This window comes from Rhineura floridana, chromosome 2 (genome assembly GCF_030035675.1).
Source record: "Rhineura floridana isolate rRhiFlo1 chromosome 2, rRhiFlo1.hap2, whole genome shotgun sequence".
NCBI classification, from domain to species: domain Eukaryota; kingdom Metazoa; phylum Chordata; class Lepidosauria; order Squamata; family Rhineuridae; genus Rhineura; species Rhineura floridana.
The window spans coordinates 141,709,355-141,781,443 of record NC_084481.1 but is presented as its reverse complement, the minus strand read 5'-3'; the positions used below and the strand labels follow the sequence as shown (position 1 = coordinate 141,781,443).

The window sequence follows — 72,089 nt, the reverse complement described above, 5'->3', positions numbered from 1 at the left end:
TACTCTTGGATGAAACAGATTATCCTGACCCATCCCAGTCTGGGTTCAGGCCTAGTTATGGGACTGAATCAGCCTTGGTCGCTCTGATGGATGACCTTTATTGGGAGAAGGACAGGAGGAGTGCGACCCTATTATTCTTACTTGATCTTTCTGTGGCTTTTGATACTATTGACCATGGTATTCTTCTGAGACGACTTAGTGAGATGGCTATAGGAGGCACTGTTTTACAGTGGTTCCAATCCTACCTCTAGGGTCATGTGTGTATATATATATATGTGTGTGTGTCATGTTATGGAACTAGAAAGCATGGAGCCCAACTGTTTTGAAGGACTGGACAGTGGATTTCAAATAAACAACTAGAGTTCACCAGTACTGATGGCCTTACTTTTGATTTCAGCACTCAATGAGGTGTAATGGTACAGTAGAATCAGGAAAGGTTTTGCTGGTTGTGTAAAAAGTAGACCTATTAAAGGATTAACATTCTGAACCTAAACACATTTCCTAAGTTCAGTAGACATTACTTCCACATATGTGTGCTGAGGATTGCAGTTTAAAACTCTGGAAAAGGATACATCCTGATCTTTGCAAATGAACTTGCGGTAATCCAGAAAAAAAGAAATCACAGTCTAACATTGTTTCCCCCCGAAATGGTAAATAGAATCCCTCAGATTTTCCTTTGTTGTCTCCCCTACCCCCATTCCAAAAGACAAAGAAACTGGGAAAACAATGTGTCAATGACCAAGGTTGGGTCTTGGAAAGGATTCAGCTGGGACACTAAATACACCAATGATTATTTACAATGGGATTAATTTCATTCACATAGGAGAATACCTATTATGTTTCCATGGTTTGTGCCCAAGCAGCCACCTAATTAGAAGGAATTTATTTTCTGCTAAGCTTGCAGCTCCACTGAAAACCAAAATATTTTAATACTTCCCATTTGATTGACTAATAAATAATAATAATAATAATCTTCTCTCTCTCTTCCCCCTCCCCACTACCTCCTTCCTATTTGCCACCATAAGACGTTTCATATCTCCCCCTTATCAAACTCCATACTGCTTCCTGGTGCTCTGGGTCAATGAAAGTGTTAAAATTCTCTATCTCTATCTTGATCTTTGTTGAAATGGTGTGTATGGGAATGAAATGGTTGCCAATTTGTTTGTAATGCATTCGGACTGTACGGGAGTTCTTTTTTCTCCTGACAGGCAGGTGAGATCAAAGTGGCGCAGGACAAAAGGGGCTCAGCAGTGATTTGTCAGGGGACGAAAGGCAGTCTTGTCTGGGAAAGTGGCTGTAGCCCAGAACGAGCCTTCAGATCACTAACACACTAAAGAAATCATGGCATGAGAAAAAGTACAGCAGAAAAGGTTCAAAGGTCAGTTTTATTTGGTTTAAATTGTTGGTGCCTCCTTTTAAACCACAGACCAAGATGGGCGGAGGGGGGGGAAGAACAGGCTAATAACCGTTGTTATTGTCTGGGTGGTGGTGGTGGGGAGCCCTCTTTTGTACACACTCTTCAGAGATTGTCTGTAATTAAAATGCTGTTGTTCAACCCAAGGTCTGCTTCTCTAAATCTGTGCTCCGTTAAGTAATTCTTAACCGTAAGTATGGCCGATTCTTCAGTGGGATTGCTTATGCAAGTTAGGATGACTTCCATGATGAAGGGTATGCTGGCTTGGGCATTAGGTTGGCTTCTGTGCATGTGTGTGTCTGTGTGTAATGGAAAAATCATTACCATTCTTGGTTTGTTGCTATTTAAGGGGAAAAAATAGAGGTCTTTATTAAATAACCTGCAGAGCCTTGTTTTAGATAAGTCAGTGAAGCAAAACTTACCAGATTCGAATAACATATAAGAAAACAATGGGGGGATGCATCTCAAAGGAATTTGGGTGATTAGGCTGAACTTTGTCACATGCCAATGGAGGCTTCCCTTGAAATCCAAATAGCTGCTTCAGAAAGGCAATTTTTGTAAGACCCTGACACGGAAACAAAGAGTTAAATGCCTCTTCATCAACCACCGTAGTCCCAAAGCTGCAACTGCTACTTACAAAAAATGTGCATATTAACTGCTTTTACACAATGAATGCCATGTCTAGTCTGCTGTGCTAGACTCTGCCAGCCTCCCCTGCCAGGAACGAGCACTCAAATGCACCAGCATAGAGTTGTCTATTTTGCTCAGTTTTTCTACTCTGATGGATAGGAATTGTCAAGAGTCTCAGGCATAGATCTTTCACATCACCTGCTACCAGATCCTTTTAACTGGAGATGTCAGGGATTGAACCTGGGACCATCTGCATGCCTCTCCCCACCAAATATATCCCACCCAATAGCTGTGTTCCTGATTTAACCACACACTTCCCTTTCCTAACCTTTCCCCCTCCACCCCATAAGAACATAGGACCGTGGAAAAAGAGAACATCTAATCAAGTGTCATGTGTCTCTTGGACACAAAGTGTGGATTATTAGTAGTTGCAGCATCACCTGGAACTTCAACCATGTGGCAGATCTCCAGTTACAGAGGGGGCAGAGGGGGCTGGTCCCCTTTCCTTTTGGGATAGGTCACTTAGCTATTGTTTTTAGGTGGGCATAGTTTGGCCAAGACTGGGGAGCAGTAATGTAGTGGCAAATTCAGAAATGCAGGGTCCCTTCATGTTGGTCACAGCCACACTCACACCATTTTTTCTGCTGAGTTGAGAATGAGATCCTTGTTAATGCCTTCTCCCACAACAACAGATATCTCTAGGAACCAATAAGCATGAAAGGGGAGAGTGTTACCAACAAAAAGAGTCTTCTCGATGGCTGACTCACCTCCTTTCACTCTGATAGTCTCCAATCAGCAGGAAATGACAAGGAGGCATGCCATCCCTTCATGTTGATTGGCTCGCAGGATGCTGGAGACATAGGGACCCTACTCCCAAAAAAGTAAAGGGTCTAAGACTCTCTGAGACCCTGGACGACTACACCCCTGCTGGTGAGAATCAAGGGAGTATGGATTTCGTTTGGGGCTCCCCCTTCCTGTTCTCCCATAATTAAAGCCCTGCTGCTTGGTATGTTTGCATCAATTTATGAATGCTTTCCTGTGACTTTGGCACACAATGTCCCAAGATCCTTTGGGACAGCAACTCCATGGTTTCTTCATAGTTTTTTCTCCAGTTCTTTGGCCCTATCAGGAAAAAGACAACATTTTCTGCTCAGAGCATTTTGATGTGGGACTCAGCGCCCTCCCCCATCCCTTCATTTTTAAAATTAAATTCATAAGCGTATTTCATACAAAAAGGTGGTGATGGTGAATACTTCATTGCTGAAGGCCAAAGGCTGCCACAAAGGCATACCAAAACGAAACATACACCAATACAACCTCGCAGAAGGAGAATCAGAGCTGGTCTCAGGATTTAACGCCGAATACGCAGCAGGACCATTCACACTATTTTTCCTAGCAGAATATTTATTTATTTATTTATTTAAAATACTTATACCCCGCTCTTCTTCCAAGGAACTCAGGGCGGCTCACAATTAAAACAATAAACAATCAGAACAACCAATATGCATGTTAAAAACTATTAAAAATAAATTAAATCAAATAGATTAAAACTGTAACATTTTCAGTTAAAAGCCCGCCTAAATAAAACAGTCTTCACCTGGGCGCGAAAGGACGATAGCGAGGAAGCCAACCGAACCTCGCCAGGGAGGGAATTCCACAATCTAGGGGCAGCCATCGAAAAGGCCCTATTCTGTGTCTCGGCAAGAAAAACTTGCAAGAAAGATGGAATAGTAAGGAGGGCCTCACCGGATGATCTTAAAATCCGGGCAGGTTCATAGAGGGAGACATGGTCTAACAGATAGCCTGGACCTAAGCCGTATAAGGCTTTATAGGTCAAAACCAGCACTTTGAATTGTGCCCGGAAACAGATTGGCAGCCAGTGGAGCTGGTAAAGCAAAGGAGTAGTATGTTCTATGAACCCAGCTCCAGTTAACATTCTGGCAATATGGCAGTATCCTATTAAAAAATGGCTTAACCTCTATTTTGTTTCCAATACAAAATACAGAATACAAGCCTAAAAGATATATAAAACACAACTATACATTTAAAATTGCTAAAAACAAACATACCAGCGCATTTCACGAATACCAAGTACAAGAAGCAGCTCGGGACTGTTAAGAGTGTTACTTACCCCCTTAGGCGCCCTAGCCCGATCCAATTTAAGAGACTGATGAACCTGTAGACTGGGGCTGTTTTCGGGATTTACTTCTAATTTTCACTCCAGCGAGGGCGAACTTAGCCACTTGCCGAGTGACAAAAATATCATTACCTGCTAATAGAACACAAACTTGTTCTAGGGTTGACCTATTCTCAAGAAGATGCCTTATAGGGGATAGGAACTTTGACCGCGGGTCATTATAAAGAGAGCAGCTCAACAAATAATGGGCTATGTCCTCAACATCGCCTGAATTACATATACAGCGACAGAGATGTATTGGAATATGACCATATCTCCCCTCGAGAAGTGCCGAGGGCATTGTTTGGAATCGAACAGCCGTAAATGCAGTTCACAGCCAGGGCGCTTCTAGAAAGAAGAAATAGGGTTCCAGATTAAAAGAGGTTTTATACATGGGAAACCAGTGCAAAAAGGGGGACTGAGTAGAGGCATGAAGATCCCATCTTTTGGCATAGAAAAGTATTCTATCCCTCAGCAATGTTTTTGCTCGTGAAGATATATATGAGGGAGGGGATTCAATACTTATCCCATAATAAGCCAAGGTTGATTTGGTCCTGTTTAACCAGTTGTTTTGCCAAGGGTTTTGGAGTTGCTCAAGGAAGCATTTCTTAGGTAACCTTGAATCATCCATAGTCACCAATCTTAACCAAAAGGAGGCGAGGGCAGGATGGGCCTTAGCTTCTAGAGGATAAAGGCCCGTTTCTAACCTCAAATGGGAGATTGGTGTGCCTTGTGGTAGTACCAGAATCCTTCGAATGAAGGCATTTTGTACCTTCTTTAAGCAGGGTATCTTCGCATGGCCCCAGATCTCGGTGCCATAAAGTAACATAGGAATAAGCTTTCTTTGAAACACCTCCACAACAGGTGGGACCAGACTGCCTCCCTTAAATTTAAAGAAACGTAAGAGCGAATGAATAGGGTGAGAGGCCTTTAAGTTAGTTACTGTGGCGTGTAAATTCCATGAAAGGGTAGCAGCAAAAGTGAGCCCCAAATATCTAAAATGACGTTGTTGCTGAATAATCCTATCATTTAATTTCCAAATATGGTGTTTGGGTTTCCTTCCGAAAACTACAACTACCATTTTAGAATAATTAATTGAGATGTAGGAGCCCAAACTACTTAGAAGTCTCCTCATGCCAACCTGCATGATGGAGATCAGAGCTAGGTCGTCGGCATACAACAGGACCGAAAGCTTGTAGTCCAGGATCGAGGGTGGAAAAAAGTCAGGACCTGCTAATGCATCAACAATATTGTTGACATATAAGTTGAAAAGCAGCGGAGCCAGGAGGCAACCCTGTCGAACTCCTCTCCTTATGGGGACTGCCTCTGACAGAAAACCATTAACACCAACTCAAACCCTAAGAGATGTGTTGGAATGAAGTATTTGTAACAGACAAAGCAAACGGCGATCAATGTTTGTAATCGCCAGTTTTTGCCATAGCCTCTTTCTGTCAATCAGATCAAAGGCAGAGGTGAAATCCACAAAAGTTACAAATAGTTCTTTTCTCTTATGGAGGGAGTATTTCTGGATTAGATGGGAAAGAGTGAAACAGTGGTCTAACGTTGACTTGCCCTTGGCAAAACCTGCTTGCTGTTCTGCAATGATTTTATTCTCATGAGCCCATAGTTGTAATTTCCCCAGCAGATATTTAGCATATAATTTTGCTGCCACATTGATAAGACTGACAGGTCTAAAGTTTTTCGGATCAGACTTGGAGCCCCTTTTATGGATTGGGATAACAATACTGTCCACCCAACCCTTAGGGATGGAGTCAAACTGGTTGATAAAAGTGAACAGCTTGGCGAACACAGGGGCCCACCAGTCTGGGGCAGCTTTAAATAGTTCGGCCGGGATCATATCCTGGCCCGGGGCTTTCTTAGTAGGGAGAGAGTTGATCAGTAGGCACAATTCTTGCGAGTTCACAGGATCCCATTCCTTACATGCCTGTTAAGGCCATACTGACTGAACTAAACTGGGTATCAAGCGTGGGAGACTCCAGGCCCCCGGCAAAAAGGTCCATAAAATAGGAACACCAATGGGCCGGAGTAATTTGATTATCTATGAAAGAATAATCCCCGTTAAGCCCTCTCGAGATTATAGCCCCAAAACTGGCCGAGTTACTATCGGCTAGCGCAAGGGCCAAATCCATCCATTGTTGACGCTCAAATTTTACTTTTTTCCCACGCAATAAGAACAAAACATGAACCAAAACTTAAGCTTAATGATTGTGACATGGCTCATCATAATTACAAGGAAAAAAGGGCAAATGGGTATATGTGGGACTCAGTGTTAAGTTTGATTTAGAATGACAAAGTAGGGAACTGGAGCTGGGATATGGATGTCAGAAGTCATGTGCCTAAGAGGCTCCTGAGGAGTGACCAGGGGGAGGAGCAGTGGCAGCTGATGGATCCATGTCAGCGGGGCAGTAGAATCTGCTCCAGGTTTTTGTCCAAACGTTCAAGGAGTTGTTCAAGGTGCTTCAGCAGTGGATGCTGTTGCCCAGTTAGTAGCTATGTCCCTACATGGTGCTGACTTAGCAGCCTCCATGCATCCAGCATTGCCTTGTAATGTGCTGGTATGGATGTTAGGTCTCTCCACACACACCACTCAATGGCAGTTGTTTCTTACTTTCCCATGCACAACCTCACTGATGACCACTGCTTCTTATCTCTGATCCCCATATCAATTTGGTAAGAAAGGGAAAAAATAGCAGAAGTTGTTAAATGTGGTCCTGAGCTTGGCAAGAATCTAAGGAATATCTCATGCTGTAATCTGCCCTTTCTTTTTCAAAAGAGTTACAGGACATTCTTTGCAAACTCTTAACAAACACAGTCCCTGAAAGAACTCTCTGACTCCCCCCGCCCCATGCTCTGCTGAAGAACAAGATAATGTTTCTGGGCAGAGATAAGACAATGACAAAGTTCTTACGTCTGGCCTAGAAACATTTAAGATAGCACAATGAGTACCTCACCATAGCCAAGAGAAAGTCCAGTTCATCTTTCCATTACTGTGTTATCTTTGGTAAAATATCTCAGGATGGATTAAAATATCTGACTTTGCTAGTGTGAAGTGACATTTTGAAGTCACCTTATGGCAGAGAACCTTCAAAGACCGAGGTTATAAGAGTCCAATTCATGATGGACCTGTGAACAGACCAAACCTTGTTTGAACGCTGACTTTTAAAAAATAATGATGAGGTGGAATCTGAAACAGGGAGGGTCCTGACACAAGTTTCCTGGCATAACAGCTTCTACAAACCCTCCACCCTGGATCCATTTTGGATGGAACCCACACCACTTCAAGTCCAGGCCATTAGATCAGTTTCAGTTCACAGAAATCTGAATGTTCCCACAGGGCTCCCCAGAAACACTCCCTGCCAGCTTCATTTTCTCACTTACCAAGGCAGGCAGGAAGCAGCAGCGATGACAGAAGAGCCATGGAAGGGCCTCAGGCTTCTATCCCTCTCAGAAAGTTTCAGTGAGTGCATGTACCACTATCCAGGAAGGCTGAAGATGATGGGGAAGGTAATTACATGGTTCACAGTATCCCTGGACACTGCTATGAGTATAGCACAAGAACATTCTGGATCATCCTAAACAATATGAAATGTAGCCCGTGCCTGAGACCTTGTGTGGCTCTCAGGATCACTCCCAACAGCCTCAAGAAGTGCAAACTACTTTGAGAATGTTTCTTACATAGTAAAGGGTCTATAAATCATCATCATCATCGTCACCATCATCAATTTCATTTGTGAATCACTTCCCATGAGGCATCCTGAAGCATTTACAAATACAATCAAATCATACACAGAACAACTGCATATATAAAAACAGCTAAAACATTTTCATACATAAAAAGAATTTTATATATAGAAACAATTTAAAACAACACACATATATAATCAATTCAAATCTAATTCAGTTACCATCTCAAACAAAAGTCTCCACTTAGAAGGCTTGTTGAAAGAAGGACATTCTCAACAGGCACCAAAAGGACAAGAGGGAAGGTGCCTGTCTGATATATAATGGGAGGGGGAGTTCCAAAAGGGTAAGTGCCACCCCACTAAAGGCCTGATTCCTACATCATGGATCTTCTGATGGGATGGTGTCTGCAGGACGTGCTCCCCTGCAGAACACAGTGATTGGTTTTGTATGTACTATATAGGGGATGAGACAATATAGTAGGTGTCCTGGTCCCAAGTTATATAGTACTTTGTTCATCAGTATCAGCATCTTGAACTTAGCCTGGTAGCTAATTGGCAGTCAGTCAGCAGTGATGTAATGTGATGCTGATATTCCACCCCAGTGAGCAGAAGAGCTGCCACATTTTGCACTAGCTACAGCTTCCAGGGCAGCCTCAAACCAGCCTCCATAGAGCACATATAATAAGTTAGGGAAGACGGCAGTGTGGCTGAGCCAAGTGGCATTAGCTGATTGAGAATGGGTCTAATTTATAATCAGATTTATTTTGGGCAATGAGCTCTCAAGGCTGCAGTTGACCAGGGTTATTCCTGCTTAACTATGGGTTAAGCTACCTCATTTCCTCAACTAAAACCAAAAAACTACAAAATAACTGACTGCATACATCTTCCCTACCCTGACTATTAAGATCATCTTATTATTGTTAGATTATTAAAACCCTCTATGAGTTCCAAAATCATGGCTCACTGGGACCAGAGAGGTCTTTTCAGGGGCTGCGTCCAGACTTTGAATTTCCCAGACCAGAGATCCACTTCATTCTGTCCTTGATGGTCTCCTGCTGCAGTGTAAAGATCTTTCTTTTTAGGAAGACATTTGATTGATGGTGATAGGTTTGGTTGATTGGTTTTTACTGCTGTCCTTATGGGGTTTTTTTCCTGATTTTGCTGCTTTGAGTTGTAGCCAAATAAATCATTGCATGTGTGGAATGACTTCCACAAATGCTATGGAACTTCCTTTCCCTCTCCTCTCTCTTGTGAACCCTCCCACTGCCCCCAAATATGCTCTGGAATATACTCAGGGAAGATGTTCCATGCATGCAATGAGTTAGCTGGATAGAGACCTCTGTTTCTTCTTTTAAGAAATGATATTTCAGTGATTTGTTGTACCTTGATTGTATTTTATTGTATTACCTATCTATTTATATTGCTTTAAAAAAAGAAGAAAAAAAGCTGTCTTGAACTTTTTGGATAGGCGGGATAGAAATACCTTAAGTAATAAATGAATGAATAAAGTGACTAGATAAGAGCAGAATAGTGCAATGATGAATGCAGTGCCATTTACTGCTGCCTTCCCCAGAAGGTCTGGAAGGATTTGATTACTGTATCAATAGTAGCAAAAGCCACTAAGAGGTTAAGAAGGATCAATATAGGGTCATCCCTATACCCTGGTCCATTTCTAGAGGTGGATGTTTGACCAGGACAACTAAAGCAGTGTTGCTACCAAATCCTGACCCTGAAACTGAAATGTGTGTTAACCAGAAAAGTTGTGAGTTTCTCTTCTGCAGTTTGTTCAGAAATATTGCTCATAAAATTAAGATGGAAAATGGGTGAGTTATTCAATGAATCCAGAGAGGGCTTCTTGAAACACTGACCTATCAAGAGACTGAAAATAATTAACAAACATTATTTTGTACTTATTCTTTCAGACTGCTTTTTTCCTTAAAAATAAAATAAAATTCAGTGATCACAGGTATGATGGAAGGTATCTTTCTTTATGGCATTTCAATTATTCCTTTATTTTTCTCATTTAAAAAATGGGGATAATTTTTAAAACCAGAATCTTTGCTTGAACCAAGTGAATTAGACCTATGTAATATTTACATTGGTCTGATTTTTTAAAAGGATATGAGTATGTGGGATTATAGTCCTGCAGCTTTTTTTTCACTGTTAGATCACGGTTATAAAGGAAGATAAAATGACATTTGAATATAGAAAGGATGTCATTCCAAAAAAGACAGAAGATTTGTAATCTAATAACAGGTAGTAGGATCATTGCCAGGTATTGGAAAAATTTTGAGTGGGAGATTTTGTGCTGACTTTTATGTTGATTCCCTACATTTCTAGCAAAGATCTCTAAATGGTTTAATACTATTTGAGCAGATTTAAACAATGACAATAGGCTGAATGGCTAATAAGAATGAAAAAAATGAACAAATGTTTTGATATGGTATTTATATTTGTAAATACTCATGCATTCGTTATTAGGCCGTAATATCTGTTTGGCGATAGTGATAATAATCTGTGACCTGGTATATTATATAGATAAAACATTTAACGGATCAGGAAGATATGAGTTCAATCCCTGTCTAGTTCTGAAGTTCACTGTGTGACCTTTACAAGTGTGAGGTACGAGACACTGTCTTTCATTCTAACCTACCTCACAGGGTTATTGCGAGGATACAATTGTAGAACTCATGCAACCAACTGCAGGAAGGTTGGGATACAATTTTAATAACATGGTTCCCTAGGAAACCTGAGAGGTTCAGGCTGTCCATCTTCTAATTTACTTCACTGAATGTATACAGATATTCTTATTACATTATTAACACGCTGTACAGTATTTGCCCTATTACAACATCTGAAGCTTCTCTCTAGCTTTTAATCAGATGCATCTCACACCTTACAGCATCCTCTTTTGGAATGGTGTGCACCATGAAAATACTCAACTGGGTAAAATTCTTGCCAATGGGAGTGGGTGGGTGGAAACTACTTTGGATCACAAGAGGTAGGTGGAGACAACGGGAGTTGATACTGCCCTATATCATGGCATATTAAATTGCTCTAACAGGCTGGACAATGTTGCGCTGTGTGTAGTTGTGTTGCTTAATTTCATTTTAAAAGCAGCACCACAGCAGCAGAGAGTAACAGCAGATGTTGAAATGCGAGTGTGCCTTCTGTGGTGGAAGAATAACTCAGCTTCTTCTTCCTTTTCGCTGTCATCTGTTTGGTGTAGCGCCCCTTCTGGTCCGTGTGCGCACTTTCATCAAAATGGACAGCTCTGCATACTTCAACTTTGCCAGTTTGGGGATGTATTACTCTGTATCCCTTTTTCGTTGGAGAATATCCAATAAAAATCACTTCCCTGGCAGTGTTGTCAAGTTTGGATCTTTTTTCATTTGGGATGTGCACAAAGACCTTGCACCCAAATACACGAAGGTGTGACATATTTGGTACCCTGTCATGCCACAGTTCAAATAGTGTTTTGTTGGTTGCAGATGCAGGAAGTCGGTTCTGCAGGTAAGTCGCAGTAACTGCAACTTCTCCCCAGGACCTCTTTGGTAACTGCACATCGTCCAACAGGGAACGAATCATTTGTTCAAGGGTCCTGTTCATTCTCTCCAAGACCCCATTCTGCTCTGGGTTGTATGCAACTGTAGTCTGGTGCTCTATGCCTTCCTCACAGAGAAAGTCTTGCATAGCTCTAGACACATACTCCCCTCCATTGTCAGATCTTATGATCTGTGGCTTTCTGCCAAATTTGTTGGACACAATCCTTACATAGTCCTTCAGTTTTTGAAGTACTTGACTTTTCTCCCTTATTAAATACATTGTAGTATGTCTGGAGTAGTCATCTATAAAAATCAGCATGTAAAAATTTCCACCTTGGGATGCCACTTTCATTGGCCCACAAAGATCTGTGTGAATTAACTCTAGAGGCCTTTTGGTTTTCCTCTCACTTTTCTTTGGAAATTTTGGCTTCACACTTTTAGTTTTAATACAGCACAAGCAAATCTGTGTACAATTGCATTGTTTCATTTTAATGCCTCTTGCCAAATTCTCTCTTTCAAGGGCAGTAACTCTGGCAAAACTGGCATGTCCCATTCTTCTATGCCAGGTGTGTAAGCATTGAAAATCACTGGTTTCCTTGACCATATTTGCATACATAGGTTCAGAGCAATCAAGAACTAAAAGTCCATTTCCACCTTTGCAGTGCAACTTATTACTCCTTTGCTTAGAACATGGCAAAATTCTCCACTTATACAAAGTTCTCCTCCAAATTGTAATAATCCTGGTAACACTGATTAGATTGTCTCTAAAGTTTGGAATATATAAACAGCTTTTAAATTCCACCAATTTCTGTCCATCTGGCACTTTACACAATAAAGAAGACATTTCCTCTTCTTTCAGAGAACATTTCCTATCCAGACGCTGTCAATATCTTTTGCTTGTGACTTTCAAAACTTATAAACAGACTTCTATCATTTATTACATGTGAGGCCGATCCTGAGTCAATTAAAAATCTGCCTTTAGGATCGCTCTTTCCTTCATGAGGCACATAGAAGCTAAAATCCTCTTTTTCCGCCTTTCTCTGCCTTTGTTTAAAAGTTTGCCTGGAGGCATCTCTCTTCGGCTGGCCTGTGTTTAAAGTCAGCCTTTGCTCTCGTCTGCCCTCTACTGCAATCCCTTTGGAAATGATTTGGAGAGCCACATTTGAAACACAGATCCAGCCTGTCTTGACTCTTTTGTGGATTCGGGCAGAGACAAATTCTTTTGTCCCTTTCATGACTGCTTCTAGCAAGGTTTGCTTGCTCAGAGACAGCCTGCATTTCCTTCTTTTCCCTTAATTCCTGCTCCTTTAAATACGACATGATCTGATTCAGGCTTTGTTCAGAATTCTCTAGTACACAGCAAATTAATTTATGATGCTGATTAAGAGAGCTTAAAAGCAATCATTTCGTTAATTCTTCATCAAGTACTCTGCCACATCTTTCCAATCTTGCTAAAAGTTCTGAAAACTTTTCTATGTATTTACTCAGGCTTCCCCTTTCATTAGTTTCTTTCAGAGAAAACAACTCTTTGTACAAATATAAAATATGGCTGTTTGTTTTCTTGGTATAGACTCCCTGCAGCTTCTCATAAAATTATTTAATACTTCTGCAGCCTGTACAGACATTCAAAGCTTGATCTGATAGAGCAGAAATAAGAAGAGCTTTTACTTTTGCGTTCTTACATGTCCATGCAGCCCTTGCGTTTGCATCCTCAGCCGAGGGTTGAGGATCAGTCAGGGCTCCTTCCAGCCCTTCTCCTTCCAGGAGCGCTTTAAATCTCAGGTCCCATAATTCGAAGTTATCCTTTTCCAGCTTTGGAATGCATCTCTCCAGCAAAGATACTTCAGCCATCTTTTCTATCTCTGTTCTACTTTTGTTTCTAACTTAAAGTCTCCCTTGTAAATTACAGGCAAGCACCTTTAGCTTCAGCTACAACTTGCATTCAACTTAGTTTGCTGGGCCCATAACCCTTGTTGCACTGTGTGTAGTTGTGTTGCTTAATTTCGTTTTAAAAGCAGCACCACAGCAGCAGAGAGTAACAGCAGATGTTGAAATGCGAGTGTGCCAGTGTGTGTGTGTGTGTTTGCCTAAGAAAGCAGGCTTTTACCCTGCATCAGCATCACTGAGACTGGAGACTTAGTAAAACAAGAAAAGCTACTTTATTTATAGAAATACATAGTAGATAGAAAAGGCAAACCTAGTTCTAACTAACTAGCTAAATTGGAGGCATAACTCCCAGGTGTAGGAGTCAGCCCCATGCTCGGAGAGAGAGCAGAGACAAAGGGAGTCTCCTCTCTCCTGGACAGTCAGAGGACAAAGGAATGGAAAGGGTGGAAGGAGGAGGAAGGAGGAGGGGCAGGTAAGCTTCCCTAAAGACGTAACAATCTAGCCACAGAAGGAAGTCAGTCAGAGCATCACAGGTAAAGGTAAACAAGCCTATCCATCTGGAGGACCCTAGCTCTATCTCCCTTCTGGAACATAAGCAAAAGAACAAAACAGGAGTTGCTCTTGCCACACTTCCAACACTTAAAAGGGGGAGGGCTATATTTTCATTCTTTCTTTTTCCTTGTAAGTCTCAGGACTTGTGTTTTAAATACAGTGAGAGTATATATATACTCTTTAGGCTTTTAATTTTAAGTCAGTGGTGAGGAACCTGTAGCCTGCAGTGTAGCAAAGTCCACTCACTTTGCCTCTGGCACTACCTAACATTGGCTCTGGCATGTGGCCTCTGGCAGATCACCCCTGAGGGAATGTAGCCCTCAAAAGAAAAAAGGTTTCTCACCCTTGCTTTAAGTAATGATCCAGATTTTATGTTTAAAATGTCAGAGCGCAACTGAGCCACGTCTCCTGTTACAAACAATGGGACACATCATGGATTATATGCCAAGTCCTTCTACTTACAGAGATGTAAGGCAGGGGAGTGTAAATATTTTTCTGTGCAATCCTATACACACTTACCTGGGAACCAACCTCTATAGATGGATATATGGATAGGATTGGCTTTAAGTAAACAAACACAGGGATGTATGGGCGCCATACTTTCCCAACTTCTTTGCTCAACGAAATAATGGTACCTTTTTAGAGAAAAAAGAAATAATACTGACGATAAACCCCCTATGATATAAGGAGCCTTGTAAACTCTAGGTACCGATCAAAAGGAATGCTGTGTGGTCTTGGAAAGCCATTTCAACAAGATGAGAGTGTTCACAGGACGCAGAACTGCCCCACTGGGGAAGAGGCAAAGGAAGCCGAATGGGCTGGATCACCCCCTCCGATCCCACGCAGGTGCGGCCTAACTGGCAGGGAAGGGGCCATCAGCATACTGGGAAGAGTAGCTTCCTAGGCCACCTCGTCTTCAAACAGCACACCTCAGACCTGTCTTGGCACCCCTTCCTCCCTTCTCACGGTCCGTGTTTGGATTAGTAATGTGCATTTAATTGGGGCAGGGCGGGCAATCCCACCCCACCCCCTACGAGGGCCCCCACCTCTTCGCCTTGGTATTTATTGCCCTACAAATAGTTACTTCCTCCTCGCCTCAGACTTCACAGTGCCTCTTGTAAATCACACCCATCCAGGCTCAAAAGGAGGAAGTCCATAGGAGAGAGGGGGTACACGTGGGAAGGAAGTGCAGAGCAGCGTCGGACTCAGGCACAGTCAGATAGGACCTGTGGTCAATTCTGAACTGCCGGTGCACTTCAAGACAGCCCCCATAGCCGTACCCCTTCTAAGACCTTACAACGAACTTGAATTTTGACCTGTGCATTGTTGTTGTTATATGCCTTCAAGTTGATTACGACTTATGGCGACCCTATGAATCAGCGACCCCCAATAGCATCTGATATAAACCACCCTGTTCAGCCCTTGTAAGTTAAGGTCCGTGGCTTCCTTTATGGAATCAATCCATCTCTGGTTTGGCCTTCCTCTTTTTCTACTCCCTTCTGTTTTTCCAAGCAGTACTGTCTTTTCTAGTGAATCATGTCTTTTCATGATGTGTCCAAAGTATGATAACCTCAGTTTCATCATTTTAGCTTCCGATGATAGTTCTGGTTTAATTTGTTCTATGACAGTGAGTGGCTCCAGGGTTACGTGCCCTGCCACCTGTGCAGCTGTGGGCAAGCTGCATAGTCCCAAGGAGCCCAGTTGCCCCCCAGCTGGCAGTTGCAGACAAGGAAGGGGCTGGCAAGCTGAGGCAAGCTAAGCAGGCCCTAGCCAGCTGGGGATGACTAACCTCAGAGGGAGGCAATGGTAAACCCCCTCTGAATACTGTTGTGAGAGTCAGTGTGGCGTAGTGGTTAAGGTGTTGGACTACAACCTGGGAGACCAGTCATGAAGCTCACTGGGTGACCTTGGGCCAGTCACTGCCTCTCAGCCTCATGAAAACCCTATTCATAGGGTCGCCATAAGTCAGAATCAACTTGAAGGCACTACATTTACATTTTTATGACCCAATTATTTGTCTTTTTTGCACTCCATGGTATGCGCAAAGCTCTCCTCCAACACCACATTTCAGATGAGCTGATTTTTCTCTTATCCATCTTTTTCACTGTCAACTTTCACATCCATACACAGAGACCAGGAATACCATTGTCTGTATGATCCTGACTTTAGTGTTCAGTGATACATCTTTGCATTTGAGGACCTTTTGTAGTTCTCTCATAGCTGCCCTCCCCAGTCCTAGCCTTCTTCTAATTTCTTGACTATTGTCTCCATTTTGGTTAATGACTGTGCCGAGGTATTGGTAATCCTTGACAGGTTCAACGTCCTCATTGTCAACTTTAAAGTAACATAAATCTTCTGTTGTCATTACTTTAGCCTTTTGACGTTCAGCTGTAGTCCTGCATTTGTGCTTTCCTCTTTAACTTTCATCAGCATTCATTTCAGATCATTACCGGTTTCTGCTAGTAGTATGGTATTGTCTGTATATCTTAAATTACTGATATTTTCCCCTCCACTTTTCACACCTCCTTCACCTTGGTCCAATCCCACTTTCTGTATGATATGTTCTGCATATAGATTAAACAAATAGGGTGAAAAAAGGCATCCCTGCCTCACACCCTTTCCAATTGGGAACCAATCAGTTTCTCCATATTCTGTCCTTACAGTAGCCTTTTGTCCACAGTATAGGTTGTGCATCAGAACAATCAGATGCTGTGGCACCCCCATTTCTTTTAAAGCATTCCATAGTTTTTCATGATCTATATGTAGCTGGTGCTAAATTAGTTAAGCAGCACAGCAGAGTAACAGCGGTCTGAAATGCAAGTGTGCCAGTGTGTGTGTGCATTTACGTAAGAAAGCAGGCTTTTATACTGCAATAGGATCACTGAGACTTAAGACTTAGTAAAATAAGAAAAACTACTTTATTTATAGGAATACATTGTAGATAGAAAGGCATACCTAGTTCTAACTAACTAAGTTGGAGGCGCAATGCCCAGGTGTGGGAATTGCCCTCATAGCTAGGAGAGAGAAAGCAGAGACAAAAGGTGTCTCCTCTCTCCCAGACAGTGGAGAAGAGAAGAGCAGGAAAGGGCAGAAGGAGGAGGGGCAGATAAGCTTCCCTAAAGACGTATCAGTCTAGTGACAGAAGGAAGTCAGTCAGAGCATCACAGGTAAAGGTAACCCAGCCTATCCATCTGGAGGACCCTAACACTATCTCCCTTCTGGAACATAAACAAAAGAACAAAACAGGAGTTGCTCTTGCCCCACTTCCAACACTACACAGTCAAAGGCTTTGCTGTAATCTATAAAGCACAGGGTGATTTTCTTCTTGGTCCGTTTGCAATATGATCTCTAGTGCCTCTTCCCTTTCTGAATCCAGCTTGGACATCTGGCATTTCTCGCTCGAGATATGGCAAGATATTTTGCTGTAGAATCTTGTGCATTACTTGGATGGGATATTAAGGCAATAGTTCAATAGTTATGCAATCACTGGGATCCCCTTTTTTTTGAACTGGGATATATTTTGAATGCTTCCAGTCTGTGGGCCATTGTTTTCTTTTCCATATTTGTTGACAGATTTTTAACCAAATTTGGACAGATTCAGTCTCAGTAGCTTGTAGCAACTCTATTGGTATGCCATATGTTCCTGGTGATTTGTTTCTTCCAACTATTTTAAGAGCAGCTTTCACCTCACATTCTAAAATTTCTGGTTCTTCATCATACAGTTCCTCTGTTAATGAATCCATCATCCTTGCATCTCTTTCATAGAATTCTTCAGTGTATTGCTTCCATCTACCTTTTATTTTATCTCGGTCAATCTGTGTGCTCCCCTGTTGATTATTCAACGCCCTACTCTTGGTTTCAATTTCTGTTTAATTTCTCTAATCTTTTGGAATAGGGCTCTTGTTCTACCCTTTTTGTTGTCCTCTTCTATTGCTCTACAATAACTATTGTAATAGTTCTCTTTGTCTCTACATACTAGTCGTTGTATTGTTGCATTTAGGGTTCTAACCGTGTGTCTATCTCCTTTTGCTTTCCTTTTCTCTTTAACCATTTTAAGTATTTCGTCAGTCATCCATTGAGGTCTTTCTCCTTTTAACTAGAGGTATTGTCTTTTTGCATTCTTCCCTGATAATGCCTCTGACTTATTTATTTATTTAGTTAGTTAGTTAGTTAGTTTCATTTATAAACCGCCCATAACCAATGGCTCCCTGGGCGGTGTACAACTTTACTCCATAGTTCTTCTGGTTCTCTGTCAACTAAGCTTAAAGCCTCAGATCTGTTTCTTATTTGATCTTTATATTTTTCTGGGATGGTATTGTATTTTGGCATTATGATTGCTTTGTTCTTCTTCTTTAGCTTTACTCTGATTTTTGATACAACCAGTTCATGATCTGTACCACAGTCTGCTCCTGGTCTTATTTTTGCAGAAAGTATGGGACTTCTACATCTTCTGCTACCAGTTATAAAATCAACTTGATTCCTGTAGTGACTGTTGGAAGCAATTCAACTATACACAGCGCAACATTCTGCAGGTAAGTGGCAGTAACTGCAGCTTCTCCCCAGTACCTCTTTGGTAACTGCGCATCATCCAACAGGGAACAAATCATTTGTTCAAGGGTCCTGTTCATTCTCTCCAAGACCCCATTCTGCTCTGGGTTGTATGCAACTGTAGTCTGGTGCTCTATGCCTTCCTCACGGAGAAAGTCTTGCATAGCTCTAGACACATACTCCCCTCCATTGTCAGATCTTATGATCTGTGGCTTTCTGCCAAATTTGTTGGACACAATCCTAACATAGTCCTTCAGTTTTTGAAGTACTTGACTTTTCTCCCTTATCAGATACATTGTAGTATACCTGGAGTAGTCATCTATAAAAGTCAGCATGTATAAATTTCCACCTTGGGAGGGCATTCTCATTGGCCCACATAGATCAGTGTGAATTAACTCTAGAGGCCTTTTGGTTTTCCTCTCACTTTTCTTAGGAAATTTTGGTCTCACACTTTTAGTTTTAATACAGCATTCACAAGTCTGTGTACAATTGCACTGTCTCACTTTAATGCCTCTTGCTAAATTCTCTTTTTCAAGAGCAGTTACTCTTGTTAAGCTGGCATGACCCATCCTTCTATGCCAGGTATGAAGGCATTGAGAATCACTGGTTTCCTTGACCACATTTGCATGCATAGTTTCCAAGCAATCAAGAATTAAAAGTCCATCTTTCATTTTTGCAGTGCAACTTATTACTCCTTTACTTAGAACATGACAAAATTCTCCACTAATATGAAATTCGCCTCCAAATTTTAATATTCTGGTGACACTGATTAGACTGTCCCTAAAGTCTGGAACATAAAGACAGTCCTTCAGTTCCACCGATGTCTGTCCATGTGGCACTTTACATAATAATTTCACTGTCCCTATTCCTTGAGAGAAAATTTCCTCTCCAGACGCTGCCAGTATCTTTTGCCTGTGACTTTCAAAATTTGTAAACAGGCTTCTGTCCTTTCTTACATGTGAGGTCGATCCTGAGTCAATTAAAAATCTGCTTTTACAGTCACTCTTGCTTGGATAAGACACATAGCTAAAATCCTCTGTTCGGAGGTTTCTTTGCCTTTGTTTATCTGGTATTTGCCTGGGGGCTTCCCTTTAGAAGGCTTCTGTTTAAAGTCAGCCTTTGCTCTTGTCTGCCCCCTATCACAATTTCTTTGAAAATGTTTTGCAGAGCCACATTTGAAACACAGATCCCTCCTGTCTCCTGTCCTTTGTGGATTGAGGTGACTCATTCTTTTGTCCCTTTCTTATCTGCTTCTAGCAAGGTTTGCTTCCTGCTCCGACACAGTATCCAGTTCCCGCCTTTTTTTAAAATCTTGATCTTTCAGGTATGATATAAGCTGACTTAAACTTGGTTCAGAATTCTCCAGTACACAGCAAATTAATTTATGATCCTGATTAAGAGAGCTTAAAAGCAAAGCCTTTTTCATATCCTCTTCTAAACATTTTCTACATCTTTCCAGTCTAGCAAGAAGGCTTGTAAAATTATCTAAGTGTTTACTTAGACTGCCCCTTTCATTAGTTTCTTTCAGAGAAAACAACTCCTTGTACAGATATAAGATGTGACTTTTTGTCTTTTTGTCATAGACTCCCCGCAGTTTTTCATAAAATTCCTTTACAATTTTGCAGCCTGTACAAATATTCAGAGCTTCATCTGATAGAGCAGATATAAGCAGAGATTTTACTTTTGCATTCTTACGTGTCCATGCAGCCCTTGCGTTTGCATCCTCAGCCGAGGGTTCAGGATCAGTAAGTTCTCCTTCCAGCTCTTCTCCTTCAAGCAGGGCTCTGAAACTTAAATCCCATAGTTCAAAGTTATGCTTTTCAAGCCTTGGAACACGTCTCTCCAGCAAAGTTACTTCAGTCATCTTTTCTATCTCTGTTCTGCTTTCCTTTCTAACTTAAAGTCTCCCTTGTAAATTACACACAAGCACTTTTAGCTTTAGCTACAACTTGCATTCAACTTAGTAAGCTGGGCCCATAACCCTTGGGCCCAGAACCGACTTCCTGCATCTGCAACCAACAAAACACCATTTGAACTGTGGCATGACAGGATACTAAGTATGTCACACCTTTGTGTTTTTGGGTGCAAGGCCTTTGTGCACATCCCAAAAGAAAAGAGATCCAAACTTGACAACACTGCCAGGGAAGTGATTTTTATTGGATATTCTCCAATGAAAAATGGATACAGAGTAATAGATCCGCAAACTGGCAAAGTTGAAGTAGGCAGAGTTGTCCATTTTGATGAAAGAAAGTGCGCACACTGACCAGAAGGGGTGCCACACCAAACAGATGACAGCGAAAAGGAAGAAGCTGAGTTATTCTTCCACCACAGAAAGTATAACAATATACCTGCAGAGGAAGGTGAGGAGTATGAATCAGAAGAGGCAACTGAGCCACAACAGGCAACAGAGCCAGAATAGGCATCAGAGCCAAAAGGGGCAGCCACAGCACCAGCACCCAGACGCTCTGAGCGCACCAACAGAGGTGTACCACCTGAGAGACTCGCTTACCTTGTGAGAGATGAACTTCCAGAACCAGAGACTTGGAAAGAGATTGAAGCCTTACCCAAAGCTGATGCTGAGAGGTGGAGGCAGCCAGCCAAGGAAGAGCTGGAATCTCTACACCAAAGTAAAACTTGGACACCAACCAAGCTTCCTCAAGGAAGGAAAGCTGCAGGCTACAAGAGGAAATTCAAGAAGAAGCCAAATGCTAAAGAAAAGCCTGCATATCAGTACTGTTACCAAGCCAGATGTGGTGGTAGGGGTGGGATACCTATGCTGAAAAACCAGCTCACCAACCAAAGGGGACTGGGAAGCAAGCAAGGATGCAACAGACTCTTGGAGTCAGAAGGGGTGAGTTTACACACCAAGTACATAGACGTGAAGCACCAACCGGACATGACTGCAGACGCTCTCACGAAAGGTGTTGGGCAAAGTCAAGACATTGCAAGCTACGAGACAAGACGAATCTCGTGGACTGAACCAAACATTCGTTGAGAAGAGGTGTTGGAAGTGGGGCAAGAGCAACTCCTGTTTTGTTCTTTTGTTAAAGCTTCAGAGGGAAGATAGGGCTAGGGTCCTCCAGATGGATAGGCTTTGTTTACCTTTTACCTGTGATGCTCTGCCTGACTTCCTTCTGTCGCTAGACTGTGACGCCTTTAGGGAAGCTTACCTGCCCCTCCTCCTTCTGCCCTTTCCCACTCCTTTTGTTCTCCGGCTGTCCAGAAGAGAGGAGACTACCTTTGTCTCTGTTCTCTTTCCGAGCATGGGGCTGACTCCTACACCTGGGCGTTATGCCTTCAACTTAGCTAGTTAGTTAGAACTAGGTTTGCCTTTTCTATCTACTATGTATTTCTATAAATAAAGTAGCTTTTCTTATTTTACTAAGTCTGCAGTCTCAGTGAAGCTGATGCAGGGTAAAAGCCTGCTTTCTTAGGCAAACGCACGCACACGCTGGCACACTCGCATTTCAACATCTGCTGTTACTCTCTGCTGCTGTGGTGTTGCTGCTTTTAAAACGAAATTAAGCAACTCAACTACACACAGCGCAACAGTGACCACCTTGGGTGCCCCTGCTAGGAGTCTAGCCTCCTGGTTTAGACTCCTGACTGCATTGCTCCCAGCTTCTTTGACACTCTCAAACCCCCTCACCACGTTAAGGTGTGCATCCTAGAGGGGGGACCTGTGCATACCAAGAGAGTTTCTTTCTCTCTCGATTCTCTGCCACCCCCCATTCCCGCTTTGCTTAACATCCAGCCTGATGAAGAGCTCTGGTTGACTCAAAAGCTTGCTCCACTATTTTGAGACATGTTGACTGGTTATAATTGTTGGAAGTGGGGCAAGAGCAGCTCCTGTTTTGTTCTTTTGTTTATGTTCCAGAAGGGAGATAGAGTTAGGGTCCTCCAGATGGCTAGGTTTGACTACCTTTACCTGTGATGCTCTGACTAACTTCCTTCCTTCGCAGACTGATATGCTTAGGGAAGCTTATCTGCCCCTCCTCCTTCCACTGCCCTTTCCTTCTTCTCTTCTTTTACTGTCCGAGAGAGAGGAGACATCTTTGTCTTCGCTCTCTCTCCTGAGCCATGAGGGCAATACCCACATCTGGGCATTGCACCTCCAACCTAGTTAGTTATAACTAGGTATGCCTTTCCTGTCTACTATGTATTTCTATAAATAAAGTAGCTTTTCTTATTTTACTAAGTCTTAAGTCTCAGTGATCCTAATGCAGGGTAAAAGCCTGCCACTTAGGTAAACACACACACACTGGCACACACACATCTCAGACTATTGAGGATCTTTGCTCATTTATACAAATTTACATAGCAATAACAGCCAGTGTGGTGTAGTGGTTAAGGTATTGGACTACGACCTGGGAGACTAGGGTTCAAATCCCCACATAGCCATGAAGCTCACTGGGTGACCTTGGGCCAGTCACTGCCTCTCAGCCTCATGAAAACCCTATTCATAGGGTCGCCATAAGTCGGAATTGACCTGAAGGCCGTACACATAACAATAATAAAGGGACTTTGGACTTTTTCCAAATAAAGCGGGTAGGTTACTTAATCTCCCTCTTCCTCTGCTGAGCTTATTTGGTGGCTTTCTCTTTGAGCAAAAAGCATTATTTGGGACGCAGAGGACTGGCAGATATCGTCTCAGGAGAGGATATCATCGCCCTTGCTGTGAACTAAGTGGCCTGCCTCTCCTTGCTCCGCTACATCTCTAGGGGGGATGGAATAAGGATGGGCCAGTTCCTTAGTCGAGGGGCCGGGAGAGCAAACCTGGGAATGAAATCCTAAAATCAATAAACCTCACCCTCACACACCACCCGTCCACTCGAAAGGTAGAGTGGGTTTGCTTCCTCGCTCCACAATTTACAAACAAACAGCCTCCCCCACCCTCCCTCCGTGTTTTCAAGGATGCAGACAGCATTTATTTCAAAGATCGCAACCGGTTCAGGCATCTTCCTAGACCTGCGCCGGTAAAGTCTGAACAGTAATGCCGACGAACTCCTGGAAAAGACTGACATTAACGAAGGGCGCCCCAGCCCTCAAGACGTTAGGCACCAGTACCACGTGGTTTCCACGGAACTTGCGCAACGCGATCCTAAGTAGGTGGGCTCAGAAGGAAGTCCCGCTGGATTCAGCGGCACTCTCCCCCTCCCTAAGTTTGCTTCGGAGTGCCGCCTTGGGGCTTGAGGAATCTCCAGCCATTGGCTTTTTTCCTCAAGCGACAGTGCGGCCCTTGGCGGAAGAAAATCCCGCCGCCTTTCCTGTGCGTCTGGTTCCCTAGGAGGACTGCAGCCGGACTCAAGGGAGAAGCATCTCCCACAGACGCCCATTAGACAGCCTCGAAATGTTTAGGCTCAGGAGTCACCAGGTCACTTTTTTGGAATCAACGGAGCTTTCTTTCCCAGGGAACAGCGTCCCGGATTTGGTTGTGGGAGGTGCAGAGAAGTGGGAAAGGACCTTTAAATACTGCCCCCCCACACCATTATCCTGTCGCCCTGGGCTCCTGCTGGGAGGAAGGGCGGGATATAAATCAAATAATAAATAAATAAATAAATAATACCCGCTTGGGAAGAGCTGGATAAGGAGTCGGCGTCCATCCGGGAAGCGAAGCTTCCTCTTAAAAATGGCACGAGTTGAGCTGAATGAATAGATCATGGGGAGGGGGGCTAATTGAAGAGTCAGGTTGGTGTAGTGGTTAGAGCGTCGGACTAGGACCTGGGAGACCAGGGTTCAAATCCCCACTCGCTCTGATGACCTTGGGGCAGTCACAGGGTTGTTGCGAGGATAAAACTGAGAGGGGGAGAAGGGTGGGCGAAAACCCTGCAGGAGGTGGTCACCTCCAACTCTTTGGAGGAGAGGTGGGAGAGAAATGCACAAATAAATAAATAAATAAATAAAGCACTGCCTTAGAACAACATCCTTCTCCTTCATATTAACGCATAACAGACTCAGCAGGGTTCTCCGGTTGATAGGGTCTGGGGCTACAGCTTTGGGGCATTATTTTAAAAGATTTCCAGAAAGAATCGCCCGACCACATCTGACGTCCCGCCCCCAGTTCGAATTAGAGCGCTTCAAAGCGCCCTGTTCGGTCTCTCCCCCTCCCCCGCCTCCCCGCCCCCAAAATGTTCACCAGCCAAACTGACAACACCTCGGGTACAGACTGCCTGTCTGACTCAGGCAAGAGCGCCTTCAAGCCGCGCGCTGCCCAGCGCGAGGAGGCAGCCAGCCACAAGCCCATTTAATGGTGCCCTGGAAGTCCCAACCATCGCTTTGAGAAAGGGTCCGTCAAGAGGCAGAAGGAGAGACCGTCGTAAGCGTCCCTTCTTTCTAACAACGAAGGCTACCCCCCCCCAGCAAAAAAGCTCTGGCTGTCTCTGTTCGACGCCCAAGGGGGAAAAGCTGGCGGAGGACGTAGTCGGAGGTGCTTATTAGGAAAGCAGGCCCCCTAATGTGAGCAAGATGGCAGTCCTCAGGGCGCTAGGCTTCCGCCCACGCGGATTTGGCTAGGCTTTTAAGGCGCGGGAACAGAAAATGGTGGCATCCCTCCCAGACGAGGATCGGAGGTTGCCCCCGGTGCGCCTCCCACAGCAAGCTTCTTCCAGAGCCTCCGTCAGGCGCTGGAACAGCGGGGAGGGCCTGGAGGAGGGTTAACCTAGTCATCTCGACCGCCTTTCCCCAGCCTTTCAAAGGCAGCGCCCCCCCCACACACACACACTAGCACCAGCAGGTATTTCTCTTCCCATCCGTTATATATCCCAGTTGGAAAGAAGGGTTCCCGTCCCCACCGGCACTTTCCACTCGGGAGGCACCACCCAACGCCCAAGTGAAGCACCGTTGGTCTCAGTGCGCTTGGCTGGCCCGTGTTCAGTCGACAGGGAATTTATTTGAAATGCCTTCAATTTAGTATTCCCAAAAGTTTAACGAAAACGATATGTGAGTCGTTCCAGTAACAACGACGACAGCATAAGCGCCGTGGATGAGAGGAATATACCCAACAGGAGGTCATACTGAGAGGCGATTCATCGCAATCAATGGGGTCAAGTGACTGAAGCGCTCTGGGCATGACTTAACATAGGGTATCACCCCAATAAGAATGGTCAAAAGAGTCTGTCTGGTGAAGTTCTACTTGTGAGGCAGGAGCATAGCCGGTGGGAAAAGAAGACAGGCTTTCAGTCAAAAGATGGCGTGTGGGGGAGAATTCTTAATGTTGCCTTTTATTCCACATTAAAGACGACTGAATTGATGGGATGCCTTGTAGGCTTAGGTTCAGCAGGAAGCGATCCTACGTACACTTACTTGGGAGTAAGCTTGCAGCGTGAGACTGATTTCCGAGTCAGATCAGGTTACCCAGGAGAACTGGACCAGATCAGTTTACTCACCTACCGGTCCTTTAGGAAAGGAGGCTTCTCCGGTTAATTCCACACACACACACACCCGCCAATACCATCTCTAAATCTCTACCGTCTACAGCATTTTTTAAAAATTTTCATTGTTCAAAAATTCCAGTGGGTTCGATCGTATTGTTTAATACTCCTATGATCCGATATTATGCATGTTTACTTGGGAGTAAGTGCCACTGCATCCAGTGAGTAGGAGTGCAGAGGTCTGCAGCCTTACCCACACCCTGGACATCGCAACAAGGTTCTTTTGAGCACATTAAGAATTTTTACTGGATAGTCCTATGGGCACCATCGTTTCGACTGGTCGCCGTTTAGCACGCAGGCGATTAACAGTGCCATCCAATCCATGTCTACTCAGAAGTAAGCTCCATTGGGTTCAATGGAACTTACTCCCAGGGAAGTGTGTATTGGATTGCAGCCTAAATTTATCTAATAGCCGGTAACTGAAAATTCTCGGGTTTTCGTCTTTATTTATAGAAGCTTTTACAAAGGGATTGAAAACGAGCAAGCCCAGCTGGACCTCTCTCTTGACGAACAATTCTGTAAAGGCTGAACCGAGGCAACGATCGGGTCGCATGTAACTTGTCAGACAGCAACAGCTACAATTCCGCTAACTTTTATTTTGTATATCTGTACAAAAGCAATTAAATCTGGTCAAACTGATGACAGCAATGAGACGTTTCCATACGTAGTCAAACCCAGGAAGCTGGTCAGAATCTGGCTAATTGATTGATCTGCCAAAAAGTGTTTTCTTTCATCATTCAAGACAAAGGGAAACACTTTAATTCACCAAAGGCTGTCTGTGAAATGCTGCCAGGTGGTTGATGCTTCCCCCCCTTCTTTATCCCCCCCCTCTGGAGCTGCTGTCCTTCAACCTCTTTTCTTATGCTTCCTTGTCGTTTTAAAGGTGCATTTTGACATCCAAGTCATCCTTACTTGTCACCCATTGTGATCCTGGAGATCAAGAACAGCCAGTGTCAGCCCCCAGAAGCGCGCTTCTCTCGAAGTATACATTTTCAGATGAATAATCGCTAATTCGGTTTGGAGGGGTTTTTTTGGGGGGGGGGCTGCCCAAGAGAGAGGAAACAATCTGCACTGTCCCTGCTGTGGGTGGGTGGGTGTGAAGGGGCGATGCGGTGATCTGCAAAAGGCCACCGGGGGCGTGTGCGCGCGCGAGTGGATGCGATGCTGGGCGATTCCCTACAGGCTGTAGTCTGGGAGCTCACACGAGACAGATCTCGACTTTGCCTCCCTTGCGCTGTATCAGATTGATGACAGATCAGTCCTACTGTGGTGCGGAACACTTTTTCTGTTTACGACCCGTCGATTAATGAGATATCCTCATAGTATCTCTCCTTGGATTTTGGTACCCCCGTTTCCCTCCCCCTCCCGTTTCTCTTCCCCTCCCTTCTTCTCTCTCTCTGTCATTCTGGGGACCCGAGGACTACTCTGATCACAGCAACTCTACTTAATCCAAACAGCTGGGCCCCTTCGGTTGCTTTCCTCGACGACTATTTATTTAAATAGATCTAAAACCAATTAAGAAGGGGGAGAGGAAAATCGACTCTGAAGCCAGCCAAGGAGTCCTCGACTAGAGCCATAACCTAGCGGCCGCGGCCAAATTGTCCATAAGTCCCGATTGGATCCGGCGCGTCGGTTGCGACTTCGGCGGGCTGCCGCCGCCGCTCCATCCCCAGCTCTTTAATGGGTCCGTCGGGGGTGTTCTCCGCTCCGAGCTGAGCGCCGCTGCGGCCATCATGCCACAATGGTGACCAGGCGGCTCGTCCTGCTGCTGAGCGTCTTGCAGGCGGCGCGGGGCTCCCCGGGGCTGGCGTCTGCCGAGGTGCCCCCGAAGGGGCCGGTCTGCGCCAGGGAAGGGCAGGCGTGCGACCCGCGCTGGCGCAGAGATGCCGGCGGGCGCGGCGGAGTCTACGAGCATCTCGGCGGAGCTCCTCGGCGCAGGAAGCTCTACTGCGCCACCAAGTATCACCTCCAGATCCACGCCAACGGCAAAATCAACGGCACCTTGGAGAAGAACAGCGTCTTCAGTGAGTATCGCCGCCGGGTGTCTCCCAGTCCTTGCCCGGCCCTTGGCTACCTTAGCACCCCTATCCCCGACGTGGAAGTCAGCCGCATGGTCCTCTGTGGGTCTGACTTCCGCGTCGAGCCTTAAGGGCCATTGGCGCTCAGCCCCGGCGCCTGGGCTTAGCTCGCCCTGAGGCATTCGACAGCTCCGCGGTTGCCTTTCTGGTCCGCAGGGATCCCAGCCGAGGCGATGAACCGGACATCTTCCGAAATCAATCCGCGCGATGGACGGGCTGAGCGGTCGATAAAAAGCCGATCGCCCTGAGTCATGCAAAAGGTATCAGGCGTGCCTACTGAGAGGTGACAGCAAATGTATCGCCTGAGATGAGATGTAAAAAAAATAAAAAATCCCAGTGCCCGGCCCTTCCTTGTGAGTTTTCCCTTCGCACGATCTTGGTATATTGTAGTGATGCCTTTGCTTTATTTAAGCCAGGGCTCTCTTTCGGACCCTGGTTCACTCTTCAGGCATCTTTTCAAAAAATTGTTGCCAGGGAGGGGGGGGGAGTCACCTCAAAACGAATAATTAAAAGCTAGTCCCTCGCTCCGCGTCTGGGCAGTCAAGAAGTTCCAAGGAGGGCTCTTGTCAATATTCGCTAAAGCAACATTGAGAGCGGAGAGGTATGCCATCCTCCTGTTCTACACTGGGCCAAAAGCCGTCCTTCTCCTGCTTCGCTGGGCAGCCAGGAAATCCCTGACCATCCATACGGAGGGATGCTTGGCATACCGGCTCCTGGCAAAGTCAGCTGAGAACGATAAGGCTACATCACCGAGATAAAGGCCAGGTGCCTCTGACGGGATTATCCTAACTGGTTTCCAAATAAAGAAATAAAATAAAAGCCAGAGCTCCTAAAAAGACTTGCAAGTTAGATGGGCTGGCAGTACTCCTCTTTTTAGCAATCAATAAATCCCCCGGATAGTGGTTCTTCTTTTAACTCCTGCCGCCCCGCAGCAAGCAGCCCAGAAGACACTATAAGTAAAACCCTCGAAGTAGCCTTGAGATTAGAGCGGCTTGCCAATCATCTTCCAACTGCTACATCTGATGAATTGGACCATAGTTCACAAAAAGCTTGTGCTGGAATAAATGCGTTAGTCTTTATGGTGCCACCAGACTCGTTCCTGCTTTTTGCCCTAAAAAAAACACAACCTTTAAAAATTAACGGCTACTGCTCTGGAAATTAAATCTGGAAAAGTTCTGTTTCATTCAGTTTGGTTAGTCTGGCCATTTTGCTTCCTAAAGGCTCTTTAAGGGCCTCAGGTAATCTCTCTCTGCTTTCAGCATCTCTCTTTACATATCAAGTACTCTTGTGGCCACACTGAAGACATGGTGGGAAATAAACCTGTGTGTGTAGTCACATCTACACCATGCATTGAAAGCATTCTTATAGCACTTTAACAGTCACGGCTTCCCCCAAAGAATAATGGGAACTGTCATTTGTTAAGGGTTCTGGGATTATCATCATCATCATCATCAACAACAACCCATCTTTCACTAGCAGGTCCCAGGGTGGGTTACAGCAGTTTAAAATTCAGTATTAAAAACAAGCTACAATCAACAGGGGAACTGCAGCTCTGTTGCAGTCTCCTGACAAGTCCGAGTGCCCTTAATAAGCTACAGATCCAAGGATTCTTTGGGGGAAGCCATGCCTGTAAGAGTGCTTTAAATGTATGGTGTGGATGTGACTTGTGAGAGAATGAGTGAGACTGGCTCTATTGTGACAGGGATCAACGGGGCTGCACTCTTTTGCCTCCTGATGATGTGAGTGGAGAGAGAGGAGTGGTGTTTTTTTTTTAAAGTAGCTCCTAAAGTTACCCACACATCAGGCTGTTTGTCCACCGGTGTGGATGGAAAGCAAGGGCACAAAGGAAAGGGCTGCCAGGGATTCCAAGCAAAGGGCCTTTTCAGGATTGGCCCTCCTCAAAAGGAGAGAAGCAGAGAGAGCCCAAAGGACTTTCCTCTCCATGGTGAGAGTCTCTACCTTTTGTTCCTGATCCTAGAAATCTGTCTCTCCTTGTCTCTTTTGCTTTGCTTGCCTACTCCTTCCTCCAAATATACATCCCTGTGGGGTGGAGCATCAGTGCCAAAAGAAGTGAAGCAGTTCTCTGCAAAGTTGCAGGTAAAGTGATGGCTGTCACTTAGTTTATCTGTCTCATAAGGTGTGACTTCCCAGGACTCTCTTTGAAATTGTTCTTCCCTTTCATGACATCAGGTCAGTTCTGGAGTACTAATCCTGGAGAGGGTGGCTAGGTCTTAACCATGGGGGGTGGGTTGTAAATAAGTATGGAGATGACTTTCACACCTCATCCTGTTCAACTCAGCCTGTTTGCTTGGTTTTCCTTTTCCTCCTATTCACCATGTTTGAGTTGAGTTTGGAGAGTTAGGGTAGAGGAAATGATGCTTGCCCTTTTCTAAATGGGCTGCCACCATGGTAGGATGGGTGTATTTGCATAACAGAGAGAAGCTGGCTATGTTAAAGACAATTCTCCCAGGCAAAAGGGGTAACAGTGCAGTCAGAAGTTTGGTTAAATCCAGACATGTACATCCATCCCTTGGTTATTATGACAATCAGGGATGGCAGGCATGTGTGTAAGATAGCTGCCATCACAAATAGGGTTTTCAATTTCCAAAGGACACAATAATTTTCAGTGGAAGCAGTTCACAGATTCAGTAGCAAATCATCCAGTGAGATCTCACCAAGGCCACATCAGGGTATAGTCTTCCAGGGTCTTGGGGAGGGGGTCTTAGACCACTTCCTTTTTTGGGAACCAGGACCCAACAGTGTCCCTATGCTTCCAGCATCCTATGAGCCGATCAGCATGAAAGAGGAGTGTGTTAGCCACTGAAAAGAGTCTTCTAACATGTTTCCTTGTCCTTTCCTGCTGATTAGAGCCAATCAGAGTGAAAGGAGGTGAGTTGGACACAGAGAAGACTCTTCTCAGTTGCTAACACACTCCCCTTTCATGCTGATTAGCTCCTAGGGACAGCTATTGTTGTGAGAGAAGGCATTAACAAGGAAAGAGAAGCAGAAAGCAGTATTCAAACCTGGCCAGATTATTCTATAATCTTATAAGGTTATATAATCTTAGAAGGGGGCATGGCTGGGACTATCATGAAGGGACCCTGCACTTCTGAATTTGCCACTATCCTAATGGGCACAATCAGGCCAAAGTTAAGCACTCTTATAAGTCACTGAAATCAAGGGAACTGAAAAGACCTTAACTTTGGCTCAGTTATGCCACACCAACATTGCATACCTGGACTACCTCTTATGTTCACTCTATGAATGTTTAGCTATGGTTCTGAAAGATGCTGTAGAAGGAAGAAACATCTTTCAATGAATCTCTTCCGTAGCAAGCAATTCCTCCACCCTGCCAGGACAGACCTAAGTAGACCCACAGCAAATTAAAGCATTCTTCTAATCCAAATATTGATCAATTGTGTACAGTATAGCCCTTCCACTGTACCGCAACATCATAGAATTATATTGTTCAAGAAGTTCAATCCCTGGCTGGGAGAGATTCCCTTCAGAAGACCTGGAAAGCCACTGTCAATCAATGTAGATAATACTGAGCTAGATGGACCAATGATTTGACCTGATATAAGTCAGCTTCCTGTGTTCCTGACACAGCATAGCCAAACTTAAGGCATTACATCTTGATGTTAGAATGAAGCCACAACACTTGTAGTTAGTTAGCTGAACCAGCGGGAGGTACTAGACAATCATAGAATTGTAGAGTTGGAAGGGGTTTATAGGGCCATCGAGTCCAACCCTCTGTTCAGAGCAGGAATCCAAGTTAAAGGATACCTGACAGGTGGTTGTTCAGCTGCCTCTTGAAGGCCTCCAGTATTGGAGAGCCCACCACCTCCCAAGGTAATTGGTTACATTGTCAGACCACTCTAACAGTTAGCAAGTGTTTCCTGATGTTCAGTCAAAATCTGGCTTCCTGTAACTTGAGCCCATTATTCTGTGTCCTGCATTCTGGGATGATGGAAAAGAGATCCCAGCCCTCCTCTGTGTGACAACCTTTCAAGTACTTGAATAGCGCTATCATATCTCCCCTCAGCCTTCTCTTCTCAAGGCTAAACTTGGAAGTGGGGCAAGAGCAACTCCTGTTTTGTTCTTTTGTTTATGCTCCAGAAGGGAGATAGAGTTAGGGTCCTCTAGATGGATAGGCTTGTTTACCTTTACCTGTGATGCTCTGACTGACTTCCTTCTGTCGCTAGACTGTTACGTCTTTAGGGAAACTTACCTGCCCCTCCTCCTTCCGCCCTTTCCATTCCTTTGTCCTCCGACTGTCCAGGAGAGAGGAGACATCCCTTTGTCTCTGCTCTCTCCAAGCCATGAGGCTAACCCCTACACCTGGGCGTTATTCCTCCAACTTAGTTAGTTAGTTTGAACTAGGATTGCTTTTCTATCTACTGTGTATTTCTATAAATAAAGTAGCTTTAAAATGAAACAGTGCAATTGTACACAAACTTGCGAGTGTTGTATTAAAACCAAAAGTGTGAAGCCAAAATTTCCTAAGAAAGGTGAGAGGAAAACCAAAAAGCCTCTAGAGTTAATTCACACTGATCTATGTGGGCCGATGAGAATGCCCTCCCAAGGTGGAAATTTATACATGCTGACTTTTATAGATGACTACTCCAGGTATACTACCACATATCTGATAAAGGAGAAAAGTCAAGTACTTCAAAAACTGAAGGACTATGTTAGGATTGTGTCCAACAAATTTGGCAGAAAGCCACAGATCATAAGAACTGACAATGGAGGGGAGTATGTGTCTAGAGCTATGTAACTTTCTCCGTGAGGAAGGCATAGAGCACCAGACTACAGTTGTGTCCAACCCAGAGCAAAATGGTGTTGCAGCACACATGAACTGGACTCTTAGACAAATTAGTAATTCCTTGTTGGAAGATGCGCAGTTACCAAAGGAGTACTGGGGAGAAGCTGCGGTTACTGCCACTTAGCTGTAGAACTGACTTCCTGCATCTGCAACCAACAAAACACCATTTGAACTGTGGCATGACAGGATACCAAGTATGTCTCACCTTTGTGTATTTGGGTGCAAGGCCTTTGTGCACATCCCAAAGGAAAGGAGATCAAAACTTGACAACAATGCCAGGGAAGTGATTTTTATTGGATATTCTCCAACGCAAAAGGGATACAGAGTAATAGATACCAAAACTGGCAAAGCGGAAGTATGCAGAGCTGTCCACTTTGATAAAAGGAAGTGCACACACGGACCAGAAGGGGCGCCACACCAAACAGATGACAGCGAAATGGAAGAAGCTGAGCTATTCTTTCACCACAGAAAGTATAACAATATACCTGCAGAGGAAGGTGAGGTGACTGAGCCAGAAGAGGCAACTGAGCCAGAACAGGCATCAGAGCCAGAAGGGGCAGCCGAAGTGCCAGCACCCAGACCCTCTGAGCGCACCAACAGAGGTGTACCACCTGAGAGACTCGCTTACCTTGTGAGAGATGAACTTCCAGAACCAGAGACCTGGAAAGAGATTGAAGCCTTACCCAAAGCCGAAGCTGAGAGGTAGAGGCAGCCAGCCAAGGAAGAGCTGGAATCTCTACACCAAAGTGAAACTTGGACACCAACCAAGCTTCCTCAAGGAAGGAAAGCTGCAGGCTACAAGAGGAAATTCAAGAAAAAGCCAAATGCTAAAGAAAAGCCTGCATATCAGTATTGTTACCAAGCCAGATGTGGTGGTAGCAGTGGGATACCTATGCTGAAAAACCAGCTCGCTGACCAAAAGAGACTGGGAAGCAAGCAAGGATGCAACAGACTCTTGGAGTCAGAAGGGGTGAGTTCACGCACCAAGTATATAGACGTGAAGCACCCACCTACCACAGAGGACTGCTCAAGATGGAGTATTGTCCAACAGAAGACATGACTGCAGACGCTCTCACAAAGGCGTTGGACAAAGTCAGACATTGCAAGCTGCGAGACAAGATGAATCTCGTGGACTGAACCAAACACTCGTTGAGAAGGGGTGTTGGAAGTGGGGCAAGAGCAACTCCTGTTTTGTTCTTTTGTTTATGCTCCAGAAGGGAGATAGAGCTAGGGTCCTCCAGATGGATAGGCTTGTTTATCTTTACCTGTGATGCTCTGACTGACTTCCTTCTGTCGCTAGACTGTTATGTTTTTAGGGAAACTTACCTGCCCCTCCTCCTTCCGCCCTTTCCATTCCTTTGTCCTTCAACTGTCCAGGAGAGAGGAGACATCCCTTTGTCTCTGCTCTCTCCAAGCCATGAGGCTAACCCCTACACCTGGGCGTTATTCCTCCAACTTAGTTAGTTAGTTAGAACTAGGTTTGCTTTTCTATCTACTATGTATTTCTATAAATAAAGTAGCTTTTCTTATTTTACTAAGTCTCAAGTCTCAGTGATGCTGATGCCGGGTAAAACCCTGCTTTTTTAGGCAAACGCACGCACACGCTGGCACACTCACATTTCAACATCTGCTGTTACTCTGCTGCTGTTGTGTTGCTTTAAACGAAATTAAGCACACAAATTACACACAGCGCAACATAAACATTCCCAGTTCTTTCAATCTCTCCTCATATGGCTTTGTTTCCAGTCCCCTGATCATCCTTGCTGCCCTCCTCTGAACCCATTCCAGTTTGTCTGCATCCTTCTTAAACTGTGGTGTCCAGAACAAGACACAATACTCAAGATGAGGCCCAACCAGTGCCGAATAGAGGGGAACCAATACTTCATGTGATTTGGAAACTATACTTCTGTTAACGCAGCCTAAAATAGCATTTGCCTGTTTTGCAGCCACATCACACTGTTGGCTCATAGTCAGCTTTTGATCAACAACAAACCCAAAATCCTTCTCGCATGCAGTATTGCTGAGCCAAGTATTCCCCATCTAAACTTTGCACTTATCCCTGTTAAATTTCATTCTCTAGTTTTCAGCCTAATGCTGCAGCCTATCAAGATCCGTTTGAATTTTGTTTCTGTCTTCCAAGGTATTAGCTATCCCTCCCAATTTTGTATCATCTGCAATATTCAAAATCTGAAGTATTTAAAATATCAAAAAGAGTAATTTGTTGTGTTCCTCTCACTGACCACTTGTAACTTGTTTGTTTGAGCACCTTTTTCCTGCTTCTTCTCAGACCACACATCCTTCCTTTGTTCTCTCTCCATGTTGTGAGGATGTGTCTCTCTGAGCTCTTACTCAGGGAGATGGCTATGTATGTTCTTAGTGAATAAACTTTAACTTTTCACTTTCACCTTTACCAGTCGTCTTAACAGACTGATTTGTTGTTGTTGCAACTGCTGTGTTAACTTTTGTGTTAAATCTGCTGATCTTCCAATACGTGACACATGCCTGCCCAGTCATTTTTCATTTGATATCCAAGGAAAAGGATAACATTTGCTGTCAGTTGCAAAGAGAAGAAGAGAGATTCTCAGAATTATGTCTGGATCTTTCTTCGAATATTGAGGGTGAATTCACACATGCATGCACTCAGTCTTCAGTGTCAACTTGCATGTGTGAAACAGCCATCACTTATCAAACACCAAAGACAGGTCTTTAATAACACAGTATTTTTCAGTGATGGCAGTTCACACGTCCAGTTTAAGCAATGTCGTAGCACAATGGCGACCGTGCCAGACGATTCTACGGTCCTGCCATGCTGGCAGCCAGCTTATGTCCACATAATGTCAGCTCAGTACCCATCACACATTATTTGGGTGGAAGGGGTATAAGCGCAGAAGGAGAAGTATTTAAAATATTTCTTCATTGCTGAAGCAATCCCAGAGTGGATTACATTAGAATCAAATACACACACACATGTCTTTAGTTGGCACCCAAAAATGATACAAATTGGCCTCAACCCAGTATTTGAGAAGGGAGGTAATTCCACAAATGGGATGCAAGTAGCAAGAAGGCCCTTTCCTGTGTTACCACATATCAGATTTCTGGTCACTGTGGTACAGTTCAGAAGGCCTCCTCTATAGATCTTAATGCACAAACAGGAATGGGCAGGAGAAGGTGCTCCATCAGGCATCTAGGTCCTGAGCAGTATAAGGCTTTATATGTCAGCACAAGCACCTTTAACATGGCTCAGTAGCATAGAGGCAGCCAGTGGAGTTCTTTCAGGATGGCTGTAATATGTTCATGGTAGGCAGCCCCATATAAGCGGTGGCATTCTGTACCAGCTGTAGCTTCCAAACTAATCTCAAAGGCAGCCCCACATAGAGTGCATTGCAGTAATCCAGAAGTGGAGAACGGCATCTGGCTGGCCAGCCAGTTTCCTTCTCTTTCCCATAACCCCTGCAGGCCAATCATAATGTTCAAATTTCAAAGGAGGTTGTAGTAGCTGCTGACCAGCTGATTGGCAGTTACAACAACCTCCTTTGAAGATGTGCTTTTAGTGCATTGGCTACAGGGAGCCTCTCTGAAGTCTCTGTAGAGTGGGAAATGCCCATCAAGATGGAGCATTTTAAAATGGTTTCCAAAGGGCAACTCCATAGTGAAGCCAATTCCAATCAATTGCCAGGGCTTTGGTTGTGCAGGGCTCTATTCAAGCACCAACAATCAGCTTATCCTTGGTGTGCGCAGAAAGCTCCATGCTGCACTTTGAACCCCAACTCTCAGCTGTTAGGGTTTCAAAGTACCTTGCAAACCCCTATTTGGCCCAACTCCACGACTTTACCTGCCCCACACCTGATGCCATATATGATGTCTGGTGTAGGACAGGTGGGCATGGCTTGGCCAAAATCTCTTGGCAGGCCAAATTAGGCCCAGGGGCAGAAGGTTCCCCACCCTTGCAGTAATCCAATGGTGTTGCATTGCTTCTCCAGCCCTACAGCCCTACCCCCAATGTCCACACATTGAACCTGGATTCCCCTACAGGAGGAAAGTCAGACTTCCACACCTAACATGTGCATGCTTGGGGGGGGCACACGAAGTCATATGGCATGTGGGGCAGGGGCAGGGGCAGTGCTTCATCCTGCCCTTTCTAGATATGGTCATTCTTCAATGATTAATACATGAATGGGGCTATATAGTAAGAATCCTTTTCTACATAGTGACATTATGGGTGGAGTGGGAGGAGTCTGAACTAAGGCTGTCAGTCCCTGACATGCCCCCATCGCCACTGGCAGAGAAGCACCCCTGGTGGGGACATGCCAGTCTATCCCTGTTTTGCCAGTGTGTCCCAAATGTCACATCAGTGGTATTTCTCTATGATTTGTCATCACAGGGGACTTCCACCAAATCCTGAGGCATCCCAGCCAGTATAAGATTGTGCTCTGAGTAATGTACATACATGCAGGTGAACTGGCTGCAAAACAGTTTCAAAGAGACAGATAATACAAAACAGCTCCACTATAAATGGTGTACTTTTTAGACTTGCTCTGAACGAGACGGCAGTATCTTTCCTAAATCTGATAAAAGATCTTATCCAATTAGAGCTTAAGCATAAAGAAATTCTTGGTAAGTGAGATATTAAATCCAGTATTGACAATAACAAGATATTGTACTGCTGGTGGCATAATCTGAAGTGCAAATAATAAATCTGTGCATGAATGACCTTAATTCTTCTGATAGCATCTCCCAAGTGTATTGTTTTCCTAGCTGTTGGGTCTCTGCATACTTTTTCAGTATACATCTGAGATTTCCCTTTCCCCACATGGAATGTCTAAAAATGTAATGTGGCTAACATGAATGTGATGGACAAGTGTTTTAAAACATATGTCATTTGTTTTTTAAGTGTCATGGTTTTTATTGTTTACTCTATAGTGTTTTGTGGGTCTTGAGCAGAAAAGCAGAATGATTAAAAAAAAAGACAGAAAAATATGTGTCACGTGGGTACCCTGATGAGAGAACCTGCACACGTCATTCTGAATATATGCATATGGGGGGAACACAAGTTTGCTGTCGTTGAATGTGTGAAACTGCTCTTAGAAGATCTGCATACCTTTGCTTTTCTTGTTTCATTTGTCTGGGCAATGAGACACTTCCTCTGACGGTTTGAAATAGTTCCACCCTTTGAATGTGGCTTAGACAGCCATATTGTCCTTTCCACAAGGGCTATGCTGACTTTCTAAATGACAGGCTCCATTCATGGTTCCATACATGGCTTCTAAGATGCTGCAGCCTCTCATCTTAACTCCATTTTGCCCTCAGGAGACCTCGGCTAGAGCATTGTCTTGAAATGGGCAGCTTTGTGGTTTGTTTCAATAAGTCAAGCACTCTTGTGTTCTTTAAGAAAGGCATTAAAGGGGATTTAAACTTTTTATAGACATATAGGATTAGGTGGTCCTCTAGTTCAATGTCAGATCTTTCTTTCTTGAGGCAGTTCAATCTCAATCAAACAGCTGGGGATTTACTAGTAAAGAATTTCTTTCAAACAATTTCCATGCTCTTACTTTTCTCCTGTGTTGTCTTTTGTTTTGCTTTGTTATAATCAGGATTTTATTATGAACTAAGTAGTGAATGCAGGTATCTTGTGAGATAGTGTTACTAAATGGGATGCTTTCATGATGGAAGTAGAAATAGGATGATTTAATATTAACAGCTCAACACAGTCCAGTCCCTGGGAAGCCCAGATTAACACTTCTTGCTCAGTTCTAGACTCAGTCACTAGCCTTGGGCAAGCTCCTCTCAGTATCTAATTTTCATTTCTATTAAAATGTGAATTGCAAGAACCAATTTTACGAACTTATCGGGAGGGACTAAAAGGTCCCCATGGATCTAATGCATGCATGGAACTCTGGGGTGCCTCATCCATCTCAGTGATGGAGAATCTTTCATATGGGCAATCTGGTGTCCCCTAGAACTCATGGATGAATATCTAGAAGCACAGAAGGGGGCAAGTATGTAGGAACGCTCCAATGAAATCAAGTGGGCTTACCTACAGGTAAACAAGGGAGGTTCAAGATGTAAACACGCACCACTTTACCCTGGCCTTTGACACCTGAGACGTGTATATTTAGGACCCACCCTATTTTGGGATTTTTGGTTGCTTTTAAATTGTTTTTAATGTCATATTTTAAAAATTGTTGTAACCCGCCCTCCTACCTTTGAGTGAAGGAAGGGTAATGATTTATTTTTATTTATTTATTGCATTTATATACCACCCCACAGCCAAAGCTCTCTGGGCGGTTTACAACAATTAAAAACACTAAAAACAAATATACAAATTTAAATATATATATTTTTTAAAAAGCAATTTAAAAACACATGCTAAAATGCCTGGGAGAAGAGGATGATGCTGATGATACAAAATGTGTGAATACTAGTAATTGTATATCATTAAGCAAAAATCCTTACATTTCTGTTTTAGGCATTCTCGAGATAACTGCAGTGGACGTTGGAGTTGTTGCTATCAAGGGCTGTTTTTCCGGCAGATACCTGGCTATGAACAAAAGAGGCAGACTTTATGCTTCAGTAAGTGCTATTTAAAACAGAAGCATTTTAACTATGGCAAAGAAGCTGAAGCATCCTCCACTGGAGTGCCAATAATTTTCAATGGGGATTTAAATGCCATTGTAGTCCAAAGGGCACAAATACTGGTGGCTATGTACAAACATTTCTAGAGAACAAAAATATGCTCTTTGGTTTTAATTTGGGGATTAAGCAGCCAATACTTGGAGGCCACTAAACAAACTGTTATGGTAAGTGTAAGGCGTGCTCATTTTCCTTTCATGTGTGCAGCTTATCAACCAAACCATCCAGCTTGCACATTAAAAACAAAGAGATAGATGGATAGATGAGGATTTTATAATTATATAAATTTGCATGTCAAGATATCTGTTTAGAGACTGTAAGTAGCTCACTCAGGTCAATAAGTGTAAAGAGGTAAGGAAGTCTACAATTCACAGTATGATTAGGAAGCTTTTCAAAAGAAAAATCTCCTGGGGATGTCAATGGGAGTCCCATTTGCACAGGGCTATGAATTGGGCTCTCAGTGTGTGTAAAGTAATTTAAGTTGGGATCTGCCACCAGAGGTGCAGCCCCAAAGCTGCTAACAGACTGAAGGAATGTGTAAATGAAATCATGTTTTTTCCTGGTGTTGCATTTTCCAATTAAGTTTCTATACTTTGATCTGGCTTTCTGGCACATATATGATACAATACTTTACTTGGAGGATTTGTGTTGCCAGTAAGGAAGACTGAAGAGGGGTTTTAATATATATTTTATTAGTTCACATCACATGTTGTTTAATGGAACCCATTACAACACTGGTGGGATGGTGGTGGGAAGAACTGGGAAAGATGTAAGAGAAACTTTGATCTATAGCAGAAAGATGAGGAAAATATTCTATCTTCCCTCTCAGTAGTCCGTGTGCATTATGTGGGCTGAGAGGATTTTTTGAGGGAAGTCATGACTTAAAGTGGTATACAAGTGCTTTCAATGTAAGGTGCATATGTGACTTTACTGCATTAATTAAGTAATTACACTTTGAGCCCATTTTTCTCCCCAAGAAACTCAGAATGAGGTTCACAAGTAGTTTCTCAGCAGGGTTTCAGTAAGGCTTAGGCCAAGGTGGCTTGAGAGATAGTTCATGATGGATAATATTTCTATCCCTCCAGCTATGACTAGCATTAAGGATTCTTGTACTCTGGAGGAGGTGTTAACATTGGTGGATTAACTAGCCAAAGCTACAGCTGATTAATTGCTGGAGGCCAAACTGCATCTGTGTGGGCAAATTTTAATTGGCAAGGCTGGGAGAAGACTCCTTGAAAGAACAAATTGCAGTTCTCATTTCTAAGTTAGATGTCTTTAAATCTCTCCAAACACACAGTATAAATCTATTCAGTTCACTGATAATAAATGTATTTTCATTAATGATTGTTACTGTTCTGTGCCTTCAAGTCAGAGCTTGGAAGATTACTTTTAAAAAGTAATAAATTACAGTTACAGTTACATGGCCCCAAAAAGTAGTAATTACCATTACAATTGCTCTGAAAGTAACTGATTATTTTACTTTTCCTCCAAAGTAATCACTACAATTACATTTCAGTTACTTTAAAAAATGCCTACAAGGTGCTGGCCTTGGCTGCTGCACATCTAAGTAGCCTAAAACAACATTAAAAATAAACACACACATACAGAGGTAGTAGAATAATTATTTTTATTCATAAGATAGCAATGGTGGTCTCTCCGCTGGTAAGGGTGGTGGGGAGGGAGGCAGAGGCCACTACTCAGATCTTTGCACGTCAAACCAAGTGCAACCCCTCCCACTCAGCCAGTCAGGATAATCTCTCTCACTTAACCACCCCCCAGACCCTGCCCTGCCACCAACTAAGGGACACTCAATCAAGCAAACATTTTCCCCTGAGATGCAAAAAGGTTAAAATACTGCAAATGCAGCACAGTAGGCAGAGAGGGTGGTGGAGGCCACTTTGTGTGCCAAGTGCAAACACAGTATTCTCTCTCTCACACACACACACACTCACTCTCTCTCTCTCTCTCTCTGTCTCACACACACACACACACACACACATACACACACACGTTGTCATCTTTCACCTCCACACTTTTTTATCTCCATTCTGCTGCTGCCTCCTTCTCCTCCTTTATCCATGTTTTTGCCCTCCGGATCCTTTTTCCCTCCACTCCATTCTTCACCACCACTATCCATTTTTTAAAATAATTGTTTTCTCCACTCCACCCCGTCTCACTCTCCGCCTCCTTCCTCGTCGCCTCCTACCCATCCACAGAGCATGAGGAAAGAGCGACAGAAGCCCAATTTGAGGCACATGATTTTCATCCACAAATCAGAGGAGCAGAAGACTTCCCCTGCTCCACCCCCAAATAATGCCCAAAAGTAATTCTGGAAATGTTACAATTACTCCACAAAGTAGTAAAATTACTCCTAGCTCTATTACAATCAAAATGTAAAGGAATTACCCACTCGTCGTTACTCAAAAAAGTAATGAATTACAAGTAATTTGTTACTTATGTAACTGGTTACTTCCAAGCTCTGCTTCAAGTCGATTATGACTTATGGCGACCCTATGAATCAGTGACCTCCAATAGCATCTGTTATAAATCACCCTGTTCAGATCTTGTAAGTTCAGGTCTGTGGCTTCCTTTATGGAATCAGTCCATCTCTTGTTTGGTCTTCCTCTTTTTCTACTCCCTTCTGTTTTTCCCAGCAGTATTGTCTTTTCTAATGAATCATGACTTCTCATTATTAATGATTAGTCAATTAAAAATTCTTTAGGAGGTTGACAGTCCCAATTAAAATTCTACCTATCCTTGTTAATTTACCATTTGCAATAGATACTTTTCTGCACTCATCCTCCAACCACAAAATTGGTTATCCACCAAGCCAAACATAATCCACCCATTATATAGATATGTATAAATATTCCATGGGGGAGATCTATATTTCATATCTATGGAGCGTTGTCCACCACTCTGGTGTATGCATGCAAATTGCATGGAGCCAAAATCTGATTCAGTTTTCCACCAGTTTTGTAACAGCCTACAATTATTGATATCAGAGCTGTTTGAAATGATGGTTCTTAGACAGCATACTGGAATCCCCTTAGTCTGGATACATGGGTGACAAATTCTGGCAAATTGTGGATTTCTTTTACGTGGTGGTAGATTGGATGTATCCTCATTTGTACATCTGATATCTATATGACCTGAGCTTGTGGTTCTCTATCACCACCCACAAAGTAAATTGAGTGGTGGTGGTGGTGGAGATTGTGAATGGAGTGTGGAATAGTACTGCCCAACAAGACCATGATCATCTGTCAGGATGGGGCACATTTTATATTCCCTTGGCACGTTTAACTTCTTTTTTAGGCACTATCCCTGCGTAATGTGTTGAGAAAGATGAAGGAAGGGAGAGGTTTCAATGCAGAACATCTTTGTTTATCCCAATATTATTTATTTATTTATTTATTATTTGATTTATATCCTGCCCTTCCTCCCAGCAGAAGCCCAGGGCGGCAAACAAAAGCACTAAAAACACTTTAAAACATCATAAAAACAGACTTTAAAATACAAAAATAAAATAAAATAATATGCTTCTCTTACTTTACTCAAGAGGAATCTACCTTTCATTAAATAGTATTTCAATGTTTTTCAAATTCCCAGTAGCTATGTTGGTTTGTTAAATAATAAATAATAATTATAATAATAATAGTAATAAGATATTAATATTAATAGGATATTATAGAGTTGGAAAAGGTTCAGAAGAGGGCAACCAGAATGATCAAGGGGATGGAGCGACTCCCTTACGAGGAAAGGTTGCAGCATTTGGGGCTTTTTACTTTAGAGAAAAGGCGGGTCAGAGGAGACATGATAGAAGTGTATAAAATTATGCATGGCATTGAGAAAGTGGATAGAGAAAAGTTCTTCTCCCTCTCTCATAATACTGGAACTCGTGGACATTCAAAGAAGCTGAATGTTGGAAGATTCAGGACAGACAAAAGGAAGTACTTCTTTACTCAGCGCATAGTTAAACTATGGAATTTGCTCCCACAAGATGCAGTAATGGCCACCAGCTTGGATGGCTTTAAAAGAAGATTAGACAAATTCATGGAGGACAGGGCTATCAATGGCTACTAGCCGTGATGGCTGTGCTCTGCCACCCTAGTCAGAGGCAGCATGCTTCTGAAAACTAGTTGCCGGAAGCCTCAGGAGGGGAGAGTGTTCTTGCACTCGGGTCCTGCTTGCGGGCTTCCCCCAGGCACCTGGTTGGCCACTGTGAGAACAGGATGCTGGACTAGATGGGCCACTGGCCTGATCCAGCAAGCTCTTCTTATGTTCTTATGTTCTTAAGAATAAGAATAAGAATAATACAAACCAATCCTAGCTTTGACATGCTCAAAGATATTTCACCTATGTTCAGCAGAGAGTAATAAATATCTAATTTAAAAACTATCCTAAAACATGTCACTCTAGACTTGCTATTTTCAATGAAAGACATTTGGCCAAATTAAGAGTGCCTCTTACTGCTCTTTCATATAAACGTGGAGAAATAGCACACACTGCAGTCCTTCCTCCTATATTGTATCACTTCAGGGTGAAGGTGGAACTTTATATTTGGGAACAGATCTCACTACTCTCTGGTATAAATAAAATGTTCATTCTCATAGATATCTAGCAAACCATGGAAAAGGTAATACTGACATTTTTCTTCCTAACACACTAGTTTTTCATGTCAGATTTCAAAGTTATGATGTGCTGCACCTAACCTGAAAACAGAAGTGATGCAGTTCAGGAATGATTTTACCTCTCTGCATGTTTGAATTATCTTGAATAGAAACATGAAATTCAGTGTTGTGAATGGCGTACTGAAGCCACAATTCATGTTTGCTCTTGGTACAGAAGACTGATTGTATTCTGTTACCTTCCTTAGGAAGGGAGGATTACTGCTCTTGGGAATTGTATGTATTTATTTAAATATTGAGATGCCACTTTTCAGTCTACCAAGTGGCTCTCAAGAGAAAAGACAACTAAAATACACATAGCTTTAAATCACGATGGCTCTAAAAGCATAGCATAAATAACAAACTGAATGCAGACAGAAGCAACTATCAATAAAGAATAAAATAGCCATCAATACAATTAAAATGACAGTTAACTTCTGTGAATATTTGAGATAATAATGACTTTATTAGGAAGTCACAGCTTAAATTTTAAAAACCCTGGTGAACGAGTCATGATGTTACTTGAAGAACTTCCTGAATTTGTCTAAGGAAGAGTTTTTGCAGATGGGATGCCACTATTGAAAAGGCCCTATGATTTCCCTATTACCATCTCTTAGGTTCAGGGAAAAATATCTATCTGTCTATCTGTCTGTCTGTCTGTCTGTCTGTCTATCTATCTATCTATCTATCATCGTTGTTGTTTTATACATTTGTATTCATCATTTATATTTATGTTCTTATAAGAAAAACCCAAGGTGTTTCACAACAAGATTACAATTTAATAATAATAATAATAATAATAATAATAAATTTAATTTTTGTGTCGCCTATCTGGCCAGAGCCACTCTAGGCGACGTACACATTAAAATTCAATAAAATACAATATAATACAAAATAGAATACAATGCAGTCAACACTAATGCAGCAGTATAAAATCATTTAGGGCAATGAATGAATAATTATAAAGCAATCACAGAAAAATTAGCCCACCCCGGAAATCCCAAAGGCCCGTCCAAAGAGCCAAGTTTTTAAGGCTCGGCGAAATGTATCCAGGGAAGGGGCATGGCGAAGATCGAACGGGAGGGAGTTCCAGAGAGTGGGGGCCGCCACTGAAAATGCCCTCTCTCTAGTCCCCACCAGCCTAGCTGTTTTCGTTGGTGGGACTGAGAGAAGGCCCTGCGTGGCTGATCTGGTCGGGCGGCTTAATTTGTGGTACTGGAGGCGCTCCTTCAGGTAAACTGGGCCGAGATCAACTTGACCCTTAAACAAATCTTAAAATAAACCCTCCTTCCAGTATCCCCCATCCCAGAACAATAGCAATATTCCAATTCTGTCAAATCCCCAACATTATTACATTGGGCTGGTTCATACTATGGTTTCACATTATGTGCATGAGCTTCCAGGCTGTGTGCTCCTATCTCCCTTCTCCTTCTCTGGCCTGGCCAGAAGGAACAGATGGAAAGATTTAACTTCTGCTTTCAATTAACTGTGCCTGCTCATTACGTCCAAACCCCGACAAACCACATTAGTGTTACCTATAGTATGGAGCAGGGGTGAAAAACCTGTCTTCTTCTAGATGTTGTTGGACTCCAACTCCCCATCAGCCCCACCTAATGGCCAAAGATGATGTGACTGTAGTCTAGCAATATCTGGAAGCCACAGGTTCCTCACCCTGGTTTAGGGAACCTAGCCAACTTCATACCTTGGTTAACTGTCCTGACCTGTTTCCCTAAACCAGCCTTCTCTGACTTGGTGCTTTCCAGATGTTATTGAAATATTAAGTGGCATATAAATGCTTTTAAACAAACATACAAACAAATAGTAAAAATAGGGCTACAGCTCCTGTCTTCTCTGACCACTGACCATGCTGCCTGAGACTGACTGGAGTTGCAGTCCAAAACATCTGGAGTTCACTTGGCTGAGGAAGGCTGCCTTAAACCATAGTTAACTCTAACCATAGTTCTCAGAGTTTGGATGAGACTAGTCACCATGGTTAGCTGAAAAGAGTAGCAAAAGTGTCTAATCTCCTTCTGACCATGACAAAGCAAAAATAATGGAAAATGTGGGCCCAAGCCTCAATCAACCTTGTTCCTGTAATGGCAAAGCATGGTTTAGCATTACTTCTAAATACAGCCACTCATGCTTCATTTACGCTTGAGAGGAAAATGTTTCCTTTGACGTTAGGATGTACATTGATATATCATGGCAATTTGTTTGCCTGCTAGAACCCACTCTGCATGAAGGTATTGCAATTGCTCCTTTAAACATCTATTAATTAGTTTTGCTTATGCAACATTATCCTTTTAAACTGTGAGGTTTGCAATCTTGGATTCACCATCGTGCTAGCCGCAGTTGAGGCCCGATTGGTGCCCTGCTATAGTGCAATTGTGAAAGTAAAGAATAGACCTATTTACTCCCTCTGCTGGGCTAACTGATTATTCCCTCCGTACAGCCTTTTCAATCGCATCATGCTAGGATAGCAGCTAGCAGTCATGTTCCCACTTGTGGGGGAATCAGAGCTCAGAAGTGAAATGTATGGAAGGCTGCAAAATAGATGAAGGGATATATCTGTGGAAAATGGTAATACTCAGGAGGCAGTTGGCTTAGGGTTGCCATATTGCCCGGATAGCCGGGTTTTACCCGGATTCTATGCATGCCACCCAGCGCCCAGCTAGCCCCTTACGTGGCCCGGATTCTCAGCTTTAATTTAAAAAAACAATTAAGTTTCTAGGTGGTCCGGTTCTCGAGATATACATAAAAACGTCAGCCACCCCCCTCCACTGTTAAATCTTTCTTTAAACAGTACTGTACTATAGCACTTTGTAGCTTTAACCCCGCCCGTTCAGCATTGCAGCCAATCAGAGATTGTGTTTCGGTTTCATTGACCTCAGGCAGTGTCTAGAAAACAAAATGGTGGTTTCACCCCCCCCCCCCCGTTTATCTGAAAATCTCATAAATTGGGTAAGTATATACATTTCAGTTTTTTTTCCTCTTGTGTGCAGGAGTCAGAGCTTGGGCAGCGTTTTGAAAACCTTCCCAATACTTGCTTTTTGTTAAAGCAATGCTAATCCCATATGCCCAAAGTAAATCCCATTTAATTCAATAGGACTTACTTTGAGTAGACATGTTATGAATGTGCTGAAAATCAATGGGACTTTGGAGTGAATGTAAAAAAGAATTATGTTTGTGTTCTAACTCTTTCTGTCTCCAGTCCAATTTTAAAGCAAGTAGGCAGGGCTTACTTAGGTATTACAGTTTTTATTCTGTAGGAAAGTAATACTGATTTTTTAAAAACTAATACTGATTTTTCTGCAATGACCAACTGGTTTGACAATAAACTATTATATGGGCTGTATGTATTTATACATCTGCTGTGCGTACGTGTGCGTGTATGGAGTCTTTCCAACACCCCTGTGAGGTAGGGTTGGAAACCAATGCAGCTCACAACAAGAAATAAAGCCATTTAAAATCCAATGACCATAAAAACAAGTATAAACAGTTGCAAAACAGCGTAAAGTGGCATGATTTGGAATTTTGGGTTGTGTGAATGAAGTTGCTTATCACTTGAAGTTGCTGTTCTGTCCCTGTTTGAGTAAGCCCCACTGAATACGCTGGGACTTGCTTCTGAATAAATAAACTTAGGATTGCACTATAAATATCTTTATAGTTTGTGTAAATAATAAATATATTTGATAGTCAGGCTTATATACATATTTCTTCATTTATCATATTTTTGGTTTTTGGTTAGGAATCCTGACTGGTTGTGAGATCCTTAGTTTTTTGCCTTACTCATAGGAATCTTGTTGTGGGTTGGTATGGTATTACATTTAGGAAAGTGTTACTGCCTTTTGTGTGTTTTTTTCCTATTTGCATTTCACTTATCTTTAACCTCACTCCGTTACAGCCATAGAAGCAACAGCAGCATATGCAAGATAATTAACTCCCATTAGTGATAAGAACAAGAATTTTTGTAATTATTATTTCAATTAAAACAAGAGGCTTATCAATACTTTGAAGAGGACCAGATATTTATTTTCTTTCTGAGCCCAGGACTGGGTCTTTCATGATGCCTGGGGGGGGGGGGAAGAGAGCAGGAGAGTAGTCAATAAGACAGACATCCTGGCATTGGTAATCTAATTAGCAAGGTATGTGTGGGGTTGTTGCACACTTCCAGGCCCAGTTTCATTTTGAGTATGGAGGTGGAACCTGTGTAGATGTGGTTGAGAAATTTTGAGTTAAGCAAAGCTCTGCTTTTATAAAACCTAAGAAACATACAGATACTTTGAATGTCTGAGTGCCTGCACCAGTGGAATACTGGAGGAACTTGTAAAACTTGCTGCAACAGTATTTAGAACGGAGCATGTGGTGTGAAAGACTCCTTTTCCTAACAGTTTGGCTTGTTTTTCTCCACCCACCACATCTCTGAAATATATTGTATATGTTATGGTTAACCGTGCTGCTGCCCTGACTTACTTTGTTTGTTGCTATTTTGTGTTTTTATTATGTTTTTATATTGATTGTGTATTTTTATTGTTTTTATTATATTTGTAAGCTGTGCTGAGCTCTGTTTTTAACAGCAAAAGGGCAGGATATAAATTCTCTTAATCAATAAATAAATACTCCATAGTGTTGGAAACTAGAGTCTAGGCATTTAAGGCTGAAAATGTTGCTTAAAAAAAAAAGATTTCTCACGTCTTTCCCCAGTTTTTGGTGGTAATTCCTAGGCACAAAAACAAAACAACTGGACAATCCAAATATTAATATGCAAATATTTGCATAATGTGCAAATAATATGCAAATAATTTGCATGATATGCAAATTAACCTGCCCGGATTTGTGGAACTGGAATATGGCAACCCTAAGTTAGCTGCTCCTATGTCCCACTGAATTAGTGGTCTGTAAGGATTTAACTGCACACCTCTGCAGGTATTAATTCTGTTGCAATGTAAGCACATCCAAGATTCTCTAGATCAGGAGTGGGAACCTTTTTCAGCCTGAGGTCTGCAAACCCTCATGGGCAACCTTTCAGGGTCTGCATGCCAGTGGTGGGCGAGGCCAGCGGCAAAAGTGGGTGGAGGAACAGGAGTGACTCTTACCTTTGTACAGTAAAAAACAGAGGTTTCTACATACCTGCACCTCTCTATTCTGTATCCAGGCAAGCAGGAGACATTATCACAGTTCAAAGACTTATTCCACTTCTGCAGGAAAAAGCAGCTGACAAGGGGGTAGAGAAGGACCATTGAGGGGAATAGCCTGGGGACAGAGGGTGTGGCCAGGGAAGAGTGCCAAGAGCCAGACAAGGAGGCCTGGAGGGCCACATTCAACTTTTGGGCCTGAGGTTCTCCATCCCTGCTGTTGATGATGCTCAGTATTCACCTATGCTATCATTTCAATTTTTTATTTTGCAGTTATAAAGTAAACACAGAGCTATGTGTGAGTAATAGCCCAGGTATGACCATATGTGGCACAGGCAAATGCTGATTTCCCTATACTCTCGACGCTGCTTAAGATTTGTGTTGCTAATTTAAAAAGAATCACAAGAGAGGGCAATTCTATAGCCAAAAACGTGTTAGCTGGGTTTTTTTGTATTTTTTTGCCCTATTATGGTGCTAGCTTTCCAGCCCTAGAGATGGTTTAATAATTGGAATGTAGTGTGATGGGGGTGACATAGATCCTGTTAAGGTCCTTGAGTAGGGTTGGTAGGTGTCTGGTTTTCACCCAGAGACTGGTTTGGGGGGGTCCTCTCCGGGTCTCTGGGTGAGTCACCTTAATCTGTGGACTCTTAGCTTTCATTTTTTTAAAAAAAGTAAGTTTCTAGGTGGTCTGGTTCAAAATGTCAGCCACTCCCCCGCCCCCAACTTCACTTAGTACTGCTCTAATCCCTGCCCTGTCAGGTTTTTCGCCAATAAGTGAAGTCAGGGTTGTGACTGACAAGATTTGTTGACCCCCAGGCAATACCTAAACCCCATTTCAAGTTCTGAGAACCATTTTCTTTTCCTGCTTGTCTCACATCAGGAATGCAGTATTTCAGCAGCATAAAGAGTGCATAGGATTGCACTACAACAGAAGATCACAGCAGGATGTTGGTGGGCATACGCAGTAAACAATTTAAGTTATAATAAAAATGTGCATGCAGGTTTTTTAAATTACTTGCAAAAATGGCATATTATACATTTTATCTTTCAAATAATTTTTAACAGAAGTTTTAAAAAGTGTACATGCTGCAGTGTTATACATTTCTAATTAAGGAGTCAAACAAATTTAAATTTTACTGGACTGTTGAAGAGGGCAGTTTGTCTTATTCATAACCTACTTTGAAAAGCTTCGTATTGGGAAAAGCTTCATATTGGGAAGGTTGGGGAGTAAAGCTGCAATGCTAATTCATATTGGGAAGGTTGGGGAGTAAAGCTGCAATGCTAATTCCACATACCTGAGAGTTAACCCCACTGAATTCAGTAGGACTTACTTTTGAGTATTTATTTATTTATTGAGTATTTATTTATTTATTGCACTTGTATACCGCCCCATAGCCGAAGCTCTCTGGGCGGTTAGGTAGACATGGTTAGGATTGTGCTGAAAATCAATGGAACTTTTGAGTGAATACAGAAAAGGATTGTGTTGTAAATCTTTCTCCCCCCAATCCTTTTTTTTTTAAGCACATAGACTTAGCTTACTTAGGTGTCACTGCTTTTATTTGGCAGGAAACTAATACCTTTAAAAAATGCTCTGCAATGGCAAACTGGTTTTGACAATAAACTATTACATGGGGTGTGTGTATTTTTACATCTCCAGTGTGTGTGTATATGGAATATTTCCAACAACCGTGTGAGGCAGGATGGAAGCTAAGGCAGCTCACAACAGGAGATAGAGCCATTTAAAATCAAATAACCATAAAACAAGTGTAAAACAGTTGCAAAACAGCTTAAAGTGGCATGATTCTGAATTTTGGATTGGGTGAGTGAAGTTCCTTATCACTGAAATATCATCACCCTGACCTGGGGGCTGCTGTTAGTGCAAAATGCTGCAGCATGATTGCTGACACGAGTGAGACCCTATCAGCACATAATACCTCTGCTCTGAAATTTGCACTGGTTGCCGATTTGCTACCAGGCCAAGTTCAAACTGTGCTTTCCATGTGATGGGTGCCACATAGCACTTGTTCTGCTCTTATAAGAAATTGATCCTTTAGGGTGGCAGTACTGATGCTTTGGAAGTCCCTGTCTATTTAAGTTAGGCAAGCACTTCACTGTACTCCTTTTGGCACCTGCTAAAAACATTTTTGTTTAGGCAAGCCTATGCAGGCATATAGAAGCTATTGTGTTTTTATCTGTTTTTAACTCATTGTTGGCTTTGTTATTTTGAATTTTTATTGTATTGTTCTATTTATTGTATTGAGTTTTGCTTGGTATGCTTTTGTACTGTTATCTTTATTCTGTATATGTTTTTGAGATATTTTTTCTTTTTTGTAAGTCGCTTTGAGTTTCATTTTGGAAAACAACAACTAATAAATATCATAAATAATGTTTGCAATTAATTTTATTGTTTTAATTCTTTCTGTAAACCTCTTTGAAGTTTTTTTTACAATGAAGTGGTATAGAAATGTTATAAGCAAAATACATAAGTAAATTTCAGAGTCACTGTGGCCCTCGGGTCTCTTTCCTGTTTTAGGAGCAAAGGAATCTGCCTTATACCGACTCACGCCATTTGGCATCATCTAGTTCAGTACTGATAACATGGACTAGCATTGGCTCTCCAGGCTCCCAGGCAACAGTCTTTTCCAGACATTGGATTTTGGACTTTTGCATGGAAAGCATGTGCCCTACCACTGAGCTACTGCTCTTTCCCTGTTTAAAAATTACCTTTTCACTAATGAATGCACAACATGCCTAGGACAGAACCACACCATGCATTTAAATCACATTCAACATATGTTTGAAGCACATGAATCGCATGGGAACTGTAGTTTGTTAAGGATCGTGGGATCTATAACTGTGTGAAGGAGAAAGGAAGAAGGGCACACTTACAATGTAGAGGAAATAATAATTTGTAAATAATAATTTATAACCATGATGTGAAATCGGATACATATCAAGACATAATATGAAGAAATATTTATATAAGCCTGAATGTTAAAGATGTTTATTTACCTGCAAAGATATTTATAGTGCAATCCTATGCATGTTTACTTAGAAGCAAGTCCCAATGTATTCAATGGGGCTCACTCAAACAGGGAAGCGTGCACAGAACTGCAACCTCAAGTGATAAGGAACTTCACTCACATAACCCAAAATTCAGAATCATGCCATTTTTAGCTGTTTTGCAACTGTTTTATGCTTGTTTTTATGGTTTTTGGATTTTGAAGGGATTTGTTTCTTGTTGTGAGCTGCCTTGGTTTCCAGATACCAAATGTACCTCACAGGGCTGTTGGAAAGACTTCATATGCACATACACTGGAGATGTGAAATACATATACCTCATATAATAGTTTATTGTCAAAACTAATTGATCATTGCAGAACATTTTTTAAAAATAAAATCAGTATTAGTTTCCTATATAATAAAAACAGTGACACCTGAGTAAGCCCTGCTTAATTGCTTTAAAAAATAAGATTGGAGGGGGAGAGAAAGATTTACAACACAAACAGGTCTTTGCTATGTTCACTCAATATCCCATTAATTCACAGCACAATCCAAACATGTCTGCTCAAAAGTAAGCCCTATAGAATTCAGTGGGCTTTACTCCCAGTAGGTGGAATTAGCATTTCAGCTTTACTCACAGAAAAGCAAGTATTGGATTAAAGCTTCATATTGGGAAGGTTTTCAAAACACTGCCCTCTTCAACAGCCCCGGGAAATTTAAACTTGTTTGACTCCTCATAATTAGAAAAGCATAACACATTGTAATGGCATGTAAACCTCCTGCACGCAAGAAATAAATAGACTTTTGGTACTGCTGAAAGCTAGAAACTTAGTTTATGAGATTTTCAGACAAGCAGAAAACAATAACAGTTTTTTGGACTTGCAATGGGTTCTAGCTATTGCCTGGAGGGCAACAAATCCCTTGTCAGTCACAATCCTGACTTCACCTATTGGCTACAAACCTGAAAGGGCGGGATTAGAGCAGCCAGCTACAAGTTCATTTAACAGAGGTTGCAGCATGTGGCCGATGTTTTGGTGTAGATCTCTTGAACCAGACCACCTAGAAACTTAATTTTTTAAAAAATGAAAGCCGAGAGTCTGGAGATTGACATGACTCAACCAGAGAGGACCCCAAAAATCCAGAGTCTCCAGGCAAAAACTGGAGATCTGGCAACCCTATACTAGCATATAAAACCCAAATGGCTTAGAAGCCACATTTGTAAAAGAGCACCTCCCCAGTAGCATCTATCTTGGACCCTAGGATTGGCAGGTAAGGCCTTGTTGGTGATGCCGCCCCTGGGAACTGACTGGATGGTGCTGACCCATCACATGGCCTTTTAAGTGGTGGTTCCCCATTTGTGGAATGACCTCCCCAGTCAGTTGCATCTGTCTCTGTCACTATTGACTTTCAGGAGGAATCTGAAAACTTCCCTGTTTACCCAGGCATTTGATGATTGAAGGGGACTGTTCCTGACCACCCAGAGATAACTGGATGAAGGAGTACTGTTTTTAGAATGCTTTTCTTTTTGTTGTTAAATTGTTTTTGTTGATATGTTTGCCACCCTGGGCTCCTTTGGGAGGAAGTGCGGGATATTTATCCATCATCATCATCAGTGTGTGCCACAGTTAGTGTGCATGAAGATAGATGTAGTGAACATCCAATCTGAAATATCTGCTAGTTTTTCTATTAGATTTCTGGAAATGATGGTTCTCATTATTATGTTACAGGAAACCTACAATGCTGAATGTGAGTTTGTGGAAAGGATCCATGAGCTGGGCTATAATACTTATGCATCCCGCATGTATCGGACTGTGCCCAATGGAGCCAGCAGTAAACGCAAAGCTAGTGCTGAGAGACTCTGGTATGTCTCTATCAATGGAAAAGGACGACCCAGGAGGAGCTTCAAAACCCGTCGGACCCAGAAATCATCACTCTTTTTGCCTCGGGTGCTGGATAACAAAGACCATGATATGGTCCGACTCTTCCACACAAATGCTAAGTACAGAGAGAACCTATTAAAGCCTCCAAGTAAGAACCAGAGGAGAAGAAGAGGACACTAGGGGATGCTCTGTGGTGGGGTAAAGGATGAAGACCGAAGACAAGTCAGTGTTCATAGTGCTACTAAATAACAAACAAATAGGACTGTGTGATCAATGTGGACTCAGAAAGTAATGATATACTATATATATATTACCGGATGTCCCACCAAACATAATTGCTAGTTGTTTTAGAATTATAATCTAAGCTAAAGACATATGATATAATAAACCAGAGCATGATCACATGTAAATTAGATTGATGCAAGGATTTTCATTGTTTGTCTTTGACCATTTCTCAGTTGCTTCGCCAGTCAAGTGTCTCCCTTTCAGTAACCTAGAATTTCTTAACCCAGTCATCTCCATTCCTCAGAGCAAACTTCCAATCAAGCTAGTTTAAATAAATTACCTTTGTGTACCTTTGCTTATGACAAAACAATACTTTTGAAGAAAAATATTTTTCTTTTCTTCCTTCTTTCCTTCTTTCCTTCTAGAGCAGCCTTCCCCAACCAGTGTGCCTCCAGATGTTGTTGGACCACAACTCCCATCAGCCTCAGCCAGCATTGCCAATGGTCAGGAAAGATGGGAGTTGTTGTCCAACTTCATCTGGAGGCACACTGGTTGGGAAAGCCTGTTCTAGAGTGTCAGTTGAACTTGGTTGCTACTGAAATTAATAAGACTTAGGTCATGACAGACTTCTCTCATTGATTTCCGTGGTGATGTAAGGTCAACCAACTTCCAGTCTGGATTTAACACAATCTTTTTAGATGGTACATGATACAAGTATATGTCACAGCAAGCACCATCTTAGAAGAGGCATTCTCTCCTCTTCTGTTTGACAGTTGCAGTTTTATATTAAAAAGAATTAACTTTTGAAAAAGTGTTACCACCTCAATCAACGTTTTGAGTTGAATAAAAGGATTTTTATTGAATTCATCTGATTTATTTACCATGCAATCTTCTACATGTCTACTTAGAAGTAATTCCCATTGATTTCATTGGAATTTACTCTCAGGTAAGTGGGTATGGGCCTGCAGCTTGGAGATTACTGTCCTGGCTTTCAGATATTGATTGTACATTCATAATATTTTGCCTCCCTGTCCATTTTATAACCAGCATTAAGAATGGAAATCTAAGAACTGATTTATTGGGTAAACTCTTCTTTAGATTATTTTGCCTTCAATTTTTATGAACAGTAAGAATCAGATCTCATTCATTACCTTTAAATTTATTTATGTTAAGCAAAGGAGCAATGTTTACATTTCAGGAGAGTTGCATGCTGCTAGGATTATTACTCTGTTTTAGAATATTTTATTTGATCAAAATTTGAGGATGTTTTTTATTATTTCTTGGGCCTTCATAGAGCTTGGTGAAGTATAATAAAACTGTTTTAAAGGAAAGCTTCAGGAGACTATGCAAAATGGAAATGGACTGCCTTCAAGTCAATTCTGATTTATGGCGACCCTATGAGTATGCAAAGCAGGTAATTAAACTCTATAACTGGTTCACTCCTTTGAAGTTGCAATATGTTAAAACGTTTGATCGAGAGTATCAGTGTTCAACTGTTAACATGCATGACATTAAAAAAGTACATTGAAGTCTCTCTCAAATAGTGTTTGTGCCACTTGTGAATATTTTTTATGTGAGATAGAATATCTTTAATGTGAGATCAAATGCAAAACTGGCCAGTACAGACTTTTTCTTTGCATTATAAACCCAAACTGATTTAAAGGTTTTGTGTGTAATTTTCTTCTAGTTCATTCATCATGGTATGCTTTTCCCAGACAAGAGCTTCCTTCATTTGATGCATGAAATATATATAAATAATGTTTTTAAGTTCTTTTTATTATTAATAATGTTAAGCAGGTTCTTTCTGTCTTCATTCTTTCTCTTTGGCCTGGTTCACACATCACATGACTACTTGAACTTGCTGGTCCCTGGAGAGGTGCTCGCAGCTACTTTGCTCCAGTGTGGGATGGCAGAAAACCCAGTGCCAGCAGGTGGCCAGGTTGAACTCTAGCCAAGGACCCCTGCAGCTGATGGGGTCCTGGAACTGGGTGGGTTTAGCTTCTGCTCCATGAAACTACAGTAGCTTTGGCTACTACCACCCTAGCTCACCAGGAAATTCCAGACTAAGGATGCAGAAACACACAAAGCAGATAATAGAAAGGTTTCCAGGGAACACAACACTTGTCCAGAGGCCTGGATCATCTGAAACCAGGTACTTTTTAATGCAGGGGCAGGGAATCTTTTTTGCCCACTGGTCAAGATCTTTATGCCCACTCACCCCATGGGCCAACTTTGACAGGTGGGCAGGGCTACCAACCTGTCAATCATCTGACACCAGGATGACATCAGTTGACTGACAGGTCAAAGTTGACCTGTGGGACAGGCAAAGCAGCACCAAGCAAGATTGAACTGGACTGAGCACCCAACATTTCCCTTGTGTGCATGTCCTCATCTTTTTAGAAGGGCTTCCTTTCTGCATCTGACTATTGCAAGCCTCAAATGGGATGAAGTTTTATTTTGCGAAGCAGTTCCCAGAACTGTACTGCTGTCCATCAGCTGATATTACCCAGTGACATCAGCTGATTAACAGGAGGGTGTGGTTTTTGGGTAAATGGCCATGGTTCTCCACCCATGTTTTAATGGGTACTATCTAAAAATACCAAATACTTGTGGTTGAGCGAGGACAAATTGCACCCTCCTTTCATTCCATTTATTGCAACGATAAAAGACTGCAATACATTCTTCAGAAACCTTAGCCCTACTCAGGGCCCCTTCAGATATCCTTTTTACTATGCATTCATTATTATTTGTGTTCACTATGCTATAGTGGAGGTTACATGTGATCCTGCTTTCCATACTGCTTGCGCTTGCAAAGGTTTCAGGGCACACATATTGCTTCATTTCCAATCAGTCCATGTTCCATAGCTTCCTGCTGAAATCCTGTAATTTTTTATACTACAAATATTCCGGTTTATTTTTTGTTCTGCTCTGTTGTGCTATAATGCAAAAGTGCCCCTCCAGACAGGAACAATGCAATAACACTAGGGAATCATTGCAGAACTGATAGTCCAGTATAAATCTATTACTAATTCACTATTATTGCATCAATGACATGTTGCAGAACACACCCGCAAAAGAAACGGAGAGGAAAGAAGCCCTCAGTTGTTTCTTCTCAGATTAGGGGAGAGAACAGGGGCAATGTACACAGCCGTGAGCTCCTTGGAGGAAAAATGGAACTGTGAATGTAATAAATAAAATAAATACATGTACCTAGCAATAAATGGCCCACATAATAAAGTTTCCCCTAATAATTAATCAAGAAATTTAGAAAATGTATCTACGTTACATTCTGCTATAATGATTCTCTTATAGATACACTGCTCAAAAAACAAGTGACTCCATGTACAGTTTTTTTTGTTTTTTGTTTTGCAAGGTTCCCCTTTTAACATGAATATGGAATTTTCCATTTCCACAAGCTCTGCCACATTTGCACTATGCTTTTAAAGCAGCATTATTATACAGCCGCGAGAATGGCTTTATACGAGAGTCAGCGTAGATTTTTCACATTCCGCAATGTTAAATGGAAAATATCCCCCCTTCCCATTCTGATGCTTCCTATAAGCTCATTTGAAAACAAAACCTTACAAAACCTATAGTCCTGAACTCAGGAATGCTTGCTTAACAGCCCTCTAAATTTTCACGGTGATACACAAAATAGTCAGAGAGGATTGAGAGTTCAAGATCTAAAAAGAGAGAGAAAAACCCAGCGCCCTTTTGGACTTTTTTCTGTCAGAGTTCTCATAATCTGTTGAAATTCATTAAAAATCAGCCATGTTCACAGAGTACCTGTAATCCTGTTACTGACCTTACCCCATGCTCCGACCTTCATCTTTTGCAATTTAAAAATTAACAAAATGCCGGGCTCATTTTTAATTAATTTAAGAAATTTTGGCTTAAACTCAATGATAATGTCGAGCATGCTCAATAAGAATCAACTGTCAGTGTTCTAAAAACCAGACTCACAGCTGCTTCACTTGCCTAATCAGGAGGCCACACCCACACCAGACTTTGATTTCACATGAGACACTCATGGCTTCCGTCAGAGAATCTTGGGAAGTGTAGTTTGTGAAGGGTGCTGAGAGAAGACTCCTATTCCCCTGAGAGAGCTCCAGTGGCCAGAGTGGTTTAATCATCAGCCACTCTGACTGAAGCTCTGTGAGGGGAACAGGGCATCTCCTAGCAACTCTCAGCACTCTTCACTAGCTACACTTCCCAGGATTCTTTGAGAGAAGCCATGCCTAAAGTGAAATAACAGTCTAGTGTGAACGTGGCCAGGGACAGCTTTGGTTTAAAGTTGGGTGGGAGGCTACATGTGCCTGCTATAGAATAAAAAGGTGGGAGAAACACTGAAAAAGAATGATACTGTTCACAATGTTTTCCTTTTGAAAAGGAAAGCGGTTCCTCTCTGTCCAGTCCCCTCCCACCAATCTCCTCCCCTCCCCCTCCCCATGGTCAGTTTTGCCTATCTTAAGCATGATTGCATGGGAGTAAATACCACTGAACTCAATAAGCATGCATATGATCAAAGCTGCCCTCCTCTCCCCCTTCCTTTGCCCCCCTCCAATTCCCTCCTTCCCCTCCCCCTCCCCTTCCTTCTATTCCCCTCTCCCCTCCCTTTCTCCTTCCCTCTCCTCTCCCCTCCCCCTCCTCCACTCCCACGGTCAGTTTTACCTATTGTAACCATGATTGCATAGGAGTAAATCCCACTGAACTCAATAAGCATGCTAATGAATAGCCCTGCCTTTCCCCTCCTTCCCCTTTCCTCTCTCTTCCTCCTCCCATTCCATCCCCTCTTCCTTCTTTCTCCTTCCTTGCCCACTCCAGCTCTCCCTTCCCCCCGGTCAGTTTTACCTATCCTAAGCATGATTGCACGGGAGTAAATCCCACTGATCTCAATAAACATGCAAATGATTTAACCTGCCCTTCTCCTCCCCTCCCCCTTCTGCCTGCTCCCATCCCCCTTCTCCCCTCTGCCCTCCCTCCCTTCCCTCCTCCTCCTCACCTCCCCATCCTCTGTGGTCAGTTTCACCTATCCTAAGCACCATTGCAGGGGAGTAAATCCCACTGAACTCGATAAGCATGCAAATGATCAATCCATCCTCAGCAAACTTGCACAGGATCCCATTTCTTACCTCCCGGATTAAACAGCAGAGAAATTCACTAATAGGCAAAAAACCATATGGTTTAAGAATGTACCTATGGAAAATAGACTGCCTTCAAGTTGATCCCAACTTATGGCTACCCTATGTATAGGGATTTCATGGTAAATGGTATTCAGAGGTGGTTTACCATTGCCTTCTTCTGAGGCTAGATCCTCCATGGCGCAGAGTGGTAAGCAGCGGTAACGTAGTCGAAGCTCTGCTCACGGCCGGAGTTCGATTCCAACGGAAGGAGGAAGTCGAATCTCCGGTAAAAGGGGTCGAGGTCCACTCAGCCTTCCATCCATCCATGGTCGGTAAAATGAGTACCCAGCATATGCTGGGGGGTAAAGAAAGGCTGGGGATGGAACTGGCAATCCCACCCCATATATATAGTGTGCCTTGTAAACGTCACAAGACGTCATCCTAAGAGTCGGAAACGACTTGCACTATAAGTGCGGGGACACCTTTACCTTTTTTCCTCTGAAGCTAGTCCTCCCCAGCTGGCTAGGGCCTGCTCAGCTTGCCACAGCTGCATAAGCCAGCCCCTTCCTTGTCCGCAACTGCCAGCTGGGGGGCAACTGGGCTCCTTGGGACTATGCAGCTTGCCCACAGCTGCACAGTGGCAGGGCACATGACCCCTGAGCCACTCACTGTAGGGGTGATCTTTAGCTGGCCCTTGACACCCAGGAGACACGAGTGGGGATTTGAACTCACAGACTCTGGATTCCCAGCCAGACTCTCCTCCCCACTGTGCTATACCAGCTAAATGTACCTATAGCCCACAGATATTTCTATCAAACTTTAAAAAGCAGGGAAATTCGGCAGCTATAGCGAATGCATCAGGGGAGAAGGAGACCTGACCTCCTCTCTGAGATATTGGATTGCCCTACAAATTAGGCCAAAACTAGGCCAGTAGTCTTTTTCAGCTTTTTCAGACCCAGGACCTACCTTTAATCCAAACATGCATTTGGGGACCCATTTCTTAACTTTTGAGGGTTTTTTAATTTGTTTGATACTTGCCTGTCGGTTGTAGGGTGTTGGTTTTAAGAGTATAGTCTTGCCTGCTGTTAAGGAAGGATGTGTTTTCAATATAAGTGGGTAGGGTAGGGGAACCAGGGGGCTGCCATTCATGTTTTGGAGGGCAGAGGGAGATACGGAGTGGGGAGACAGTTATGTCATTGGGGGAGATGGAAGCGTAATAGGATGTTGGTCGCCCCCAAACTGTGTCCCCATTCAAATAGTCTGGACAGCTGTGGTGACAGTTCCCCTGGGTTGAAAATGCTGCTTGTGAATGCCAGGTCGGTGAATGGTAAAACAACGCCCATTCAGGATTTGATCCTGGATGAACACGCCGACCTGGCTTGTATCACGGAGACCTGGTTGGATGAAGCTGGGGAGGTTAATCTCTCCCAGCTTTGCCCGGCAGGTTTCTCCATGCAACAGCAGGCGAGACCTGGGGGACGGGGAGGTGGAGTTGCAGTGATCTATCGTGATACCATCTCCCTGACCAGATGCCCCCTCCCACAGTCTTCAGGGTTCGAATGTGTATATTTGAAGTTGGGTGGCCAGGACAGAATAGGGATTCTGTTGGTGTACTGCCCACCCCGCTGCTCAACAGTTTCCCTTCCTGAGCTAGCCGGGGTGGTCTCAGGATTGGTGTTGGAGTCCCCACGGCTTGTGGTATTGGGTGACTTCAACATCCACGCCGAGACCGCTCTGTCGGGAGTGGCTCAGGACTTCATGGCCTCCATGACAACCATGGGTCTGTCCCAAGTATTATCTGGCCCCACTCATGCCACTGGCCACACTTTGGACCTTGTTTTCTGTGCGGGTTGGGATGATGGTGATCTTGGTGTGGAGGAACTCTCTGTAGTATCGTTGTCATGGACAGATCACTACCTGGTTGGGTTTAGACTCACTGGGACTCAGAACCTCTGCAGGGGTGGGGGACCGATTAGGATGGTCCGCCCCAGGAGACTGATGGATCCGGACGGTTTCCTGATGGCTCTTGGGGATTTTCCTGTCACCTCGGCAGGCAATTCTGTCAAAGCCCTGGTTGGCCTCTGGAATGGGGAAATGGCCAGGGTGGTGGACACAATCGCCCCAGAGCGTCCCCTCTCACGGAGTGGAGCCAAACCAGCTCCTTGGTTTACCAGGGAGCGGGCGGCAATGAAATGAATAAGACGGGGACTAGAGCGACATTGGCAGAAGACTCGGAATGAGTCTGACCGAACACGGGCTAGAGCCTATTTGAAGGCCTACTCCGTGGCAGCGTGGGCAAAGAAGAAACTTTTCTTTTCTGCCACCATTGCGTCTGCCGGGAGCCGTCCAGCGGAGCTGTTTCGAGTGGTCAGGGGTCTTTTACATTCAGGCCCCCAAGAGGGTAATATAGACCACTCAACAGCTCGCTGTCAAGAATTTGCATGGCACTTTGCAGATAAAGTCGCTCAGATTCGCTCCAACTTGGACGCTAAAATTGATACAGTCTCAAGGGATGTAACTTTGGCTCCTGCTTGTCCAATAACAATGGATTCTTTTCAATTTGTACAGCCCGAGGATGTGGACAAGATCCTTGGAGAGGCGAGAGCCACCACATGTTTGCTAGACCCTTGCCCTTCTTGGCTCATTAAGAGTGCCAGAGGGGGACTGGCCGACTGGATGAGGGGAGTGGTAAATGCTTCTTTACAACAAGGCAGAATTCCAAGTTCCAAGCTAAAAGAGGCAGTTGTAAGACCTTTGTTGAAAAAGCCCTCCCTGGATCCCTCTACAATGGGTAATTATCGGCCAGTCTCCAACATTCCATTTCTGGGTAAGGTAATAGAGCATGTGGTGGCTGCCCAGCTCCAGAGATTCTTGGATGAAATGGATTATCTTGACCCATTTCAGTCTGGTTTCAGGCCTGGCTACAGGACAGAGACAGCTTTGGTCGCCTTGGTGGATGACCTACACAGAGAGATGGGCAGGGGGAGTGTGTCCCTGTTGGTTCTACTGGACCTCTCAGCAGCTTTCAATACCATCAACCATGGTATCCTTCTGGGCTGCCTTGCCGGGATGGGACTTGGGGGCACTGTGTTGCGGTGACTTGGCTCCTTCCTGGAGGGACGAACCCAGAAGGTGGTGCTGGGGGATTCTTGTTTGATTCCTTGGCCACTGACATATGGGGTCCCTCATGGCTCAGTTTTGTCCCCCATGTTATTTAACATCTACATGAAACCGCTGGGTGAGGTTGTCCGGGGGTTTGGGGTTCGGTGTCATCAGTATGCGGATGATACCCAACTCTATTTCTCCTTTCCACCTAAAGCCAAGGAAGCTGTCCTGGTCCTAAACCGGTGCCTGGCATCAGTGATGGACTGGATGAGGGTGAACAAATTCAAATTAAATCCAGACAAGAGAGAGGTGCTCCTGGTTAGTCGAAAGGCAAATCAGGGAATAGGGATTCAGCCTGTGCTGGATGGGGTTACACTCCCCCTGAAGACACAGGTTCGCAGTTTGGGTGTGCTCCTGGACTCAGCTCTGAACTTGGAGTCCCAGGTCTCTGCAGTGGCCAGGAGTGCTTTTGCCCAGCTAAGACTAGTGCGCCAGCTGTGCCCGTTCCTGGAGACGCCTGATTTGACTATGGTGATTCATGCCTTAGTTACATTCCATTTAGATTACTGTAACACACTCTACGTGGGGCTGCCTTTGAAGACTGTTCGGAAACTTAAACCGGTACAAAGAGCTGCAGCCAGAGTGCTAACTGGGGCTGGTTACAGGGACCATACAACCCCCTTGTTACAACAGCTCCACTGGCTGCCAGTTTGTTTCTGGTCACAATTCAAAGTGCTGGTTTTGACCTATAAAGCTCTATACGGCCTAGGTCCAGGCTATTTGTCAGACCATATCTCCCTATAAGAGCCTGCCCGGGCATTGAGATCCTCAGGAGAGGCCCTTCTCTCAGTCCCAACACCTTTGCAAGAGCAATTGGTGGGGAGGCGAGATAGGGCCTTCTTGGTGGCTGCCCCCAGGTTCTGGAACTCTCTTCCTAGGGAAGCATGAATGGCCCCTTCCTTGCTATCCTTCCATCGGCAGGCAAAGACTTTTTTATTCCAACAGGCTTTTGGACTAGAAGATGTTTAAGATAGGGCCTCATAAGGTCTGTTGTATTGTTCTATGGTCCTATTCTTAATGTTTTAAATTGTCAGTGTCTTAACCATGTTTCATGGTTTTAATGTCGCAAATAGTTTAATTCTATTTTAATGTATATTTTTGTATGTTTTTTTTACCTATCTGTAGTTTTTATTTGTAAGCCTGCGCTGAGTTCCAGTTTTGGAAAAATGGTGGAGTAAAAATAAAGATTCATTCATTCATTTGTCAAAAAGAAACACAATTTGGGTCGGTCTTTCACAGTCCAATCCACTTCCTGTGTAGCTTGGAAGAATTTGGTAATATGTGCCTCTGAGCATATGGTGAGTAGTGGCAACACCTGCAATCAGCCCAAAGAAGACATGTGCTGTGCTGTGCTGATCTTGTTTTAGCAGGGAGGAAGCAACATTATTAAAACAGTTGACATAGTTCAGATAGTCACTTTAAATATGTCTGATTTACTTTGCAATTTTAGTGACGTTTCCTATAGTAAATCATTTTCTTTTGTTTCTATTTCTGTGAATATGTGAAATACAGCAACACTTTGCAAAATTTGCACTAAAAAAACTCCAAAAATAATTGTGGAATAATGGCACTGACTATTCTGTGGAATAGTCTCCACTGAACATCAGGAGTGTCTCAGGTTGCACAAGATAAAACAGTGGGAGGTGAAATATATTCTAGCATAATGCTCGGTGTGCTCTATGTTTTTAATTGACCATGCCCACCTTGCCTTAAATGAAGCGGTTTAAACATAGCAGGCTGAAAATATGTATCTTGGGCCAGCTAAATTTGTTTTTTCCAACAGCTACAGTCATTCCTGAAGTAGCAACATATTGTAATCAGTCTGATTTTACATCAAACTACAGTTTCAGATTCAACTGTTAATGCACCCAAAATAGAAATAGAACATAACCTCCAATTTAAAACACAAAAGGCTATCTTCACCATCATATGACATTGACCAATAAAAAGCCTTTGAAATTAATGAAAATAAATTTGACACAGATTTCTAGGATGAATGGTGAGGCAAATAAAATTTTCTAGTTTAGATTCTCTGTAGAAACATTAATAACACAGGAAAGAAGCAAAGTAAGAAGAACACCAACAAACATACAAAAATATAATTCTCCATCTTTGGAGATGCAGTCCTGATTGCAGGTGTTGCCACTGCTCACCATATGCTCAGAGGCACATGTTACCAAATTCTTCCAAGCTACACAGCAAGTGGATTGGACTGTGAAAGACCAACCCAAATTGTGTTTGCTTTTTGACAAATTTGTAGGGCAGTACAATATCTCAGAGAGGTGGTCAGGTCTCCTGCTCCCCTGGTGCATTCACTATAGCTGCCCAATTCCACTGCTTTTTAAAGTTTGATAGAAATATTTGTGGGCTATAGGTACATTCTTAAACCACAAGGTTTTTTGCCTACCAGTGATACCATTTTAAACAGTCATGGCTTCACCATCATGGTTTACTTGTATGCTGCCTTTCCATAGTAATCTATGCTCAAGGTGGCTCGCAACATGAAAAATTTTTGAAAATTCAATGTTACAAAACAAAATTCAAATAGTCAAACAATAAGTTGAATAAAACATCTTAAGAAAAATAGAATTAATTGAAACAGTACCCTTACAATTCATAATAAGGTTCAACAACAGAAGAACAATCACAATAACAGCAAAAATAACTGACTAGCAGAATTAAATTTTGACCCAAACAAAAACCCCTAAACACCTCACAATCAAGATGGACTGTGGCATCTCCAAGAAGCAGCTTTTATAGCTGCTGCCAGTCAGGGCTCCACCGTCCCAGGCCAGTACTCACAGTCAAGATGCTCTCCCTTTCCTCAAAGTATCCTGAGAACGGTGGTTTGTAAAAGTTAGAGTTAGGCAGGGTTGCCAGGTTCATGGCCTGAGACTGATCCTGTATCTTTAGGAGAAGAGAAAGTCAGCCAAGTGCAGGTGTTCTTGCAACACCGTAATGAGAAAAACCACAAGGTGGAATTCTCCCTTCCCCCTGCACAACTTTTAAAGATACAGAAGACCTCTTGGAAGCTGGGCCTGGCAACCAAGAGGTCTTCTGTATCTTTAAAAGTTGTGCAGGGGAAGGGAGAATTCCACCTTGTGGTTTTTCTCATTATAGTGTTGCAAGAACACCTGCACTTGGGCAACTTTCTCTTCTCCTAAAGATACAGGATCAGTCTCAGGCCTTGAACGTGGCAACCCTAGTTAGGTGAAGTACAGGGGTCTCCTGTTCCTCTCAGAGAGTTCCAATTTTCAAAGTTTCCTGGGAAGAGTGTTTGGCTGTTAAGCCACTTGGAGAATTGTAGCTCTGTAAGGGTAGGGTTGCCGTATTCCAGTTCCACAAATCCAGACAGGCTAATTTGCATATTATGCAAGGTATTTGCATATTATTTGCATGTTAATATTTGGATTGTCCAGTTGTTTTGTTTTTGTGCCTAGGAATTACCACCAAAAACTGGGGAAAGACGTGAGAAATCTTTTTTTTTTAAGCAACATTTTCAGCCTTAAATGCCTAGACTCTAGTTTCCAACACTATGGAGTATTTATTTATTGATTAAGAGAATTTATATCCTGCCCTTTTGCTGTTAAAAACAGAGCTCAGCACAGCTTACAAATATAATAAAAACAATAAAAATACACAATCAATATAAAAACATAATAAAAACACAAAATAGCAACAAACAAAGTAAGTCAGGGCAGCAGCACGGTTAACCATAACATATACAATATATTTCAGAGATGTGGTGGGTGGAGAAAAACAAGCCAAACTGTTAGGAAAAGGAGTCTTTCACACCACATGCTCCGTTCTAAATACTGTTGCAGCAAGTTTTACAAGTTCCTCCAGTATTCCACTGGTGCAGGCACTCAGACATTCAAAGTATCTGTATGTTTCTTAGGTTTTATAAAAGCAGAGCTTTGCTTAACTCAAAATTTCTCAACCACATCTACACAGGTTCCACCTCCATACTCAAAATGAAACTGGGCCTGGAAGTGTGCAACAACCCCATACATACCTTGCTAATTAGATTACCAATGCCAGGATGTCTGTCTTATCGACTACTCTCCTGCTCTCCCCCCCCTCCCCAGGCATCATGAAAGACCCAGTCCTGGGCTCAGAAAGAAAATAAATATCTGGTCCTCTTCAAAGTACTCATAAGCTTCTTGTTTTAATTAAAATAATAATTATAAATTCTTGCTCTTATCACTAATGGGAGTTAATTATCTTGCATATGCTGCTGTTGCTTCTATGGCTGTAACGCAGTGAGGTTAAGTGAAATGCAAATAGGAAAACAACAACACAAAAGGCAGTAACACTTTCCTAAATGTAATACCATACCAACCACAACAAGATTCCTATGAGTAAGGCAGAAAACTCAGCATCCCACAACCAGTCAGGATTCATAACCAAAAACCCAAACTAAAAAAATCCTAGCAGCCAGTCAGCCAAGGTCACAGAAATCCCCATGCAGCACAACCTGACCTGGGAACTGCAGTTAATTCAGAATGCTGCAGCACAATTGCTGACATGAGTGAGATCCTATCAGCACATAATACCTCTGCTCTGAAATCTGCATTGGTTGCTGATTTGCTACCAGGCCAAGTTCAAGCTGTGCTTTCCATGTTATGGGTACCACATAGTACTTGTTCTGCTCTTGCAAGAAATCAGTCCTGTAAAGTGGCAGCACCTACACTTTGGAACTCCTTGCCTATTGACATTAGGGAGACGCCTCTTTTCAGCACCTGCTAAAATCAGTTTTCTTGAGGCAAGCCTCTCCAGGCATGTGGAAGCTATTGTGTTTTTAAATCTGTTTTTAACTCATTGTTTGTTTTATTATTTTGAATGTTTTTAAGTATCTGTCCTTAACGCTTTTGCCAATAATTTTATTGTTTTAATTCTTTCTGTAAACTGCTTTGAGATTTTTTACAATAAAGCGGTATATAAATGTTGTAAATAAAAATAGATAAATGTGGGAGTCACTGTGGCCCTTGAGTCTCTTCCCATTTTTAGGAACCAAGGAATCTGCCTTATACCGATTCAGGCCATGTCGTACCATGATTTCTTAAATGCAATACCATACCAACCACAACAAGATTCCTATGAGTAAGGCAGAAAACTAAGCATCTCACAACCAGTCAGGATTCCTAACCAAAAACCAAAAATATGATAAATGAAGAAATATTTATATAAGCATGACTATCAAATATATTTATTATTTACACAAACTGTAAAGATATTTATAGTGCAATCCTAGGTTTATTTATTCAGAAGCAAGTCCCAGTGTATTCAGTGGGGCTTACTCAAACAGGGACAGAAATGCAACCTCAAGTGATAAGCAACTTCATTCACACAACCCAAAATTCCGAATCATGCCACGTTACGCTGTTTTGCAACTGTTTATACTTGTTTTTATGGTTATTGGATTTTAAATGGCTTTATTTCTTGTTGTGAGCTGCCTTGGTTTCCAACCCTACTTCACAGGGTTGTTGGAAAGACTACATACACACACACACTGCAGATGTATAAATACATACAGCCCATATAATAGTTTATTGTCAAACCAGTTGGTCATTGCAGAAAAATCAGTATTAGTTTTAAAAAATCAGTATTAGTTTCCTACAGAATAAAAACTGTAATACCTAAGTAAGCCCTGCCTACTTGCTTTAAAATAGGACTGGAGGGGGGGGACAGAAAGAGTTAGAACACAAACACAATTCTTTTTTACATTCACTCCAAAGTCCCATTGATTTTCAGCACATTCATAACCATGTCTACTCAAAAGTAAGTCCTATTGAATTCAATGGGATTTACTCTGGGCATATGGGATTAGCATTGCTTTTACAAAAGCAAGTATTGGGAAGGTTTTCAAAACACTGCCCAGGATCTGACTCCTGCACACAAGAGGAAAAAAAACTGAAATGTATATACTTACCCAATTTATGAGATTTTCAGATAAACGGGGGGGGGGGTGAACTACCATTTTGTTTTCTAGACACTGCCTCAGGTCAATGAAACTGAAACACAACCCTGGCTTCACTGATTGGCTGCAATCCTGAACGGGCGGGGTTAAAGCTACAAAGTGCTATAGTATACAGAACTGTTTAAAGAAAGATTTAACAGTCAGGGGCGGCTGACATTTTTATGTATATCTCGAGAACTGGACCACCTAGAAACTTAATTTTTTAAAAAAATTAAAGCTGAGAATCCGGGCCACCTAAGGGGCTAGCCGGGCGCTGGGTGGCATGCAAAGAATCTGGGTAAAACCCAGCTAACCGGGCAATATGGCAACCCTATGTAAGGGGAAAGCGGTCTCCTAACAACGCAGAACAAAATACAGTTCTCAGGATCCTTTGGGGGAAGCCATGGCTGTGGTATAATACTGCTTTAAATGTATAGTGCATATGGGACCTCTGAATTCCTATCTACTATGGACGAAGATCGTCAGATGCAAAAGAGGACAAGAAGTGCCTGCTTAGATGTGTAGAAGAGAGAATTGCAGCAGGTGTAATTTGCTTATCATCTCAATATACTTTAGGCTCCAGTCCATGCTTAAGCACCTGAATGTAGGGATCTTTCCCTATTTGTGTATAGTGGTCACCCACTGTCCCAACCTCATCCTGATGCCATCTGAGGGGACAGGGTACTCCACTAGATGTAAGGGCAGCTATCATGGGCAGTTGACAAAACAGTCAGGTCTCATACTATTCAGCCAATTGAATCATCTGGCAATTGTATCAGAAGGCTCAGAAATAACAGGGCCTCAAAGTAATACTGATTTTCAAATTAATTTAAGAATCTCATAGCTACCTGAATTTTCCAACTGCTGGGCTTGAGAAACAAGTAACTATATAATGTGTCGTTCCAAAGAAATATGACCATAATAAAACCATATTGGCTTTAATAAGGAAGCAATTTTATGCTTTCCATTCTACCTATTTCCTCTTCCTTTCTTATTTTTTCTTTTCATTTCCCACTAGTAAAATCCTTTCTATATAGACATAAGTATTGGATGCTTAAGACCTTTTTTCTCCCTCTTGAAAGAAAGAAAAGCTATTTTAAATAGGCCTTTGAAGATTTCAGCAAAGCTCAAGTTCAAATGTCTCCTGTTTCCTTTTGGAAGATCTGAAGGATTTGGGAAGGTGAACAAGCAAAGCTATAATTAAAGAACAGTTGATGGTAACCATCCCCTCCTGGTTAGCATTCTCAAGCCACCTCCAAATATAGATTGCAAAAGAAAACTTCATCCCATTTTAGGCTCGCAATAGTTCAGATGCCTCAACTGCAGAGCAGAAAGCCCTTCTGAAAAGTTGAGGGCATGTCCACAAGAGAAAGGCTTTCTTTATGAGTGGGATGTAGCCACTAAGAGCAGCTGGCCACAGCAGTCGCATGTTCCTGATCACATGGTCTCCTGCCAATCAGTATAGCAGGGGTAGCCAATAGGCTGGTGGGCCTGTATTCTCTAAACAATTCAATGTGCATGGAACAATAGAACAATGTGCAGTTATTCTGCACCCAACAGGTCTGTTCTGTGGATTCCTCCCAAACATCTGCTTAAGGGTGGTGAATTCTCTAATGTGCTTATTAAGACAACAAGTGCAATCCACAGGAAAGTTTTCTTGCATGAGTCTCATTAAGATGAATGGGGGCTTCAGAAAAACATAGGCAGTTGCCTTACAGATCCATTTAGCTCAGTATTATCTACATGAGGAATGGGGAACTTGCAGCCCACTAGGCGGTGTTGGACCCGACTCTCATCAAGGCCAGCCAGTATGGCCAATAGTCAAGGGTGATGGGAGCTGGAGTCCAACATCATCTCCATCTCTGGTGTATACTGATTGGCAGCACTTTTCTAGGGTTTCAGATATGAGTTTTTTCCAACCTTACTGGGAGATGCTGGGAGCGTTTGCATGCACAGCATGTGCTCTACCAATGAATGATGGCATGGTATTGCTCTTGTGCAGTTCCTTTCATTTTAATAGGGCTTGAACAGGAAATCCTCCTGATAGGTTATGCCTCCAAAGGACAGTGGTCTGTAGTAATAATCTGCTAATACTTTGTTGCCAATTTGGATGTGAGGCAGTGAAAAGCTACACAAGTAAAAAAAAATTTTTTTCTCAATGAGTTCTGATACCCCTTAAGAAAAAACAGGAACAAAATACATGCCATGAATTGAAATGTATGGATGTGGACAGTTTGCACATGAATGTGTGTACGTATAGTAATTCCTTCTTGCCTGTTTGTCTGTGCTTCTTGTCATCCTTGAGTAAAATATTTTAGAAAGGCAAGTGATAAAATGTTACTATAAAGAAATAAACAACACAATCCTATACACTTGTACTCAGAAGTAAGAAGTCTACTCTGAAGTAGGAACATAGTAAGTAAACATCACTGACTTATCTTCAATGTGTGTACACGAGCATACCCTATACCTGTTATGGTAATTTGTTTTAAACTGTTTTTAATATAGAATTTTAAATTGTTGCAGCCTAACACCACCACTACCACACATGCATGAAAATAAAACTTCTTACTTTTAGGTCTTGAAGAGCAAACCCTGATAATAATCCAATAAAAATTAGAATATGAATGTCTGGAAATGCCTTTATAAGAGCATATGTTGTTTGTTGCTTGGGAAGGCATTTTCCTTAAATGCTATTTTAAATTAAGTAAGTAAATAAAATAAAATAAAGACTTAATGCAATTACAAGCTCCTAGTACTCAAGCCCACAACCCTGCTAAATTGCTTGTACTGTGCAACAAGGAAGGTGTAATCATGCACTCTGGGATAAATTCAAAGAAAGGCTGAGACTGTTTCAAAGAACTGGCCACTGGGGAGAATAATGAGTTGCCTTGCTTTTCAAAAGAAAACTCTGGACACATCTATAGGGCATACAAACTGGAACAGACCTCCCTCAAGGCATGGTGGTAGTGGGATTGTATGCCCTGATTGTAAAGAGCCCTATGGATGAGTTTTCTTGGAAAAATAGGCTGTGACCAAACAGGTTCCGGGCCAAGCTTGCATCAGTGTTTTGTATTCAACAGTGATTAGCCTCTCCACCTTAAAGGCTGATCTTACAAATAAGTCAGCATTGTGCATGGAATGGAGGCAGTTTAAACAGTGAGCCTCTTGTATGGTCCCACTGTCAAAATTCAGTTATATTCCAGCTGGAAAAGCCAACAACTATGAACTTAGTACAAGTGACTTCATTTAAGGGGCTGTTCAACTTTCCTATTACAGAAATGCTACTACTACTACAAATGAGTAACAATAATAAACACAGTGCAACATGCTTAACGAAAATTAGAGCAGAGCTTGGAAAAGTTACTTTTTTTAGACTACAACTCCCATCAGCCCCAGCCAGCATGGCCACTGGGTTGGGCTGATGGGAGTTGTAGTTCAAAAAAGGAACTTTTCCAAGCTCTGAATTAGAGCCACATCATAGTACAGTTGGGGGTGGGGTGGGGCATCAAA

At 42.7% G+C, this 72,089-nt stretch overlaps 1 protein-coding gene across 1 annotated transcript; it reads left to right on the top strand.

Moving 5' to 3' along the window:
* The first annotated feature begins 27,425 nt into the window (after positions 1 to 27,425).
* Positions 27,426 to 54,773, top strand: FGF3 (fibroblast growth factor 3). The gene is made up of 3 exons (XM_061613146.1): positions 27,426 to 27,910; positions 39,256 to 39,359; positions 53,952 to 54,773. The coding sequence occupies exons 1-3, from the start codon at positions 27,628 to 27,630 to the stop codon at positions 54,282 to 54,284; spliced, it is 720 nt and encodes a 239-aa protein (XP_061469130.1). The 5' UTR covers positions 27,426 to 27,627; the 3' UTR covers positions 54,285 to 54,773.
* Positions 54,774 to 72,089: the final 17,316 nt, after the last annotated feature.

Bases quoted from the DNA above. Each gene is read 5' to 3' on its own strand.
- FGF3 (XM_061613146.1), top strand. From the start codon at position 27,628: ATGGTGACCAGGCGGCTCGTCCTGCTGCTGAGCGTCTTGCAGGCGGCG. The intron at 27,911-39,255 runs GTGAGTATCGCC...TTTCTGTTTTAG, and splicing joins GGAGAAGAACAGCGTCTTCA to GCATTCTCGAGATAACTGCA. The intron at 39,360-53,951 runs GTAAGTGCTATT...ATTATGTTACAG, and splicing joins GAGGCAGACTTTATGCTTCA to GAAACCTACAATGCTGAATG.